General features: G+C 44.3%; 1 protein-coding gene and 2 pseudogenes across 4 annotated transcripts; 2 read left to right on the top strand and 1 right to left on the bottom strand.

Moving 5' to 3' along the window:
- Positions 1–15956: 15956 nt before the first annotated feature.
- Positions 15957–17308, top strand: LOC310784447 (G protein pathway suppressor 2-like; annotated as a pseudogene). The gene is made up of 2 exons: positions 15957–16729; positions 17159–17308. The product of its transcript is annotated as a G protein pathway suppressor 2-like (transcript).
- A 2231-nt stretch (positions 17309–19539) lies between these two features.
- Positions 19540–19965, bottom strand: LOC310783372 (proteasome maturation protein pseudogene; annotated as a pseudogene). The gene has a single exon. The product of its transcript is annotated as a proteasome maturation protein pseudogene (transcript).
- Positions 19966–23215: 3250 nt separating this feature from the next.
- On the top strand, positions 23216–43343 carry LOC310783714 (cytotoxic granule associated RNA binding protein TIA1-like). 2 transcript variants are annotated; one of them, XM_083644642.1, is made up of 12 exons: positions 23216–23399; positions 24214–24310; positions 25650–25748; positions 26547–26601; positions 27397–27484; positions 27941–28016; positions 29234–29342; positions 29450–29545; positions 30150–30234; positions 31980–32118; positions 39749–39903; positions 41933–43343. In XM_083644642.1, exons 1-12 carry the CDS (start codon positions 23368–23370, stop codon positions 42069–42071), a joined length of 1170 nt encoding a protein of 389 aa, XP_083500768.1. In that variant the 5' UTR covers positions 23216–23367; the 3' UTR covers positions 42072–43343. The 2 variants fall into 2 exon arrangements, with proteins under 2 accessions (XP_083500768.1, XP_083500767.1); XM_083644641.1 differs by lacking the exon at positions 41933–43343 and having other exon boundaries at positions 39749–41834.
- Positions 43344–72089: the final 28746 nt, after the last annotated feature.

Here is a 72089-nt window from a genome sequence, read left to right as displayed (position 1 = left end):
ATTTGGTATGTTACATACAATTGGCCAAATTATTAGTTAATTCAGAGTTAGATTATATTGGAGCAGCCAGCAAAAAAAAATTGCCGGAAGTCGTCACACGACCACACAACCGGGTCAAATGGGCGTGGCTACATAAGGGGAATATCATTGGAGGGTATCTGTTGCTTCAACAAGCTCAAAGTGTTCTGATAGGCTGATGACTAAAGCAGGGGTAATCTGTTGTGTTCTGATAGGCTGATGATGACTAGAGCAGTTTTTAACAAGTTTTATCGGGCCTAGATTATGGAGAAGCGTGCATCTGTCCGTCCATCTGTCTTCATTTATTTTTATGCTTCTCGATGTGTTGTCATCCACCCGTGATATCTCTGTAGGGTAGGGGATGCTATATTGAGCCGACTGGTGCTATTAAGAGAAAGAGTGTATCACCTAGTGCACCAGTAGAGGGATGCGAGCTGCCAGTGCTGTCAACAGAGTCTAGGGATCTAAACTGTAAATCTCAAACGGGGCCAGGAAGTTGTCAAACAGATTAAGTGCATGATGAAGTCGTTTTTAAAAATGTCCTCAGCTTCTACATAAAACAATCAGTTCAGCTTAGCTTGCACATACTTGCCTTAGACTTGCAAAAAAACTGGTCACTTCTAACAGCGCACCAAACACGACTGTCCTGGATAAACTGCATTGTCTTCGCCCCGTCCTGCCCAAGGGTGCTATTCCTCATCATGACAAATATCCCGTGTGAAATGATGTAAAGTGTGTGTTTGGTGTTGTAGTCACGAGTGTTTCAGCACTCACACACTGCTCTGAGGAAGCTGCAGGCCTTCTCAACCATTATTGGCCCAAAAACCCAACTTCCATTTCTCACTGATCTTAGTCTGAACATTGAGAACTGCGTAATTACTCCAAACTCAAAGGTGAAAAACCTAGGTGTTACCTTTGATCCTACTCTGTCATTCGATGCTCACATTAAGGACATCACTAAAATAGCTTTCTTTCATCTTCACAATATCTCAAAGATCCGTCCCTTGCTAAATGCAACGGATGCCGAAACCTTAATACACGCCTTTGTTTCATCTAGACTCGATTACTGTAATGTCTTATTCTCTGGCCTTCCACTTTGTAGCACAAATAAATTACAACTCGTGCAAAACGCCGCTGCTAGAATTCTAACTAGAACTAAGAAGTTTGATCATATAACTCCGGTCTTAATCTCCCTCCACTGGCTCCCAATTCAGGCCAGATCAGACTTTAAGGTGCTTCTGTTAACCTATAAATCTTTGCACGGGCTCGCACCTCCGTACTTATCTGAGCTAATCATTCCTTATGTTCCCACGCGTACTCTCCGCTCACAGGACGGTAATTATCTTACCGTCCCTAAAATTAAGAAAAAATCAGCAGGTAGCAGAGCATTTTCTTACCGTGCTCCACGGGCTCTATCGTTGCATCGGCGCAGTTTCTAGGCCGAGCGGCAGGCGCAGATCAAAGCAGTGGGCGTGGAAAGGCGCACTTGATATCGTCGTGCTGGCGCTAGATGCAGCCCAAAGCATTACAACCACGCCTTTTAGGCGTAAAATTATGCACCGTCATGCTCATTGGATAAGTGCAATAAACGAATCGCACGCTTGCCTTTTTAGCTCCAATTCCAGTGATCCCGCAAAACCAGACGAAAGCCAAACGCTCTGCCCCCCCCCCCCCTCCCTTCATCCAGCCTGTCTGTCTGCATTATAGGCTATTATTCCATATTATTATGCTTCTCAAACCAATCTAACTGCAGTTTCAATACTGCAAGCATGTAAATACGCTACACTATAGCAAGATCAAAGTGAAAATAATGTTCTATGCATCAGCTAGAAAAATATAGCCTATTAGATTGGTGAAAGTTTGTCCAGAAAGATATCGTTTTCTCTCCCCTGCTGCAGGTAGAATGATGCACATAAATATACCCTACATTATGTAAAGTCATTGCATAAATGTGTTTTTATTGTAAAACTAAATGTGGAGTAGGGCGAAGTTATTGGAGCGCACATCACAGTATAGCAGATGACAGTAGAAGCTTCCGAAGCGCGTTCCGCTGTCACTTACCTAAATCACGTTAAATCCACACAGGGTATATATAGGCTCAAGAGGACATATATGTTTCACATAGGGTGGTGTTTCATTTCATGTTTTATTTGGTCCAATATTGAAATGTTCGACAATTGCAGGTTGTCTTACCATTACACATTATTTTAGATCTACCTTTTATATCTATTTCGGCTCTATTTAGTAGCGAAATGGAGGACCCAATTGCATGCTGGGAGTGGACATTCACAGGCAGTAAACTTACAACTGCTATTTCCTATGGGAAGCTGGGTGCTGCTATGTGTTGTGTCTGTTTGAGCGAGGGAGTCAGAGAGAGAGAGAGAAGGGTGACTCAGAGGCAGAAGAGCACTGGCGCACTGAATAGGCCTGGTTTCAGAGAGAGACAGAGAAGGGTGACAGGGGAGAGGCACAAGTGCACTGGCGCAGTGAATAGGCCTGGTTTTCAAAGGCGCAAAGCGCTAAATTTAAGGCAGGTGCCAAGATATCAGTACGCCGAGATTTAAGGCCGACACGCCCACTTTGGCGCATTCAGGGACTCCGCCACGCCCATTCGGCCTAAAGCGCATTTGGCAGCCTAAAGCCTATTGATATTTTCCCGAAACAGGCGCAAGGCACGTTTTTTTGCGTTTAAGGCCCGTTTTAGCGCCGAAGGCCTGTGGGAGAATAGGGACCCACATCTCTGGAACCAGCTTCCGTCAGTTAGGGAAGCTGGCTCCATTGAAATCTTCAAAACTAGACTCAAAACCCATTTATTCTCCCAATCATTTGGTTGTGCTTGATGGTTATGTTTGATGATGTCATTCTCTAGAAATATTTATTAGCTCTTGAGTACATACAATCCTGAATTGCTGAGCGGGCTGTCTCAAGCCAGCAATATCAGTATAAACTTAGACTTGACCTAATTTAAATAATATGGCATCAGTCGACCCAGTAGCCTAGATAGAAAATCAAATAGTTGGTGAATAAACTTAGTCCTGAACTGCTGAGCGGGCTATCTCAAGCCAGCAGTATCAGTATAAACTTAGACTGGACCTAATTCAATAATATGGCATCAGCCGATCCAGTAGCTCAGATATAAAATCAAATAGCTGGTGAATAAACTTAGTCCTGAACTGCTGAGCGGGCTATCTCAAGCCAGCATCAGTATAAACTTAGACTTGACCTAATTTAATTTAATAATATGGCATCAGCCGATCCAATAGCTCAGATATAAATTCAAATAGCTGGTGAATAAACTTAGTCCTGAACTGCTGAGCGGGCTATCACAAGCCAGCAGTATCAATATAAACTTAGACTTGACCTAATTTAATAATATGGCATCAGCCGATCCAGTAGCTCGGATATAAAATCAAATAGCTGAAGAATAAACTTAGTCCTGAACTGCTGAGCGGGCTATCTCAAGCCAGCAGTATCAGTATAAACTTAGACTTGACCTAATTTAATAATATGGCATCAGCCGACCCAGTAGCTCAGATATAAAATCAAATAGCTGGTGAATAAACTTAGTCCTGAACTGCTGAGCGGGCTATCTCAAGCCAGCAGTATCAGTATAAACTTAGACTTGACCTAATTTAATAATATGGCATCAGCCGATCCAGTAGCTCAGATAGAAAATCTAATAGCTGGTGAATAAACCTAGTCCTGAACTGCTGAGCGGGCTATCACAAGCCAGCAGTATCAGTCTAAACTTAGACCTAGACTACCTAGACCTGAATTAGCAGTATAATATTAGTCATCCTAAATAATCCTAATAAATTTTGATTTGACCTAATTTTATTGTTGTCTATAGAGTTAGTTCCACCTCTGCGCAGATTCCCCCGCTCTCTTCTCTCTCTCCCCCTCAGGTGTCCTTCATTGGCCTGACGTACACCCCACCGCTGCAGCCCTAGGTCCGGCCGTCATCGCCCTAGCCACCTGTCGTCACTCTAGGCCATCTACCCACTACTCCTTCTACTGTCTGACACCCCGGGCTCATCACCATCACCGACCCCTATCCTCATCATCCTGGTCACCTGCTTGCCTAAGGGAAGGGGGGGGCGCCCCCCCAGACCCCCCCCCTCCCCCCCGCCGCCTCATCATCACCTCCAACTCCTATCCTCCCCTCCTCTTAATCATCACCTCCGACTCCTATCCTCCCCTCCCCTCCTCTTAATCCATGTCACCAACGCAGACTCATGGATTCCTCAGATCATCCTCATGGAACTCCCAATCTTGTTACCCCTTTTTTCACCTAGCTAATTAACTAGTATTCTCTAAACCTACGAACACTTAAAGACTACATTTTCTATTTCTTTTTGGACTCTACTTTTTAGATTTTCAACTCCCTTCCCTGATCTTAGGATAATTTAAAAATTACATTTTTATATCCCTTCTGTTGGACTCTTTTTTACATTTTCAATTTTCTGTTCTCTTGTAAATTTTATTTCCATAATAAACCATTCACAGAGTTTCATTATCGGAAACTCTGTGCATGGTTTAGCCCGGCATCTCTCGGCCTGTCTCGGAGGGGAGTCCCCGGATGGGGGTCCGCTGCTGTGGCCTGGGTGGGCCCGTCCCCCGCGTGGCCTGCTCTCACGCTCTCAGTCACTATGCTGGTGGCTGGGGGCTGGGGGGGCGGGTCGCGTGGGGGCTGGGTCCGCCCGGGCCGCAGCAATGGGCCCCTAGCACAACAACCTCACAAGGTTCCTCCTCAGCCAAGTCACTGGGGCAATCCATGTGGCGATCCATGTGTGGATTGCCACCATATGGTGGAAAGGTTTTCTTGCGTTCACTGGGGGTGAGGGGGTGCCGCTGTGTCCCGGCCTGGCCTTCCCTCCCACGCCTTATGTGGGCGGGGGCCGGGTCGGGGGGCATTGGTGCTCTTCATCACTGGTCGAGGGCTGCCGGTTGGTTTAGAACAGCTTAGGTAGGCGATAGATTAGCTACAGCCTAAGGCTGACCTGTTATAGTGTTCAGGCTAAAATCAGACTAGAGCAGGGTAGGATAGGCCAGACTAGGCTGTAGATTAGCTAGATACTATGTCCCAGTTAGCTCTGGTTAATGCTTAGAGTAGTCAGTTGTCTGATCTTCTCCCCCCCCCTCTCTCTTTCCCCCTTCCCCCGCTTCTTCCCTTCTTCCCCCTTCCTGTTCTCCTCTCTTTCCATGCTCTTTCCTCCCCCACATCCCACCGCCCCCCCCTCCCTTCTCCTGCTCTCTCCTCCTTCTCCCCCCCTCTGCTCCTTCTCCTCTTCTCCCCTATTTTCCTGAATCCCTGCCACTTCCTGCTCTCCCTTCTCTCACATTCCCCCTGCTCTCCTTCCCCTGCACCCTCCCACCTCTCCTTCTCTGCCTCTCTCCTCCTCTCTGTCCTCCCCCCTCTCTCACATTCCCCCTGCTCTCCTTCCCCTGCACCCTCCCACCTCTCCTTCTCTGTTCTCTCCTCCTCCACATTTCCCATTTTCTCCCCACCCTCGCCCTAATCCGGGCCCGTATCCTACTCCCTCCCTCCACCCTAGATACTCTACCTCCCCTGTACCCTTCCACCTCTCCTTCTCTGTTCTCTCCTCCTCTCTGTCCTCTCCCCTCTCTCACATTCCCGCTGCTCTCCTTCCCCTGCGCCCTCCCACCTCTCCTTCTCTGTTCTCTCCTCCTCTCTGCCCTCTCCTCCCTCTCACATTCCCCCTGCTCTCCCTCCCCTGCACCCTCCCACCTCTCCTTCTCTGTTCTCTCCTCCTCCACATTTCCCATTTCTCCCCACCCTCGCCCTAATCCGGGCCCGTATCCTACTCCCTCCCCTCCCCCAACCCTAGACCCTACCTCTACCCTGGCTCTCCCTCCCCTGCACCCTCATCTCTCCTCCTCTGTTCTCTCCTCCTCCACATTTCCTATTTTCTCCCCACCTCCCCCCTCTCCTCCCTCTCCCTCCCTCCTCCACTCTCCTGCTTTCTTCAAATGTTCAAATGTTATCTTTATTCTGTATATTCTTGTTACTGTGTGTTAGCTAGAATCAGCTAGACATACTTTCTGTGAAGCCCTCTGAGACATGCTTGTGAATTAGGGCTATATAAATAAACTTGACTTGAAACTTGACTATTCATCCATCTATTTGTTCATTCACTCACTCACTCACTCACTCACTCAAACACCCCTTTGTCCCATAAGTTATGGGACAAAGGTGTTTGAGTGAGTGAGTGAGTGAGTGAGTGAGTGAGTATAAGGCAGTGGTTCTCAACGCGAGGTGTTCGGCAGGTTACCGGGGGTCCTTGAGGGGATTCCAGGGGGTCCCCACTCTCCAGCAAATTGAAGATTATTGTTAAGGTTCACCAGCATTTCACTTACGATCAGTTTAAAGAGAAAGACTGATAATCGTTTCACTATATTATTGTATTTCTACAATACAGATAGTCGTGGAATTCTGGACAAAATCATCTAACAATAAAAGGATATTCACAGATTTAGGTCCGAGAGACAAAATATCATCAAATGGGGGTCTGTGGCCCTAATAAATGAGCAGTTGTTTATATGAAAGGGGTTGAAAATAACTGATAAAATGAGCATTTTGTTTGCAGACAGGGACTATGGGGGGGGGGGAGTGCAATAAAACAAAGAAAAAATAATGAAAGCACAATAAAAAATCCAATAAAAACACATAACATAAAAGCGCAATAACACGCGTTACAGAGGAATACCACACAAACATGCAGTTGCAGATGAGAGCAGACAGGAAGCCAATAGTTCAATAAAGTGCGATCAGAAGTTGCTTATCGGTGCAGAATACAAACTTCTCTGTTGCTTATGTATACTGTATCAAGCAGTGCAGAGGGGCTCTACGAGTCTGTGGATCTGTAACTCTTGAGTTTAGCCGCTGTAACTCAGCTGATCTGTTCTGCCCACAGTCACTGTGCAGTGTGTGAGTTTAGCCGCTGTAACTTAGCTCTGTTCTGCCCAGTCGCTGTGCAGTGTGTGAGTTTAGGTATACTTAGCTCTGTTCTGCCCAGTCGCTGTGCAGTGTGTGAGTTTAGCTGCTGTAACTCGGCTCTGTTCTGCCCAGTCGCTGTGCAGTGTGTGAGTTTAGCCGCTGTAACTCGGCTCTGTTCTGCCCACAGTCGCTGTGCAGTGTGTGAGTTTAGCCGCTGTAACTCAGCTCTGTTCTGCCCACAGTCGCTGTGCAGTGTGTGAGTTTAGCTGCTGTAACTCAGCTCTGTTCTGCCCACAGTCGCTGTGCAGTGTGTGAGTTTAGCTGCTGTAACTCAGCTCTGTTCTGCCCACAGTCGCTGTGCAGTGTGTGAGTTTAGCCTCTGTAACTCGGCTCTGTTCTGCCCACAGTCGCTGTGCAGTGTGTGAGTTTAGCCGCTGTAACTCAGCTCTGTTCTGCCCACAGTCGCTGTGCAGTGTGTGAGTTTAGCCGCTGTAACTCGGCTCTGTTCTGCCCACAGTCGCTGTGCAGTGTGTGAGTTTAGCCTCTAACTCAGCTCTGTTCTGCCCACAGTCGCTGTGCAGTGTGTGAGTTTAGCCGCTGTAACTCGGCTCTGTTCTGCCCACAGTCGCTGTGCAGTGTGTGAGTTTAGCCGCTGTAACAGCTCTGTTCTGCCCACAGTCGCTGTGCAGTGTGTGAGTTTAGCCGCTGTAACTCAGCTCTGTTCTGCCCACAGTCGCTGTGCAGTGTGTGAGTTTAGCCGCTGTAACTCGGCTCTGTTCTGCCCAGTCGCTGTGCAGTGTGTGAGTTTAGCCGCTGTAACTCGGCTCTGTTCTGCCCACAGTCGCTGTGCAGTGTGTGAGTTTAGCCGCTGTAACAGCTCTGTTCTGTCCACAGTCGCTGTGCAGTGTGTGAGTTTAGCCGCTGTAACTCAGCTCTGTTCTGCCCACAGTCGCTGTGCAGTGTGTGAGTTTAGCCGCTGTAACTCGGCTCTGTTCTGCCCAGTCGCTGTGCAGTGTGTGAGTTTAGCTGCTGTAACTCAGCTCTGTTCTGCCCACAGTCGCTGTGCAGTGTGTGAGTTTAGCCGCTGTAACTCGGCTCTGTTCTGCCCACAGTCGCTGTGCAGTGTGTGGCTCAAGCTGCATCTGTGTCGGTTTGCTCTCCAGCGATATACAGTAGAGTCAGTATACTCTGCTGATTCAATTTCCTGGTCTTTTATATATTGCTGTGGCTTATGGGAGCGGATTATAACCCTGGAATCATGTTGCCATGTTGTTTGTTTTGAGAGCATTTGACTCAACAAATGTTCACTCCACACTACATTTACACATAATGAAAAACTACCATAAAGCAATAAGCTGCCATATATGTCAGTGCCATAAAACTGTTCATTCACACACACACACACACACACACACACACACACACACACACACACACACACACACACACACACACACACACACACACACACACACACACACACACACACGCACAATGCGCAGTGACCATTTTGTGTGTGTGTGTGTGTGTGTGTGTGTGTGTGTGTGTGTGTGTGTGCGTGCGTGAGAGTGTGGGGTGTGACAGAATGCCTTAATTATGGATTAATTGTGTCATTAGCAGGTTTCTGCTGTTGGCGCCACATTGGGCCTGTCAAGGTTAATTACTGCAACATGTTTATTTGCTGTCAGCCACTGCCGCAAGCTGTCACTTGCATGGAAATACAGAGACACACACGTGCGTGCGTGCGCGCCCACACACACACACACACACGCACACGCACACGCACACACACGCACGCACGCACACACACGCACACACGCACACACACACACGCACACACACACAAACACACGTGCACAGATAGTCACTCAAACAATTTGCACGTACGTCCTCAAGCCCTGTTTCCTTAGCTCTGCTGTAGCGCACACACAGTACTGTACTCAGTCAGTACGCTGTAGTGCACACGGTACTGTACTCAGTCAGTACGCTGTAGCACACACACAGTACTGTACTCAGTCAGTGCCCTGTAGCACACACAGTACTGTACTCAGTCAGTGCCCTGTAGCACACACAGTACTGTACTCAGTCAGTGCCCTGTAGCACACACAGTACTGTACTCAGACAGTGCCCTGTAGCACACACAGTACTGTACTCAGTCAGTGCCCTGTAGCACACACAGTACTGTACTCAGTCAGTGCCCTGTAGCACACACAGTACTGTACTCAGTCAGTGCCCTGTAGCACACACAGTACTGTACTCAGTCAGTGCCCTGTAGCACACACAGTACTGTACTCAGACAGTGCCCTGTAGCACACACAGTACTGTACTCAGTCAGTGCCCTGTAGCACACACAGTACTGTACTCAGTCAGTGCCCTGTAGCACACACGGTACTGTACTCAGACAGTGCCCTGTAGCACACACAGTACTGTACTCAGTCAGTGCCCTGTAGCACACACACAGTACTGTACTCAGTCAGTGCCCTGTAGCACACACAGTACTGTACTCAGACAGTGCCCTGTAGCACACACAGTACTGTACTCAGACAGTGCCCTGTAGCACACACAGTACTGTACTCAGTCAGTGCCCTGTAGCACACACAGTACTGTACTCAGACAGTGCCCTGTAGCACACACACAGTACTGTACTCAGTCAGTGCCCTGTAGCACACACACAGTACTGTACTCAGTCAGTGCCCTGTAGCACACACACAGTACTGTACTCAGTCAGTGCCCTGTAGCACACACACAGTACTGCTCAGTCAGTGCCCTGTAGTGCACACAGTACTGTACTCAGTCAGTGCCCTGTAGTGCACACAGTACTGTACTCAGTCAGTGCCCTGTAGTGCACACAGTACTGTACTCAGTCAGTGCCCTGTAGTGCACACAGTACTGTACTCAGTCAGTGCCCTGCATACAAACACTCCATGATCCAGGACTTTCCCAACCCCACTAAACTCACAGACATCAAGTAGACGCAGGTCAAGTATTGGCTGATGTGCCCGTGCCCATACTAGTTTTATATTGTGGGCTTCAATTTGACAGTGAATGAGCAGATAAGAGCAAAATATATACCAATGAAACCGACAATGAAACTGGTCCTGGAGTAATTTAGTGGATAGCTTTCTCCTCCACTACTCACACTGATCAGCACTATAGCAAATAACCTTTGGTCAATTAATTATCCGTAAAGCCTCAAATAAAAACTCAGATTTCCTGGCTCAAGACAAATCCATTGGTTTTCAATTCAGCCATGACAGTTTTTCCACTATTTTGAATTGTGAAAACACTCTGCTCCTACAAAGTTGATCCAGTCTAAATTGTTGCACAAAGCATATGAACTTCCTAGATGGCTATTAATCAAAGTTTTGAATTTAACAGAATTTTTGTATCACAGAATGTTGATACTTTTCAGTTGATGGCAACTAGAAGGAATTCATCGTTAACACCCAAATGTCTGATGAATGAATTGAATCGCCTCCTTAACAACCCTATGGGTTAGCTGTTTGAGGAGAAAAAGATCAGAGACAGCCAGAGAGAGAAAGAGAGCATGGCCACTTTGAGTGAGTTCAGCTGTAATGTGCTCACTAACTCATCTCCTGACATCTCTGTCTCCAGCTCTGACAGAGTCTGTGTCCATAAGAGCCTGCTCAGTGTCTCTGTCTCCAGCTCTGAGAGACTCTGTGTCCATAAGAGCCTGCTCAGTGTCTCTGTCTCCAGCTCTGAGAGACTCTGTGTCCATAAGAGCCTGCTCAGTGTCTCTGTCTCCAGCTCTGACAGAGTCTGTGTCCATAAGAGCCTGCTCAGTGTCTCTGTCTCCAGCTCTGACAGATTTTCTGTCCATAGAGCCTGGCTCAGTGGCTCTGTCTCCAGCTCTGAGAGACTCTGTGTCCATAGAGCCTCTGTCTCCTCTGAGAGACTCTGTCCATAGAGCCTGGCTCTCTGTCTCCAGCTCTGAGAGACTCTGTCCATAGAGCCTGGTTCTCTGTCTCCAGCTCTAACATACTGTCTGTCCATAGAGTCTGGCTCTCTGTCTCCAGCTCTGACAGACTCTGTCCATAAAGCCTGGCTCTCTGTCTCCAGCTCTGACAGACTCTGTCCATAGAGCCTGGCTCTCTGTCTCCAGCTCTGAGAGACTCTGTCCATAGAGCCTGGCTCTCTGTCACCAGCTCAAGTCTGTCAGAGCTGGAGACAGAGAGCCAGGCTCTATGGACAGAGTCTCTGACAGACTCTGTCCATAGAGCCTGGCTCTCTGTCTCCAGCTCTGACAGACTCTCTCCATAGAGCCTGGCTCTCTGTCTCCAGCTCTAACATACTGTCTGTCCATAGAGCCTGGCTCTCTGTCTCCAGCTCTGACAGACTCTGTGTCCATAGAGCCTGGCTCTCTGTCTCCAGCTCTGACAGACTCTGTCCATAGAGCCTGGCTCTCTGTCTCCAGCTCTGAGAGACTCTGTCCATAGAGCCTGGCTCTCTGTCTCCAGCTCTAACATACTGTCTGTCCATAGAGCCTGGCACTCTGTCTCCAGCTCTGACAGACTCTGTGTCCATAGAGCCTGGCTCTCTGTGTCCAGCTCTAACATACTGTCTGTCCATAGAGCCTGGCTCTCTGTCTCCAGCTCTAAGGCTGGTTTCACACCGGCGACCCAAGCCTTGCCTTGCCTCAACCCACGCCTACGCCGAGCTGGGCGTGAACCTGTTACGCTTTTGCGATCACACCGCACGCCTTTTGCACGCCGAACCTGGAGCCGAGTCACAAGCGCCTCTCCTCTCTCCCGACTGTATTTTTTCACGTGTTGTCCAGAATTGTCATGGGTAGCCTCTAGGTAAAATAAATCGGATATATTTAATGTTATATTGATGCTGGATATGTATAACCAGGTCTGACTATAGTCGGACATTTTAGAGAGGTGATCTTGCAAGAATATGTGCTGGCAGCCTGGCACAACAACATTGTCCATCTTGCTTCTTCGGTCGCTATTCTCTCTCATGAAGATTTGTTTGCCGACGGGGAGAAAGCCCCACGTGATAGCCACCCGTCAATATCTCTGTCTCTCTGCTCAACATGTTGTAGTAACTCCATTTTATTTTGAAATTCAGTTGACTTTTCCATTTCCGACGGATATTGTGCGTTTTTCTTTCATCGCTTGACAGAAGAAGTCTGCCTGCACGCGCCTTGTCGGCTTCAAAATAGAACTCACACCTATTCGATAAAATCGGCAAGGCATAGGCAAGGCGTGGGTACACGCAGGGTTCACGCTCAGGCGCACGGTGTACACAGCCTCGTTGACTAAAACGGACGCCTATTAAAAAGCGTGGGTAAAGGCAAGGCATAGGCAAGGCTTGGGTCGTCGGTGTGAAACCAGCCTAACAGACTCTGTCCATAAAGCCTGGCTCTCTGTCTCCAGCTCTGACAGACTCTGAGGCATGGAGCGAACAGCCATTTGTCAGCCTGTTAGCTCACCCTGCCTGGCTTATGACCTACTGAAATCACTCTCTCTCTCTCTCTCTCTCACACACACACACACACACACACACACACACACACACACACACACACACACACACACACACACACACACACACACACACACACACACACACACACACACACACACACACACACACACACACACACACACACACACACACACACACACCTTTTCTCCCCCAATTGTACTTGGCCAATTCCCCTGTTAGGGTGTCGTTGCTCCACCCCTTCTGCCGATCTGGGGAGAGCATACGGGGAGGGTTGTAGACAAGCAAATGCTTCCTCTGATACATATGTAGTCACCACTGGTTATTTTCACCTGACAGTGAGGAGTTTCACCAGCAAGACGTGTCGTAGGAGGATCACCTAATTCCCCCCAGTTCCCCTCCCTGTCAAACAGGTGCCCCGACCGACCAGAGGAGCCACTATAGTGCAGCGTACGGGACACATCATCCTGCTGAAAGTCCCCAAAACTCACTCTGTAATCGATCAGTCATCTTTCTGCTGTGCCCACAGACTGGAATGGTTTACAAAAAACACTAAAACTGGACAATTTCATCTCCAAATCAGCTTTCAAGGACTCTATCATGGACATATTCACTGACACCTGCAACTGCTTCCTAAACTAACTCTTATCCCCTGCCTGTCTGCTCCGACTGTTTTTGATTTGTTTGCTCGGTCTGTCTTGCTATGTTTTAACTGTGTTTTAACTTGTGTTTTAATTTGTTCTAAGTAACTTTGTATTTTTTTTATCCCCTACCCCCTATCCCTCAAAAGCCTGTGCCTTCTGCCAGGTCGCCATTGCAGATACGGCCAATTGTGCCTATGGACACCCCACCAAGCCGGACATAACACGGGGGCTTGAACCTGCGACCCTTGTATTGTATAGGCAGGGTGTTCTGAACTTTATGATTTTCCTTTTATTCTTAGTTTTTCCACTTCCTCTCCTCACCCAGTTCACTTCCTTTACCCCGTGCACTTCTTTCCCTAGCTTTACTCCTCACTAATTAGTTATTTTGTTCACCTGTTGGTTCCCTCACTGATTGTCCCCATTCATTTCACCTGAGTTCCCTCCCTCCTATTTAAGTGTACACTCCTCAGTTTCCTCCATTCCTTCCACACCAATGCATGGGGCGGCATGATGCAGACAGCACTGGTAAGTTGGTTATGTTTAATGTTAGTTTTATATCCTTATTCTTTACACTGTTTATCCTATATCCTTATTCTTGGTTTGTATATTGTAGTTCAGATGGAGAAATGTATCCTAATTTTACATGGGCTATTTGATTGTCTTTTCCTAATCATGTCTGTTTGTCTTCCAGACTAAGGGCAGCGCCTGTGTTTTCTCCTGTGTATTTCCTCATTTCCCAAAATATTGTGTGCTGGACAAATAAATATTTTCACCTGGACAAAAGCTGTTTCTGGACACATTATATTTTCTGCATCCTGACCGATGCCCAATGGTGACAAGTCAAAGTGAAACTTGGAACCAGAGCTCTCCACTACACAGGGAATCTGCACTACCCGGACACCCAGCACACACACACTGATAATTAAGCACAGATTGATAAACGGACAATATGTTAATATTGACTGATTTCTCAGCTGAAGGGCAGCACCCAGAAATGTGACATAATTATGATACACACTATAAACACACACTCTGTAAATGCACACATGCACAACAATGTGCTCAGAAACACACCCCGAGGTGGCAGACTGTCATTTCACTCGGGTGACACACTGAGGGTGTAAGTGACACTGAGCCGACTGACAGCACAGCCAGCCACCTGCTCCCACAACACCATGCAGCTGGGAAATATGGGCTGAGCTCGCCATCTGGTGGACGACATTAAAATCACACCCTCAGCATGTTGGGTCAGAGCGCCCCGTCTGCAGCTGGACTGTGGCTGATATCCAGGGTTCCCCACACCTTCTTAAACATCCATTTCAAGGAAGGACTTTTCAAAGACTTTCCAGGCCCAATTCCATCTCGTATATAGAGATAGTCTCTACCCTCTCTTCCCTCTGCCCCCAGTATGGATTGTTAACTAAGAACACATGCTAAACTCTCTCCTCTCTCTTCCCTCTGTCCCCAGTCAACTCAGAACATACAGCCACAAGCAGCACCAGTCACTTTATACAATACTCTGCTGCTTTCGTTTTTTCTTTTTTTTCTTTTGCACTTTCTGACATTATTTGCATTATCTGACTTTTTATTACAGTGTTTGTCTATGTTTTTCTTTTGCACTTTCTGACATTATTTGCATTATCTGACTTTTTATTACAGTGTTTGTCTATGTGCCTTGTCCCCACCGGATATAACTTAATTGATGAAATATTATTTTTATTGTATGTTTTATGGTATTTCTATCCTAGTATTTTATTGTGTTATTTATGTTGTCTCCTACTTGTACTGTATACTGAATGCACTGTGGATTGAGAGACACAGCATTCCGATGCTCTGTCTGTATGTCTTGTAATTGACAATAAAATTGACTTTGACAATGGCCCATGGTTTTTTTTTTATCGGGGGTTCCTATCTGGAGGAAACCCCAGGGGAGCACGGGGAGAACATCCAACTCCACACAAAAAGGCCCTTTTTGATGACCCCACCTGGGCCGTAGGTACTGAGGACATGGGAATGGGGACACACCCTCAGTGCCCACAGTGTCCCAGGTGGGAATTGAACCCAGGACCTTCTTGGTGCGAGGCTGCAGTGCTACCACTGCATCGCCGTGCCCCCTGAAGGATTTCAAGGGCCCATGGGAACCCTGGATATCATTCAAGTTGGCTCACAAATGAACAGGACATAACTCAAGTGTAGTTCATAAATAGAAATCATTGGTTGTGTTTTGTATTTCAGGCTGTTGGACACATTAGTGGTCGCAGGCATCAAACCAGTGACCTTCCTGTTATGGGGACAGTCTCTCAGCAAACCCCTCTGTATGATTCTGCAATATCCTTGTGCTGAGAATTATATGAGATTAAAAATGTCAGAAAATGTATTAGAAGAGACAGCAACCCCACAGAATCCTAACGCATGCTTGACCTGAACACCATGGGCGTCAATTGGGTATGGAAATTATAATCAGATTAGTTTTAACGTGAGTGAGTCAAAGTTTTATCTTGCAGAAATCTATTTGGAAACGATATGCAAAAATGTATCACTTTGACCAAATAATGTCATAATTTCACTAGTCATCAGTTGCTGCTCCACTTGTTTCCCCAGAGGTTTAGAGCAGTGGTTCTCAATGTGGGGTCCGGGGGCGTCCGTCCAGGGGTTCCAGGGGGTCCCCGCAGCAAATTGATGAATTGATCAACTTCAGCACTATTTCATTGACATGAATTGAAACCATTTTTGATCAATCATATAGTTCCACTGTTATCTGTGGACCACAGTACATGCTGGGATTCTCAACCTTTTGTCATTTAAGGCCCACCACTTCTGATTGTTAAAAACCACCTTCCATGTTTGCCTCTACCTGTTTTGTGATGATTGGCGTGGTGACGGTGGCCAGAGCCCTCCATAAGCACATCATGAAGGAGAGGGAGCACAAGAGGCAAGAGGAGGAGGAGAATATGGTGGAGCAGAAGATGAAGGATGAGGAAGAAAGGAAGAGGAGGAAAGAAGTAGAGAACAACCTGAAGAGGAGGGCTTTAAGTTGAGAGGAAACTAAAGAACAGGTCATGAAGCTGGAGGAGGACCTTCAGGGACTCCAAGAGTAGAAACACCAGTTCTTCATACAGATCAGGAAAGTCCTCCATGCAGACATTGACGTCAGCCAGCTACTAACCCAGTCTGCCTCATCACCATGCAAGGCGGTCCAGTCAGCCCCAGTCAGCCCGGTGCGCTGCTAGGAGAACGCAAACAGCTGTTTCCGACTCCTGTGATCTCGGGACATCACTACCAGACGCAACCTCGATTCAGCACAGAGCATTGTCAGCTCAGTGGAGGTTAGGGGGTTCATGAGCCCTATGGGGGGGGGGGGGGCAGGCCCATCATCCCTCCAGCTACACTCCTGACCCCTCTGTACCAGTCAGTTTCACCAGTAGCTCTCAGAGCAGAGGTGTGTCTGCGTTTCAGGCCATGCAGTACCACCCCCACCAGCAGCCCAGCTACCCTGTCCACAGTCACTTCACCTCCCAGCCTGGTTTGATCTCTGGGGGAGGAGGATTACCCCTCCAGAAGCAGCTGGAGCACACCAACCAACAGTCAGGCTTCAGGTGCGTTGAGGCTGATGCACCCCCAGGCTTCTGCTGCTGGTGTTATGTAGAATTCTGCATCCCCGGCAAGAATTGCATCCCCACCTTGTGGGAGCAACATGCGGTTTAAAAATGATATAATCTTCTTTGGGGGTGTTCATCAATGATGAGAAATGATCTGACATCAATAGTTTATGAATGTTATGTCACCACATTTTGGGCTGTTTTGACTTGAATAGCCTAAATCGGTGTAGACTGAGCTGCAGGGTGTGGGCGTCTTCCCTGCGTCCTGGATGCTGACTTTGATCCGGGTAGAGGTGACCTCATGGTCTGTCCTGGCTCATGGAGGCTGACATTGACGCTTAAAATCAAGTGACCTCCAGGCCAGGGGCGGGTCTGTCCTGTCTGATAGAGGCCGACTTTGGTGCTTAAAAACAGCCCAAAATGTGCTGGGGATGCAATTCTCGTCGGGGATGCAGAATTCGGCATAGCACCCGTTCCTGCTGCCCACAATGCCCATGATGGTCCAGATCCCCACATCAAAGGCTCCGTTCCAGAGTTCTCCCCAATCCACTCCTCACCACGCCTTCTTCCTCCCTGATGCCCAGAACGGACAGAGATTTGATCACCATGACAAATAAACGCCACACCCCCAGAGATGTCACAGCTCCGCCTGCAGAGTCTGCAGACGGATAACGGATAACGGAACGACCTCTTTAGCAGAACTTGCTTGATGATGGCTGACTGTAAACGCCCCCCCCCCAAATTATGAATAGTATTCTTCTTTTTGGGGGGTTTTGTTTTACTCGTTTAACTTCCTTGATCAAGTGGTCAGCAATTGTCAGGATTGAAATAGGCATTAAATAGATATTTACAGTCCAAGCGGTGCACGGTGTAGTTAGCAAGACTAATCAAATGGAGTAGAAAGTTCTGGTAGCAGTTAGTCTAGCTGCTGTTGCTGAAAAGCAGTGATTCTCAACCAGGGGTACGTGCACCCCTAGGGGTACTTGAGCAGCTTGCAGGGGGTACTTGGAAAGATTGGGGATTACAATTTACCTCCAAAATTATATATAAAAAAATATTCCAAATCATTTCATGAACCCATTGTTAAAATGGTACGTGCGCGCCGCAACTAGTTCCCCCGGCAAGTGTCAACTGTTACACTGTCATGCTACTGATAAATGCCTCAAAAACATCCAGTTGCTGTCGCTCCAGATTCAGGTTTAGGGAGGCCTGGTGACAAAAGGAAAAAAGAGGGAAAACTCAAGCACCAGCAGTTCAGTGAAACAACTTTTGTATGGATTTACTTGTAATCATCAACACGCATGAGTGAGGAGGTACTTTTGGCATGGAGAAACAGGGTACATAAGACAAAAAAGGTTGGGAACCAGTGCAAATGACGTTTGATAGGGGGGGGCTTCATGTCAGTGGGGGGATTCAACTGTGTTCAGGGGGTAGTGGTGGGGGGGATTGGTAGGGTCTGGGAAAGACGGCTTTCGGGCCTTGTTGGGTTAGGGTTAGACCTCAGTCTCCTGCTGAGGGGGAGTGGGTTAGAGTTAGACCTCAGTCTCTTGCTGAGAGGGAGTGGGTTAGGGTTAGACCTCAGTCTCTTGCTGAGAGGGAGTGGGTTAGGGTTAGACCTCAGTCTCTTGCTGAGAGGGAGTGGGTTAGGGTTAGACCTCAGTCTCTTGCTGAGAGGGAGTGGGTTAGGGTTAGACCTCAGTCTCCTGCTGAGGGGGAGTGGGTTAGAGTTAGACCTCAGTCTCTTGCTGAGAGGGAGTGGGTTAGGGTTAGACCTCAGTCTCCTGCTGAGGGGGAGTGGGTTAGGGTTAGACCTCAGTCTCCTGCTGAGGCGGAGTGGGTTAGGGTTAGACCTCAGTCTCTTGCTGAGAGGGAGTGGGTTAGGGTTAGACCTCAGTCTCTTGCTGAGAGGGAGTGGGTTAGGGTTAGACCTCAGTCTCCTGCTGAGGGGGAGTGGGTTAGGGTTAGACCTGTCTCCTGCTGAGGGGCAGTGGGTTAGGGTTAGACCTGTCTCCTGCTGAGAGGGAGTGGGTTAGGGTTAGACCTCAGTCTCCTGCTGAGGGGGAGTGGGTTAGGGTTAGACCTCAGTCTTTTGCTGCCAAGAGTTTGTGACTGGGGTGGGAGGGTCGGCCATGATTTTATGAGACTGCCTGGCGGTGTGCAGGTCCTGAATGCATGGCAGGTTGCATCCGATCACCTTCTCAGCACAGCGGATGATGCGCTGCAGTCTGTTGATGTCCTTGAGAGTGCATGGCAGCAGTGTATCAGAGTGGTACAGTATAGAGACAACCGTTTCTCCTGCCAAATATGAATGATGGAGGATTTTCAGTGTTTTTTTTATTTCTCCTTTGGAATGAAATCTGTGCTGTTTATGCTGTTGTTGGGGACACACACACACACCACAAAAAGTATTGTATTGTCATCAGTGATGTCATAAATCCTTCCCTGCAGTCTTTTTTTAATGGAAAAACATATTTTGTAGGCCTATTGTTGAACAAGTGTCAGTATGATCACAATTCTTATCACCAGTAGCTATATAGTCATCTGTCAAATTAAGCCACATCATTTAGGCTGAGCTATAACATTTAGAAATGACAAAACTGCATGTGTCTATCTATGTATTTTGGGGGTGTATACGTCCTCTTTCACAACTGCAGTCTTTTTTTAATGGAAAAACATATTTTGTAGGCCTATTGTTGAACAAGTGTCAGTATGATCACAATTCTTATCACCAGTAGCTATATAGTCATCTGTCAAATTAAGCCACATCATTTAGGCTGAGCTATAACATTTAGAAATGACAAAACTGCATGTGTCTATCTATGTATTTTGGGGGTGTATACGTCCTCTTTCACAACAACCCCAGCTTGTACTCCAGCATCATGTGTGGCTCGCCCATCATCTCACTCTGGGCTGGGTCGCTGAGGATGTCCTCGAAGCCGATGGTCTCATCGTTCCCTCGCAGCGTGTCCAACGCCAGGTTAGAACTCTGCAAGAACGGCAGACGCTGGATCTGTCTCGCTGCCCTGTACTCCATCTGCAGTTTGAGTGGAGCGTGGAGACCCTGGACGTTTCTGAGTGTGGAGAAATTCATCTTATCCTGGCTCAGCTGGAAATTCTTCTCGGACAGCTCCAGTGGGTGGCTGGGAAGGAGTTCATTCTTCACACTGGTGAAGCCGCCGCGGAGAGAGTCCTGGACGCCATAAGCCCCCTGTGGACTCAAGCCTGCCACCGGTACACTGTCCTTCAGCTGAGAGCGGAGTCCTCGAGTATTCATTGCGGTTGTGATTCTTCCACTCCCCCTGCCTGCAGAGGCTTTAAGTAGGACTGTCACAACTGATGATGTCATGGACATTGTGACATCATCAGTGATGTCATAACTGATGACACTGATGTTGCAATATCTAGATTGTTGACATCACTGATTTGACATCACTGATGATGTCACCATATCTATGACATCATCATAGTTTAATTTATGTTGTAGGCTCTGTCTGTGTCGCATCACATCATCAGTGATGTCATAAATCCTTCCCTGAACCTGTGGCAACAACATACACTCTATGGTCAATGCTCTGTCATAGAGCAAGATTCAAGATTATTTTAATTTGTCCCGAGGGAAATTTGTCTTGGACATACAGGCTGCCACATAGGTACACAGTGCCATAACAAAAACAACAACAACAAAAAACAATAGTGCATAGCACACCAGTGCCGACATGTGCAAACACACAACCAAGGTGCAAACATCAATAATTTACAGTACAATCAACAATACATTACCTATGACCTGAGTTTAGGAGACTGACTGATATGGGGATGAAAGAGTATTTGTATCTGTTGAGGTGTCTTTTTTTGTTCTTGATTGGGACTCTGTAACGCCTGCCAGATGGAAGCAGTTCGTATTCTGAATACAAGACATGAGAGGGGTCAGCAATGATCTTCCTAGCTTGTCTGATTACAGTTTCCTCAAAGAGTATTTGAAGGGTGGGGTGCTCCCTCACCCCCATCACTTTCATTGCAGTATGAGCCAGTCTATTTATTTGTGATTTCAGCTTAACTGGTAAGTTGCCAAACCAAGCAGACATACCGTAACGAAAAATGCTCTCTATAACAGCATGATAAAATAATAACAAAATCCTCTGTCCGACCCCAAACACCCTGAGTCGTCACAGGAAGTACAGTCGCTGCTGGATCCTAGAGCACACAGAGTTTACATGGACATTCCAAGATAGGTTACAATCAATATGTACACCCAAGTATTTGTATGAATGGACCTGGGCAATTTGGGCATTGTGGACTAACACTGGGGAATGATCCCCCAGGTGCCCTGGATCAAAAATAATTTCCTCTGTTTTTTTTGTATTTACAATGAGGTGATGGTCCTCACACCACTGTACAAACCTTTCGACCTCCAGACTATAACTCGAAATGTCTGTGTCTGTATCTATAAGACCCAAGATGGCAGTGTCGTCTGAAAATTTAATAATGAAAATTCCTGAATGAATACTTCTACAATCATTTGTGTACACTGTAAAAAGAGGGGGCGAACTCACGCATCCCTGGGGGACACCTGTGTTGATCACCTTGGGCTCAGACAGTGTCTGGTTGACTCGGACCTGCTGGGTCCTGTTGGTTAAGAATGAGTGATACCACCTGATGATATATGGGTTAACAGACATCTGACTGAGTTTACTGAGAAGGATGTGTGGCTGCAGAGTGTTAAAAGCAGAGCTGAAGTCTACAAACAGCAATCTAGCGTAAGCCTTGGGGTTTTCAATATGTTGCAAGATGGAGTGTGTTATGGTAAGTATTGCATCATCAGTGCCACGGTTGTCTTTATAGGCAAACTGATAAGAATCTAACTGTCCATGTATGTTTGACTTCAGCTTCCACACCATCAATTTTTCTAAACATTTACTTACAATAGAGGTCAGGGCTACTGGTCTATAATCATTGTGTTCTTGTGGAACAGGTTTTTTCGGAAGAGGGGTTATAATTGCTATCTTCCACAGACATGGGACTGTGTGTGAGTCAACCGACCTTTGAAAGACAGGGACCCAAGCTGGTGTAAGAGCACAATGCTCTGTCATAGAGCATTGAGCAAAGTCTGGCCCGGGGGCCAATTGCGGCCCGCAGACCTATTAAGTGGCCCTCGGCTTGTCTCTCAAAATATACTATGTGGCCCACACAGTATTGGTTAATCAAGCAAGTTCAATTAGATTTTTTTTACATTCACCTGATGACAGCACTATCATACAGTTTGTAGAAAAGCACCAAGTAGGAACAGCACCTAGGTAGAACGTTTTCAGATGGTAAACAAAATCCAGAGTAGCCTACATAAGTATTTGTGTGTGTGTGTTTAAAAAAAAAATAACCAATACGTATGATGGGAGAAGCAGCTGGGTGGCCCCCCGGTATTTTCACATGATCTAATCTGGCCCCCATTCAAAAAGGTTTGGACACCCCTGAGCTACATGTAGGCTAGGCTATAGAAAAGTAGGAAGTGTAGGGTCGATATAAAGGGAGGTGTAGTGACAGTGACGATTGAACATTCAATATCAGAATGGCTAGTCTCATGAGTTGATGCGTTCCAGGATAGTCAATGGTTCCAGGTGGGGGTCGAAATTTGACCCAAACTTCTCGATCTGTAACGTATCCCTCCCTCTCTGTAACATTCTCAATATTTATTTCTTAAATGATTTTAATGTCTTTAATGACTTTGGGCAACTTGTGATAAGCATCAGATGCGCCATGTATTTCTCATAGTTTATTTATTTTTAATCTTGTTTTCTCTATTTCCCTTCCTTATTTCCCCTTCTCTATCAACAATCAATCTGATCTTTCATTATAATTTTCATTCTACAATAAAATCAACAATCAATCTGATCTTTCATTATAATTTTCATTCTACAATAAAAGGAGTTTCCCTTAAGCGAAAAAACAGTGGCGCCGCTGGTGTAGTGGTATCATGCAAGATTCCCATTCTTGCGACCCGGGTTCGATTCCCGGGCGGCGCACGTATTTTGTTGCATCCCATACAATTAAGAGCAATTATATTTTGCTGTATAAACGGTCAACTCTGTTGAAACGCCGTATCTGCATAAAAGCTGATTATCAACAACAGAAAGTTATCTGAAATAGTTTGCCATGTAGTTGAACTCTGTGGCTGGGTCACGTGCATAATTTCCAGATGTTCCCAGCTGTTATTTCCTCAATTGTAGTTACTTTAGTTGATACGAATATCTTCGTGCAAATTATTATTCTGCATAGGTAATACGTCGATGGAACTATCTATGGTTATTTATTATGCCATGTAGATGTGTGTGTGTGTGTGCGTGTGTATGCGCGCGTGTGTGTGTGTGTGTGTGTGTGCGTGTGTGTGTGTGTGTGTGTGTGCGTGTGTGTGTGTTGGAGACTGGAGAGAGAAAGAGAGCGCTTGATTTTGGCTTCATTTCAGCGCGCAGGTTGACGCTGCTGACGCCGCTCCTCCGCCATCTTCAACTTCCCATTGTTTGCATCAGACTGGGCTGTCTGCGGTGTGTGAGAGCAGATTCGGGGACCGACTGATATATACAAATAGTAGACATAACCTTTACGTTTGCGGTCGCTGAAGTTCAGCACAAGCTATTTGTATGTCAACGGATTAAAAGCCTTCTCAGGACGCGACCACTGAACCATGATGATGGACGACGATCAACCCAAAACCTTGTGAGTTAACAGCGGCCCTGTCTACGTCCTGGAGGAGAGCGAAGGCTCCGTGTAACTACGGCGCAATGTTTCCACGTTGTTCTAGCAAACAAAACCCGACAATCGTTGTTGTTTTAACACAACATCGATTATATATCCACGTTAACATTCCACATAGATAACACAACTTACAACTGTAGTAATGAGCGTTTGGCTTTTCGACATAAAGCGTGTTCTGTAATGTCTGTTTTAGCCATGTAAATAGACGGGGCCGTAACGTTAGCTCGTCTGAAAATGAAACTGAAGTACTAATGCTAAGCTAACAGTGGCTTATAAACTGCAAACGCAGATAGCGACTGGCTCGTTCCAAAATGCACAAATATGTCGAATGGTGCATTCACAAAGTGAACGTTAGTAACTGTGTTTATTGTTGGCGAATAATCGCCGGGCTTTCCGCTGATGGAGTAATATGTGGTTTTATTATCTACGTTAGCTTGCTAGAGCGCTTAGCATGAGGCCCGTTTGAGTGCATGTCTCCACCGGCTAGCGTTATCTAGCTAGCTGGCAGACAAGCCACGTCAACGCTCAGAGACAGGCCCAGACTGCTCCAAGAAAGGGGGTCGCCACACTCTACTTGGCCATGTAAAGTAGAGAGTGCTCATATTCTTACTTCAGTTACTATAATTTTGGCTTCCGTGTGATTTGACTGAATTGTTCTTGTCAGATCTGGTGGGTTGGGTTGTAGCTAGCTGGGGTAACTAACTAGCCTTTGTTTGCATGCTACTTCCTGTTTCACAAAGACTCCGTCCCTCCATCTCTCTGCGCTTGTTTGCAGGTATGTGGGGAACCTGTCCAGGGACGTCACTGAGCCCCTCATCCTGCAGGTCTTCACACAGATCGGACCCTGCAAGAGCTGTAAAATGATAGTTGATGTGAGTGTTGTTCACCATGGCATTGGACACTTCGTTTTTTGTCTCCAGGAACTGACAAAAAAAAGGTTGTTTACCATCTACCCGAAACAGATTTGTGTAACATAACCTAAATAGGGCCTTGAATATGATGGACCAATGGTATTGACACAAAATGAGGATTTATTATAAGCATCCATTGTTATTTTTTAGTGTGTCCACATTTTTGTAGTCCCTCTGAGGGCAAATGTTTGTTGAAATATCAGAAGATGTGCATTTGCATTGTATGAATTCTGTTTGGGTGTAATTAATAGCTATAGAGAGCCAAAGTGAACGTCACTTCCTGCCTTTCTCCCTGTACCAGCGTCAGAAAACATACAACGGTGGTGAACGGAGACGGACGTTACTTTTTTGATCCTGTTTGAATTGTGCCACGGGGATACATACACATGTTACATTTTGTCAATTTAAAAGATAACTATGCATGTCAAGAAATTCGCAGTTTGTCCTGAAACTGAAACGTATGGTTTAGTGTTGTGAATCAACTACATCTCATGTCGCACATTATACGTCACACCAACAACAACAATGGACTGGCGGGAGAGATGTCGCTTACAGGACTGTTTGTGCGTAGTCTTTCTGATTTATAACTTATAGTGCCACCGTTTTACCACAAACTGTGACTTTCTCGACTTGCGGAGTTATCTTTTTACATTGACAAACATGATGTGTGTACTCCCGTGGCACAATTCAAACAGGAGCAAAGAAGTAGCGTATCGCTCCGTTCACCACCATGAATCAGAAAGAGTACACACGACACAACCAGTCGCATAAGTGATAGCTCTGAGCTCTCCCGCCAGTCCATGTTGTTGATGGTGTGACGCGAGAGATGACGAGACTAAACCTTACCTTTCCGTTTCGGGAGAAACTGCGACTTTCGTGACATGCATAGTTATCTTTTAAATTGACCAAATTCACACGTGGTAAAAAAAGTACTGTCTGTCTCCGTTCACCACCATTCATATTTTTTCAGACGCTGGTACACAGAGGCAGGCATGAAGTGACGTTCACTTTGGCTCTCTATAATGATGGTTTGTCCGTAACTAACATTTAGTGATCAAATATTCAGCATAGTTATGCAAGGACCAAATCTGAAGAGTTCAAAGATTGGTGTTTTATGCAACTGCCAAAGAACATCTTCACCCACAGATGTACCGGATATAAATCCCCCTCTAGCAGTCCTTGATACTGTGGCCCATAGCTGGTTGGCTGATAATACTGGTTGGCTCTTGTCTCCTGCAGTGATTCCATGATGTTACCTTTTGCTGTGGACTTAATATCAGTGTTGTTTCCCTGTTGACAGACGGCTGGAAATGATCCGTACTGCTTTGTGGAATTCTATGAGCACAGGCATGCTGCTGCCTCACTGGCGGCTATGAATGGACGGAAAATAATGGGTAAGGTAAGCTATCGTATCTACAGGGTGAGTGGGGGACGGGTGGGCTCTAGGTGTGGAAGTTGGAACGTCATATGCCTTCTAGAGAATTAGCGTATTTACTTGGCGTTGATTCCGCTCATCAGGTTGTTTTGGCTCCCAGTGTTTTAAATTCCACCAGTCTCTAAATTTGAGTCTCCACTGTAAAACACAGGACCCCAGGAAGGTTAGAGGTGCAGTCATGTCCTTCTAATGGGGATCCTTTAATAAACTAAACTAAACATGTCCATGCAAACATCCATCCATTGCTGATAGATTAAGAATTTAGTTTTTCCCAAGAAAGATCAACTTGTTAAAATAATTTTGGACTAGTGACATAATATGTTCATTTTTCTCTCCACTTGTTTTAAGAAAATGTAACGACATATTTTGATTTTAATAAAAGATTAAATTACCTATTATGATGGGATATCTTTTGCAGTTGAACTGGCATTATACCAACTGATACTCTTAACAGCAGTGATAGTAGTAATGGCCTTAACTTCGGCACAATAATTTGTCCTCAACAGTTAATGAGGGACGGTTTGAGATATATTAAATTGAACTTAATGTCCCTAGTCATTTTGGATTTTTCATTTTCTCAGTACTCGAGGTCAGCTTTTAAATGAGTGCTCATAGTGGAGCTCCTTCCCAGTTGCCACCAGTGTGCGCGACAGGCGGAGGATTTCTTTAGCGCTACAGCAGCTGAAGGCAGTCGTCGTCTTATACTGTGAATGATGTAAACATACCCCACCTGGCCTGTCCTCTCTCTGCCCCTCTCCACAGGAGGTCAAAGTCAACTGGGCCACGACGCCAACCAGCCAGAAAAAAGACACAAGTAGTAAGTCCATGCACATATCGAATGGGAATGGGAATGGGAACATGGTTTTCCTGTCTGGAAAAGTCTGATGCAAAAATATTCTACTTTTTTTCCGGATTTAAAGATTGCCAATAGGGATGCAACGGTATGAGTTTTTGACGGTATGATAACCTTGGACAAAAATACCACGGTATTGCGATATTGTGGACCATTTGTGTTTTTACAATAGCCGAAATATTCCCATACAGCCGACGTCGTCTTTTTAGATGGGGGAAAGTTCAGGGGGGTCCTTGCGGCTCCTCTCTACTGTGCTCTAGTCTAGGTAGGCATGCAGCCAGGGGGAGGGGCCGCGTAAGCTGCACTCTGCAAGCGACCTGGGCACTTTGTTTTGGGGAAACGGCTGATACCGTGGGGAAGGTATGACGGCAAATTTGAGTGGTTTTGATACCGCAACGTTTTCAAACCGCGGTATACCTTCAACCGGTATACCGCTGCATCCCTAATTGCCAATCATACAAACGTTTGGAAAAGTGTCTAGAAATAATGTTTGATTTCATTGCACATAACAGATTTTGTGTCATTTCACACATCGATACATGATGACCCGTGATATCTGCTTGAGAAGAGTCAACTTTGGTTGTCAGTGTGGATGTCCTATTGCCCGTGTAACAAACACTGATCAAACTCTACTGCTCCAGTCAAGAAATTAGGCTCTTGAACTATTATGGAATTTGAAACGGAGATTATGTAGCAGGTTTGTTTAGAGCATGTATCATATCGTACATCACGTCTTAAGCAGTGTGTTTCTCTCTGCAGATCACTTCCATGTCTTTGTCGGAGACCTCAGCCCAGAAATAACCACAGAAGATGTAAAAGCTGCCTTTGGCCCATTTGGCAGGATATCGTAAGTATAAAAGCAAATGTTTACTGACAAACATTATTGACTCAAGGACAGATGGTGGGAAAGGAAGCTGGGCTCTATTGGCAGGGGTTATATATTTTAATTGCTCTCACTTCACCTTTCGTGCTAGACATGTTCTACCAGTTCCCTTCAGAACATCTTAATAGAATTGTATCCTTTTGTGCTAGACATGTTCTCCCAGTTCCTTTCAGATCATCTAGTAGAATTGCATTGTGTTAGTTTTGCTTCAGGGCAGGCATGTCACTTAGGGACGCCATTTAAATGTCACTTTAGGGGTTTCAAACGAAAACATTATCCTATTTTTTTTGTCGTTGAATTCTAGTCGTTAATTGATTATGGCAAACTGCCAAAGTGATCGTTAATTGGTTATGGCAAAATGCCAAAGTGATCATGTGCTGCGTGTTTCTGATCTTGTCCCGTCGACATGTTTGTCCACAGGGATGCCCGTGTTGTGAAAGATATGGCTACAGGGAAATCTAAAGGCTATGGCTTTGTGTCTTTCTTCAACAAGTGGGTGAGTGTGTCTCAATCAAGTAGGACTGTTGTCACTGAATACCATTTTTGGGCTTCAAGGCTTCTGTGACAAGTATTCGAATAGGTCATTCGAGGCTTTGACGTAGTGACAATGAGAGGCGTGGAGAAAAATCGCACTTCAGGGATTTTCCTTTTTATTGAAACGAAACTGGATAAAAAAATGTGCAATAAGCACATCACATAAATTACAGCCAAAGCCTATAAAAACGAATTAGCTCATACAGTAGGCCCTGGTACTGTCGCAGTGTCAGTGCTGGTAAGTAACGTTAGATGAGCGCTGTCAGGCACAGTGTCCTTGTCTAAGAGAATAAGTAATAATAATGAATGTTGATGAATAATGTTGGATTACTATTTAAAAATACATTTCTCTACAACACTACCATTGTTGTAAAATCTACTCCTTAAAAAATACACACCTTCCATTTAGAAACATTTCTGAAATAGCATTATCTTTGGACTGTTGGTCAGGAGAAAAGAAGGCATTTCAGGGCTGTACAGTTTTACTGGAATATGCTATTAAAATAATGCTGTGCGCTAAGAGACATTTATCAACAGGGATGCAAACTAATCACCTTTAGGTGACGGTCGCTTTTTTATTATCTCAAAAATAGGGGTATTTCTGATTGGTTTTTATGTCAACTTTTTCCACTATCCATGACTTTGTATTAATGCACTCACACAGGTCCTAGTGAGTTGCAAGTGTAACTTTATGTTGATACAATTTCTGTTCTTAATTTAACAAAAAGAGTTGATAAGAATACCGTTGAAGTACCGGATTGAAGAGCGGTAACTAGTAGGGTACCGTTAAAATCTTAATACCTACTGTATCTATATGAGCAATAAAGCATTTTTTTTTACACCACTTGTGTGTGCTCCTAAAGTGTTAGCTTACTAGCACCCGTGCTACCACCTAATAAAGTACTGTAAGTGTACAGCCCTGCGTTTGAGGTTAGAGGAAAACGCGATCAACATTTTACACCATTTTGTGACATTTCATAGAGCAAACGACTCCATCGATTTGGCGCGAAAATGAAAATAATCGTTCGTTGCATCCCGATGGACATTTTTCAGTTATTTTCCCGCACACCTTGCTTTGTGATGTGTATAGTTTCCGGGAGGGGGGGGTGTTCCATTGTAGATGCTGCATTATTTAAGTGTGCCGCGTGATGGCATGACCCACTTCTTGCTGTGTTTCAGGATGCAGAGAACGCCATTCAGCAGATGGGTGGTCAGTGGTTAGGAGGCAGACAGATCCGAACTAACTGGGCGACAAGAAAGCCCCCTGCTCCAAAGACCACCTATGAAAGTGCGTTGTCATCTTGGTTTTCATACTTTTATTTATTTTTATTTTTTTGCCTACTCTGGTTGTTAGATTCATGTGGTAACAGGCGTGTCTCCATCTTTTCCTGCCAGATACCTCCAAGCACCTGTCCTTTGATGAAGTAGTGAACCAGTCCAGCCCCAGTAACTGCACCGTGTACTGTGGCGGTGTCAGCACAGGACTCACAGGTCAGAATACCACGTCTACTTTTAATGAAACTGACAATGATCGTAAAGAATACTACTTCTACCGTTAAAGAAACTGACAATGATAGTAGTGATGATTCGATTATTTGTATAGCCACCTTTCAAAGGCATAGTTATAAAGTGCTCGGCTGTCGGGGAAATAAAATATCCACGTTCAGAAAATGTTGAATGAACTAAACCACTCGATTTGGAGGCGGAACACTCCAGGATTGGCCAAAGCCCAATCCAGTCCCCAGAATTGTCAAATAAAATCATCGACATGATACTATGACCCGCCTCTCAACCTGTCATCTTAGACAAACTATGTTTTCAGTCTGAAATGGACTCATTATGCACGTGACGAACAGGTTCAGTTCGACTTTAAGTTCTCGTTTTATATCAGGAATATGGCAAATAGGTGAATCTCCCACATTGTGGGCGTGTTCCTTTCATTTAACTTAGAATGGCAAAGAGAGGCAGCCTGTGCATCCCAGGCTGCGTCCCTGCATGCTACTATCCTCCTCTTGATGCAAATGCTTCTTCATGACACATCCACCCACATCGAGACATAAAGATATCTGATGTTTCCTTTCTTTGCGGCTTCCAGAACAACTGATGAGACAGACCTTCTCTCCCTTCGGACAAATCATGGAAATCCGAGTTTTCCCAGACAAAGGCTACTCTTTTGTGAGGTAAGTTCTTGTCTGATTTATACTCGCCCTCTAAACGTTGTTTTCCTAATGAGCCAAAGTCCAAGTATAATGGATTTGTATGCGTCCACGCCAGCTCCGCCGTGGGAAAGGCATTATGTTTTTTTTTTCTGGTTGTCCGTCCCATTCTTGTGAACGCGAAATCTCAGGAACGCCTTAAGGGAGTTTCTTAGAATTTGGCACAAACGTCCACTTGGGCTCGAGGATGAACTGATTACAATTTGGTGGTCAAAAGTCAAGGTCACTGACCTCACAAAGACTTTTTGGGCATAACTCAAGAATGCATACGCTGTGGAAGAATTTTTGGATGACTCATGCATGGAATAGGTGAAATAGGCGTTTAGGCATTTCTAGGTAAAGTGGTCAACAACAAGGTCCCTGAGGGACGATTAGCTAGGTGGTGTGGTTTCCTTTCATTGTGTGAAATTGGGCTTTGCGTGCAAAGCTGCCTATAAATGCTCATGTGTGGTTATAATTAAACAGATTCATATCTTCACAGCGACTGAGAGAAGGTGTCCTATTTATTTCGACATATTCATATAGAATTATCCACGACAACGCAAACTAGAAGTGCACTCAAGAGAGCACGGACCTCCACCAAGCAGATAGTCCAGTCTTCTATGATATGCAAATTTTGTGAGTCAGATCAGATCCGCTCCCAAATGTAATGCGAAAACAACATACCGTAAATTCCGGACTATAAGCCGCACCGGTGTATAAGCCGCACCTGCAAAGTTGACTATTTTTTTCTTATATAAGCCGCACCGGACTATAAGCCGCGGGTGTTTTAATGTTTTTTTTTTTTTTTTTTTTTTTTTTGTGTGTTTTAATGTTTAATTACCATATGTAAGGGTTCATGCACAGAGGGGATTGTTGGGAAAGAGATGGCTGTTTGAGGAAGCTCCCATTTATTAACATTTCAACAAAACAACATAACACAACACCACCTGTGTTGTTTTTTACAGTGCACACAGTGTCATACAGTGTGGTGAAAAGAGGGCAAGAGAGGAAATTAAAACTTATTATAGTTATATAGGATTTATAGTTAGAAAGAGTGCTAAAAAAGAGAGATTTTTTTTTTTTTTTTTTTTTGGAAAAAATCCATAGATAAGCCGCACCGTTATATAAGCCGCAGGGGCCAAAAAGGCCAAAAAACGGGAAAAAAGGTGCGGCTTATAGTCCGGAATTTACGGTATTTTTCTAACAAGTGTTGCAGTTGGTGGATTTCTGTGGATTTGCAATGGCAACAAACGACACAATTATTCAGGCCTCTCTTTTGAATTGTCTGTGAGCTGCTAGTTTTCATTATACAAAGTATGTGTTGAACTTGTAACAGTAATTAACCTTGATCCATATCTCAAACTATGCCATGTTGGGTTCTTGAATTTGGGGATTTGAGCCTTGAAAGTCATTGAAAAGTCCCTGAAGTTGATGTTGAAGGAGGTGTGGGAACCCTGTATAAGATCAAAATGATGAAGTGCTGACATTTTAGTATATCCAAAAGTTCAAAGGTCACCTTCACTCTGTGACACATAAGTCTGGACAGACATACTATGTAAACTGCAACTTGACTTGTCGGCGGAGGCAGACGACTTCAAGGCAGTTCTTTCTTGTAACAGTCGGAGCACATTTCCAGCAGTGGAGGAGTCATTGTTGCTGAATGATTATAGAGGAGGAGAGATGTTGATTCTTTGGAGTTTCCTCAATGTCTCCCCGTCTTTGTCCAGGTTCAATTCCCACGAGTCAGCAGCCCATGCCATCGTGTCGGTGAACGGCACCTCACTAGAGGGCCACATAGTCAAATGCTACTGGGGCAAGGAGACTCCAGACATGATGAACCCCATGCAGCAGATGCCTATGCCCCAGGTAAGGATAAACCTCCATGCTCCAGTCTCTCTCTTCCTTTGCTCCAGAGACAGGCTGTACTTTAGCCTGTTCAAATGTGGCAGAAGAAGAAGAAGAAAAACAACGCTTCAGACCGGAGGGAGTTGGATGATATTCGATCGATCACGGCACATGTAAACGAAACCGTGGCAGGTGATTGGAGAAATTGGCGGATGTGCCCGCCTTCAGCGGATGTGCCCGCCTTCTATCCATTGGGATCTATTGGACTCTGATTGGACGAATGAGCGGAATTTGTGTTCCGCAAGATCATCTTCACAAACGAGGATCACTTTTATGACTTTTGAATCTTCAGAAAAAATGCTTTAAAAGTCATAAAAGTCGTCCTCGTTTGTGAAGATTATCCCGCTGAACACAAATGTCCACTCCCATAAGCTTGTGTTAACCCTTGTTTCATGCATTTAATCTAAATCCCCATAGTAAAATCCCATTGCCTTTTCCCCTTACAAACCAGCATGGCGGCGATTTCTGGGTAAGCCTACAAAAATGTCATCCCTGCGGTACTCTATCCTAACCTGACGCTGCCAGATGGACGGTATAGCTCCACATAGGTTTCACTAAACCAGTCGATCTGGGTTTGAAGTCACCAGACCCGCTGACGGAGGCGGGCACTTTGTCCAAGCTACTTGGCAGGTGATTGGATGACCCATCTGTCTATCACCGCTGGTGGGTGTTAACTTCAACCAATCAGATCGCGGAAGGTGCCTGTGGATGATCTCCGTGGTATTCATTGATTGAGTCCTCGCGGTCGTAAAGTCACCTTCGAAGCATTTAGTTAGATTATAACGAACTAGTTGTGTGGCTTAGCCTTCCCAAATGTTGAGGGTCGTTTTTTAGAATTTAATACATAGAATTGGGAACATTACATTCAATTTCATTCAGACTGCCTGTCACTTCCGCGATGTTGACGAGTGAAAAGAACTACAAAGACCATGTACCCACTACTTGCCCAGACGAGCCTGCCCGCCTACGGCCGCCGCTGATTCGTCGGCCCGGCAATGGCCGGCATGGCTCGACCAATCATCTTAAACTGCCTGTGCGGGTCCAGACCGTCACGGAGAACCAAATGAAATGTGAGTTCAAGTGACGGGCGGTTTACCAGGCTAACTCTATCCCCCCTGCTGTCCCGGTCATTGCTCCGCCCCTTCTGCCGATCTGGGGAGAGCCCTAGACTAGCACATGCTTCCTCCCGACTGCAGTCGCTTCTTTTCAACTGACCGTAAGGAGTTTCACCGGCAGGACGTAGCACGTGGGAGGATCACGATATTCCCCCAGTTCCCCTCTCCTCGAACAGGCAACCCCGACCGACCAACCAGAGGAGACCCTAGTGCAGCGACCAGGACTCGTACCCCACCGGCTTCCCACCCGCAGACACGGCCAATTGTGTCTGTAGGAACGTCTGACCAAGCCGGAAGTAGCGCTGCCGGGAATCGAACCCGGGTCTCGGCGGTGGTAGGAGAGTGCTTTCACCTCTGCAGTACCCAGCCGCCCCACAGCAGGGTTTTCAATGTTCATTTGCGCCGTCTGTACTCTGTAACAACAATGCTGTATGCATAGTTGTTACAATGCCGGTTATGTAGAAACAAGTGTAAAACGTACGTTGAAGTTACAGAAAATAAGGATTCTTCGCTCTCCCCTCTGCTTGACCAGACTGACTGCTACTAATACACAACCCCCGATGCACAACCCCAGAGTCTATTTTGATTTGAAAAATAGACTCTGGGACAGCCCTACCGTTTTTCCCAGCTTCCTGTACAGCACACCTCTCATGCCACCGTCACTTCCTTTTCCACGTCCGTGCTCCACTGTTGACAGTCTAAATAGCAACTTGCGCCACGACTTTAGAGTAATTTTGCACTGTTGTTGTAAGACGAGTCGACGTCTTCTATGCAGTTTTAACGTTATTAGTGAATAGCCGAAACGGACGCGGAAAAGGAAAGCGGACGTGACGGAAAAGCCACCGTCACTTCCTTTTCCGTGTCCATTTCGGCTATTCACTAATAACGTTAAAACTGCATAGAAGACGTCGACTCGTGCACATGGATTAATATCCCCACTTTAAAGATGTTCCACGTAAGTCCTCCGTCATGTCTCTCTCTTCTCTCTGTGTGTATCTCAGAGTGAGTGGGAGCAGCTGGGATCCCCCCGCGCGCCCCGCCTTCTCCTGCTCCTATACAGGCTGCGCCCAGCCTGAGTCTGCTCTTCTCTGGATCATGGAAGAGCGAAAATATCACTATTCCAGACATTAGTCTTATGTCGTATTTTAGACATTAGTCTTATGTCATAGACTCTATGGTAGTGCAGGAAGCACTGAAGTACCGGACTCGCACACTCTAAAACAGGCATGTCCAAAGTCCGGCCCGGGGGCCAGATGCGGCCCGTTGACCGATCTGAAGTGGCCCTCGGCTTGTCTCTCAAAATAGACTATATGTGGCCTTCAGCACAGTATTGGTTAATCAAGCAAGTTCAAGTTCACATTCTTTCTGTTCACCTAACGATGACGGCACTATCATACAGTTTGTAGACAACAGTAGTAGGAACAACACAGGCAGAATTAATGTTTACAGATGGTAAACAAAATCCTTACAATTACAGTTGTATTGTATGTGATTTTTCTTTTTCTAATCCATATGATGCAAGCCGGCCGGCCCCCCCGTTATCTGGCCCCATTCAAAAAAGTGTGGACACACCCCTGCTCTAACATAATGGCTGCATATGCCATGTGAAACCCTGAATGGAGCACTGGACTGAAAGGCACACGCCACTGTCTTAATTTGATGTATTTTCTTTTCAATTTACCGCTTAAGCGTGTCATTTAATCAAAAGTAACTGAAAACTGACATGCCTAGGTACCTTGAAAGAGCTTGAATTGTACTTTTAAAAAGCTGTGTGAGCCCTGGCTGTAGAGTACTGAGTGCATACTACCCATTGAAATACACAGGATAATGGACCTCCTCATCCTGACTGTTTTTCAAAACAATTTGTCTCATTTGTTGGCCACCCGGTATTTGTACATGAATTAATGTATCCCTTCAGAACAGTTACTGCTGAAAGGAGGTTTGCTGCAGGAGAGGAACATTATCAACATGTTATTTCACAGCAGATCCCTGAATGACATCATTAACTTTTTATGCTGGAAGAAAACTGATACATTTTGAGGAGTAGAACAATCTACTTATGGCAGTTTGTTTTGTGCAGGAAGGTGTCTGCATCTAGTTCACCTCCGTCCCTTTGGAAGACAATGTTTTCACTGATTGGATGCTTTCCACTTAGCATTCATCTTTTCTAGCCTCAATTCAGCTATCGTGGAGGAAATGCCTCTGAGTGGATGTGGGACAATTTTCTCAAATTAAATGAAGATAAGATACATAAATACTCACAATTGAAACTAGTGCAGAGAGAGATATCAAGTAAGACTGAGAAAACTGGCTGTACAGAATAAGAATGTAGTGTAAAAAACAAACTGTCATTGACTCTGAGCTGGATTTTAAATCGCATATCAAAATGTTACCACGGTTGCCTTTTTTCTTCTAAGAAATATCGCCAGTTAGACCTTATCTCTCCCTTGTAGATGCCAAAAAGGCATGTTTGTTACTGGTCTGCCCCCCAAAAAAGTATTGATAGGCTGCATCTAGTACAGAATGCGGCAGCCGAGGTTTGAACTAAAACCAGGATGAGAGACCACATCACTCCAGTTGATGTTGCTTGTTTTTAATTTAAAGCACTACATGGTTTAGCACCCTCTTACCTATCTGATTGCTTGTCTGAATACATTCCAAGCGGCTCCCTCAGGTCCTCTGGTGCTGGCCTGCTATACCGAATGTCACCTGTAAAAAGTATGGTGAAGCAGCTTTCTGTTTTTATGCACCCACGGCTTAGCCTGGTAAACCGCCCGTCACGTGAACTCACATTTCATTTGGTTCTCCGTGACGGTCTGGACCCGCACAGGCAGTTTAAGATGATTGGTCGAGCCATGCCGGCCATTGCCGGGCCGACGAATCAGCGGCGGCCGTAGGCGGGCAGGCTCGTCTGGGCAAGTAGTGGGTACATGGTCTTTGTACCGTAAATTCCGGACTATAAGCCGCGGCTTTTTTCCCGTTTTTTGGCCTTTTTTGCCCCCTGCGGCTTACATAACGGTGCGTCTTATCTATGGATTTTTTCCAAAAAAAAAAAAAAATCTCTCTTTTTTAGCACTCTTTCTAACTATAAATCCACTTCTGTTTTAATTTCCTCTCTTGCCCTCTTTTAACAACATAACATAACATAACATAACACAACACAGGTAAGCAGAAAGAAAAAGACGAAGCAATCACGCCATGAATGAGGAAATGACTCACCTGCTGGAGGCTGGAGATACACCGCTTGGGCTAAACTTTTACTCCGTGAAACACTATCGATTAAGTCCGACATCGCTCAGAGGTTTTGAGTAGCTTGAAAACAAGTTTGAAAACGTGCAGAAGTCCATCCACTCACTCACTAAAGAAACTAAGGCAACCGTGAACAGAGTTTATAATGCGGAAAAGCGCATCCGCGCACTGGAGGACAAAAACAACACAGTGAGTCCGAAAATGGATAAAATGCAAAATCGAAACCCTGCACACGCAGGTTGATGACTTAATCAGCAGGAGTAAAAGAAATAACATTCGCCTGATCAATGTAAAAGAGGGAGCTGAGATTGGTGACATGGACGCTTTCGTGGCAAAATCCTGTGTTACATCCTGGACCTGAAGGAAGGCGAGAAACCACCAGAGGTGGACAGGGCACACCGGGCGCCTCGGCCACGTCCAGACCCCGGCCTGCCACCGAGGGCCATCTTCATCTGCCTACTCCGCTGGCCCGACCGTCAACTCATCCTCCAGGCTGCGGGGAAGAAGCCCCTCACCTGGGAGGGTACGCGCTTTTTCGTCCGGCAGGACCTCTCCGCGTTGGTGCAACAGAAACGCGCAACATACAACAGCATCATCGAGTCAATGGATATCGCTTTGGCGTACTGTACCCAGCGAGACTCGTCATAACCATTGATGGACAGCGGCGGAACAAGAGCTCAAAGTGAAACTGCCGAATATCTTTTGAGTTGGACTGGTCAATAGTACTGTGAGTAACTAAAATAAAAAAATAAAAAACGGAATTCTCTCTTCTTTAGCACTCTTTCTAACTATAAATCCACTTCTGTTTTAATTTCCTCTCTTGCCCTCTTTTCACCACACCGCGGACACTGTGTGCACTGTAAAAAAAACAAAAAATACCACAATGTGTGATTTTGTCTGGGGATTAGTGACCTGACTTTTGTTTTGTTGAAATGTTAATAAATGGGAGCTTCCCCAAACAGCCATCTCTTTCCCGACAATCCCCTCTGTGCACGAAGCCTTACATATGGTAATTAAACATCAAAACACCCGCGGCTTATAGACCGGTGCGGCTTATAGAAGAAAAAAATAGTCACCTTTGAAGGTGCGGCCTATAGACCGGTGCGCCTTATAGTCCGGAATTTACGGTAGTTCTTTTCACTTGTCAACATCGCGGAAGTGACAGGCAGTCTGAATGAAATTGAATGTAATGTTCCCAATTCTATGTATTAAATTCTAAAAAACGACCCTCAACATTTGGGAAGGCTAAGCCACACAACTACCGTAAATTCCGGACTATAAGCCGCACCTTTTTTCCCGTTTTTTGGCCTTTTTTGGCCCCTGCGGCTTATATAACGGTGCGGCTTATCTATGGATTTTTTCAAAAAAAAAAAAAAAAAATCTCTCTTTTTTTAGCACTCTTTCTAACTATAAATCCACTTCTGTTTTAATTTCCTCTCTTGCCCTCTTTTCACCACACTGTATGACACTGTGTGCACTGTAAATAACAACACAGGTGGTGTTGTGTTATGTTGTTTTGTTGAAATGTTAATAAATGGGAGCTTCCTCAAACAGCCATCTCTTTCCCGACAATCCCCTCTGTGCATGAACCCTTACATATGGTAATTAAACATTAAAACACAATAAAAAAAAAAAAAAAAAATACCATTAAAACACCCGCGGCTTATAGTCCGGTGCGGCTTATATAAGAAAAAAATAGTCAACTTTGCAGGTGCGGCTTATACACCGGTGCGGCTTATAGTCCGGAATTTACGGTAGTTCGTTATAATCTAACTAAATGCTTCGAAGGTGACTTTACGACCGCGAGGACTCAATCAATGAATACCACGGAGATCATCCACAGGCACCTTCCGCGATCTGATTGGTTGAAGTTAACACCCACCAGCGGTGATAGACAGATGGGTCATCCAATCACCTGCCAAGTAGCTTGGACAAAGTGCCCGCCTCCGTCAGCGGGTCTGGTGACTTCAAACCCAGATCGACTGGTTTAGTGAAACCTATGTGGAGCTATACCGTCCATCTGGCAGCGTCAGGTTACCCACGGCTTGGAATAGACTGCCCATTCACATAAGAGAAGCACCAACTACAGTTAGTTTTAAGAAGCATCTTAAGCCTTATATTAAAACTATATATTTTTTTAATTTTACCGTAATTGATTTTCATTTTTGATTTTATATATTGTTTTTATTTTTATTACTACCGGTACCTCTGTTTATTACTTTCATGCTTTTTCTGTTCTTACTATTTCAGTTATATTGCTGTTTTACCAGCGTTGTTGTTGCTTTTTATTTGGGTTTTACTCTAAAGCAGGGGTGCCCAACCTTTTTTGACCCAAGATCTACTTTTCAAGTAGCCAGCCTCCCGAGATCTACCAGTCCAGTTTCAACATCGCAAACACACACACATCGTTTCCAGCCTGCAGTAACTAACCTCACAACACTTTCTCGTTGTCCCACAACCACTTGACATTAGGGCTGTGAATCTTCACTGGCCACATGATTCGATTCGATTACGATTCAGAGGGCTACGATTTGATTCGATTACGATTATCGATGCATCACTTTTTCCCCCAATACATGATTTATTTTTTCTCACTTTACAATACAATTGCATTGTATTATGATCCATAATTAAAATAAACAACTGCATGTACTTCCATTATATTTTATTATAAAAAAAAAAATCCCCCCCCCCCTCAATGCCATGCGATCTACCACACTTCGCGATCGACCGGTCGATCGCGATCGACGTATTGGGCACCCCTGCTCTAAAGCATTTTGAGCTACATTTTATGTTATGAAAGGTGCTATAAAAATAGTTTATTATTATTATTATTATTATTATTATTATTATTATTATTATTGAATCAGGGATGAAAAGCCAACAGTGATGTGCTGAAGGGGGGTTTAGTCTACCACCCAGTTTGGCAGGTAACCAACTACCATTTGGAGGTCCTGAATTTTGATCCGTTAAGTTATTGAAAGGTTGGCTGGTGACTTTTGGGCCACATCAGCTCCTGTAACCTGGGGGCAGAAGAATATGTTACTGGTCTTAAACTCGGGCCAGTGCCCAGCTATTAAGCAATCATCACGTATCTTGCAGATGATGCTTCTTCTCAGATAAATCTTGCAGTGAATTCAGTCACACACCCAGATTTTTCTGGAAGGGAGAAATCTGCCTGAAGTCATGCGTCGTTTGACTCTGCTGCGTTCTCCCCCCCCCCACAGCAGAACAAGATGGGCTTCCCTGCAGCAGCCCAGCCCTACGGCCAGTGGGGGCAGTGGTACGGCAACGGGCCTCAGATCAGCCAGTATGTTCCCAACGGCTGGCAGGTCCCCACCTACGGCGTCTACGGCCAGGCCTGGAACCAGCAGGGCTTCAAGTAAGTAGCACGGTGCCTCTGCCGCCTCCTACTCCAGCACCACCCAGGGTCCCCCCCCCCCTCCAAGACCAGGGAAGGGAGCGCCAGCTCTGGCCACAGGAGGGAGCCGTGAAACCCCCCAACCCTCCCCCAACCCCACTTGTTTCCTCTTCCTCTCGCCAACCCCTCACCATGTTCAGCTTATGAAGATTGAGACAAAAGCACACCAAAAAAATACATACCTGAACTTTTATTTGATCATTGACTGTGATTCAGGGTGTCATTGTAACCCCCTCGCTGGTAAAGCACATTCAATATTTGAAGGCTTCCATTCCAAAATGGCATATTTTTTGTTTTTTTTGTCACTTGAATTTTAGCGTTCGATCGTTCAATTCCAAAAATGTTACCGTCTTAAATTAGCTGATAACTTACCCGTTTCTTGCCCACGTGAGTTTTACAAGATAATTGCTGACATGAAAGTAAGATGATGTATAATTTCTTTGCCTTTTTTTTCTTCTTCTTTCAAAATGGGTTGTCAAATTTCGGAACAATGATTTTCTTTTATGTTGCCCAGTTTTTGAGAAACAAGATAGTTTGTTGACGGAGATCGGCTTCCCCCAGGTTTCCTAAGATACTCTGTTGTGTATAAAGACTGACTGTGTTCCCCAAGGCTGTCAAGTCATTTGTGTCTGCATTGCATCCATGTCATAGCTTTTTAGATCAAATTGTCATTTTCTTTTCTTTTTTTATTTCATTGAATTATATTTCATCAATTCATGAAGATTTGCTATGTGTCTGAATGTCAGTAGGCCCTGTGAAATATCATTTGTAGATTGTTTTCAAATTTTGTTTTATTTAGGACCGCATATGTGCAATGACTTTTGTGCGCCTAAAGAAAATAAAGGAAAGGCCCATATGTTGAGTCTAAAAGTCCTGGTGAAACGGCTGTAGAACTGGTTTCTGTACGAAGATGCAAGGCAAATGTAATTAAAAGCAGAGAGGTGGTGTGTTTGATTGTCTAATGTAAATGCGCTATGCCTGAAAGGCTAATCCTGACTTTTTGACTTGAAATCTGAAGATAAAGTCTATCCTGTATAAGCTGTCCATCTCCACTCTGTTCTTCTTTAGGATTTGATTTTCCACGTGAATTATGGTCAAACTCAAATGGCATGATGTGAATTGGTAGACAATTTACATTTTTAACGTATTGTAGATTGTGGCCAAATGTAGAAAATGTTGCAAGACAAATCAAGAGAATCTACATTGTTGCCCTATATACAATGTAGCTTCTCTTACTTTAGCTTGATGATCGCTACGGTGTTACGTTGTTCAGCAGTTGGGAAGGGTGGTAGAAGGGATTATATAGCTCACTCTGCTTAGCCTGTATGCTCTTTGTCTGCTTGCCTCATCTTAGTCAAATGACATTTCCTCTTTGGCCCTTCCAAAATGCCCTCCACCTTTTCTCTGCTAGCCTGTTTTTTTTGCTAGCTTCATTTTCGCCCAGCCTGCCCTATCCTCACGACCTCTGACCTCTGATCACTCTATTTGCCTTCTTGTTCTCCTAGAGCTCAACCGTCGCGTGGCATCTTTTTCCCCGGAAGCGAGTTTCCCCCATTCGTTTTCTTCCATCAACATTTCGAAAAATCCTGATATAACGAGTTTTAACCAAACCAACCCGTGACCTACTGAACCATAAAAAATTTCAGTTGGAGCAAAAATAATAAAAAATATATATTTTTAGTTTTTGCTCCCAAGTGAAATGTTTTATGGTCACTCACGATTCAGTAGGTCACGGGGTTGGTTTGGTTCCAGCCTTAAAACTTGTTTATAAGGATTTTTTTCCTAAAAATAAATGTCTATGGAGAAAATGAATGGGGGAAACTCCCTTCCGGGGCAAGAAATGTCACGTGACTGTTGCACTCTATTCTAGCCTGTTCTAGTAGCTCTAATATATGCCCCTCCCCCTGGCTCCCTGCCGCCTTGTCTCTTCTAACCTGCTGGCATTTTGTCTTTCTGTCTCTCTCTCTCTTTCTTTCCCTCGTTTTTGCAGTCACTTACCGGCCAGTGCTGGGTGGACTGGCGTGAGCGCCATCAGTAACGGTGGGGTTATGGAGCCTACGCAGGGATTGAATGGGAGTATGCTAGCCAACCAGCCCGGTATGGGAGCGGCGGGATACCCCACACACTGATAAGGGGGCGGGGTGGGAGATTTGTCAACCGTCAGCCGTCCTACCGGCTGTAAGGTGCCCCCCGCGGGGCTGTGTAACACCGCCTCCATTTGCGGGCAGGACTAAGACTTTTACTGGGACGTGGAACCTTAACGGGGGAGGTCGGCATCTCTAGAAGATGTCAATGGGATTTCATGGGGGGGTTGAGGTAAGGGGAGCCAGGGAGGAGCAATTTGACCCACACAGGTATTTACGCCCTTTGTGGTAGGCGAGACTGGCCACGGACCAGGGCTCTTACCATTTTTAAGTTAACTGTAAATGAATATAATACTGTAAAGGAGAAACTTTTGGATTTGCGCTCTTTTTTTTGTTGGGTTTTACATTTGACTCAATTGCTTCCATTTTCACATCTTCCCTCTTGGGACAGTCTACGAGGGGTGGTTGTTTTTTTAAAGATGAAAAAACTTTCAGTCTGAATCGTGCTAAGTTATGAACTTTAGTTATTATTTGAGGAATGGAAATAAGTTTAATTTCTCATTTTCTCTTGGATTAAAACCAATTGCAGGGATTGTTGCCACTGCTGTTTCTCTGTATGGGCAGGTCAATATTGCACAGTTTTTGCTCTCTTGTACTTGGGACAAATTTGATTACCAAGAGTGTTTAACTTTTTTTTTTTTTTTTTTGCATTCCTTCTCTCCATATCTTTGGGACAGCCTCAAATCTTTTCTCCACGTGTAAATAACCATGCATTCATTTGAAACGATGTAAGTAAAAATGCTACTGTTAACTGTGGGTGCTTGCTTTTTCTTTTTTGTTTTGATAACTCGACAGTTAACTCCCGACATTGTACGTAGCAGAGTGGCACTATCAAACGTGCCACTGGCACAGTGCGACACATGTGATTCTTCCACGCAGGGACAACAAGACGGCATTGCCATGCAGTGCAAACTTAAAAGTTGACACAATTCACATGTTAAAGGGTGAACATGACACTTCTGATGTGTGTGTTTTTTTTTAAATATCTATTGAAACGCCAGTATTTTGTATCACAAACCTGAATGGATTCAACCTTTCCACTGTTGCCCTTCTTGCCAGAGAAATGGGGAGGCCTACATTATTGTTGCCTTATAGAGCTGGTTTCTTTTAGCTGACATGATACACTTTTTAATTAGGCAGTGCCTATGGACATGTTCACACCCTTTGGTTTAGAAAGGTGTTAGCCCTGAGGATTGATAATGACTCTGCTACTGTAATCAATGTTTTCTTGCTTTGTCCAATTAAAATGCTGATGCGCATAAACCAGTGTTTTTCTTTTCACATGGGGCGGAGCTTCTCGGGTTATTCTACCTAAATGGACCAATTGTGCGATTTTATTTCCACTTTGAACAGATGAGGTTAATACTGTAGTAAAACACACACAGATATACGTTTTTTGGTAACGCTTAACAAGATCTGTACTTATAGTATAACTACGGGGTACCACACTGTAGTTATAGTATAACTACGGGGTACAAGGAGTGAATTTAGACTTTAACTAGAGGGTAACGAGATCTGTACTTATAGTATAACTACGGGGTACCACACTAGTTATCGTATAACTACGGGGTACAAGGAGTGAATTTAGACTTTAACTAGAGGGTAACAAGATCTGTACTTATAGTATAACTACGGGGTACCACACTAGTTATAGTATAACTATGGGGTACAAGGAGTGAATTTAGACTTTAACTAGAGGGTAACGATCTGTACTTATAGTATAACTACGGGGTACCACACTGTAGCACTAGTTATACTACAACTACAGTGTGGTACCCCGTAGTTATACTATAAGTACAGATCGTGTTACCCTCTAGTTACATGCTTATTTGCGGGCTGTATTCTAAAGCATTAGCCATTTTTTAACAAATTTAAGAACAAGAAAGTCAGGGGTGTAGTATGATTTTTCAAGTGACTGTTCAGCAGTAAGGCTGTAAAGCATATCAATTACGATGTATTGTCACCTTCATGAGACTGTTGTTTGAACAACCTAATTCCGGGCCGGCTGTCTGTCATTTGACAATCCGTTCCTACAGAAAATAAAAGTATGGGAATTCTATCTTATCATTTAATTGAAGTTTGAACAAAAACAAATTTAAAAGACTGGAGACCTGACATGCACATGATTACACATTCTATGTAGTTTTTGGCTCACTACATAATATTTGCAGCTGTACAGTGATATTGTCTAGAGTCCATCGACATATAAAATATATATTTATATAGCCTATCTTACATATTTGTGATAAGATATATATATATATATATCACATATTTATATCTCAATGGTTGAGTCATATTGCAATATTGACACCATATTGGGTGGTACAAAATATAAGATCTTAAAAAAAATATATATGCTGGTAAAGTCATTTCATTTGACAATTGGTATTTCCAGGCCTGGAAAACTCATGGGAAAAAATGAAAACCTCGACGTTTTAAGAGTGTCAAGGTATCCCTCTCGCAGTCTGCGGACGCAGACAGAAATATCCTGTTCCACACCCCAGTCCAGGTGGTGGCAGTAATGCGCCACTTAGCGCGTTCGCCAACCCGAAATAAACATGACCAAAACAAGAAGAAGCAAGATGGCGACCGGTGCGAGCATTCTTCTGTATCTTCGATTTTTCTTCCTTTCAAAAGTCTATAGTTTAGCACTTTACCCCGCCCCTAACACTATGTAACAAGTAGAGCTCATTAGCATCACTGGTTCTGCCGCTCAATCGCAAGTTATTACTAGTTTACTAACCTACTCTACACGAGCGTGCTACTACAGCTAACACGCTAGCTTGCTTAGTTACTAGCTATGGATCCGCCCCGCAAATGCATCTTCCCTGGATGCCAGACTCTACCGAACAGCTCTAAGGTGTCCTTATTTACATTTCCGGAGGATGATGAGATGAAGGAGCGGTGGGTTCATTTTGTCAAATGCCACGGTGTCGGTGATGGAGGAGAGCCGAGCATCACCAACAACAGCCGCCTCTGCAGTGACCATTTCACACCGGATAGTTTTACAAACTTCCACAGGAGACAGCTGGGCTTCACGGTTTGTCCGCTGGTCCTGGTGAATGGGGCCGAACCGACTGTCTCTCTCCCCGGCCTTCATCCTCATGTCCCGCCAACATCTGGGGCCATCGTCGGCACTATTTGCTCACCAATGACTGTAAGTGTGTGCTTGCCTGCTTTATATGTGTGTATGTATGTATGTATGTATGTATGTATTGTATGTGTGTGTGTGTGTGTGTGTGTGTATACATATATATATATATATATATATATATATATATATATATATATATATATATATATATATATATATAAAGGTGTTATTGGTCAGGAGGTACACGCTTGTGTTTATATGCATCAGTATATTTGACTCATGAGACAAGTAATTTCAACTGTTAAAGTCAAGTCAAGTTTCTTTGTATAGCTTGAATGCACAAGCATGTCTCAATAATGTCAACTGTTATCTGTTCTCACAAAGCAGTTCCTTCCAACCACAAGAGAGACAGCGTGCCAAAGTGACGTGCCGACCACAAGAGAGACAGCGTGCCAGTGTGGCATGCAGAAAGTCACCACAGAAGTTGGATGTCAGACGGACCGTTTTGTGGAGAAGAGGACAGTGACCACACAACTGTCCAAAACAACAGGAAACAGAACAGATACAGGTATGCTGAGAGCTCAAGTTCTTGTCTTTGTGAATTCAAGATTAATTTGAATAGCTATAGTGAGTAACAGGGCCGTGCAGAGAGCTTTGGAGGGGCAGGTGCTCAATGTTAAAAAGGGGCACATGCAGAACCTGCCAAACTATTTTTGAGTACCACAATAGTGTAACGCTTAGTTCAAATGCTTTTACACCACTTCACTTAGTTTGCACACGGTCATTATCCACGCCATATCATCAAGTTATTCAACATATAAATAGGCTGTGAAGAAAACAATACAATCATATTCTTGAGAATAATATTTCCTTTAAGCTCTCCTACTCCACCCATCCCTACCAGACACCAATTTTTGTATTTTTTAGGGGAAGACTGGCAATTTTAGGGTGAGACAGCAATTTTAAGGTGTCACATAGAAGTGCTACACATCATCTGAAAGCTGGGAGCCTGAAGGTTAATTTGAGGTGCAGCTCTAGTCAAGTCAAGTCTATTTGTATAGCACATTTCATACACAGAGGCAATTCAAAGTGCTTCACATAAAATGGATGACACAAGAAAATAAAAGAATAAAAGAAGAGGATAAAATAGACATTTAAAAGCATCATAACAGAGACAGAGCATAAAAAGTGCATTAAGCGACAAGTGTAGTAGTTGCAAAAATAGCTAAAAACTTACATCGTTGGGTTTGCATAAAATCAGACTTGAACCTTTATAGGCCACACACATCTCCAAAAAACAGCTGTCAGCAGTTAAAAGCAACGGTAAACATAAAAGTCTTTAGTCTATTTGTAAAAGTAAGTAAAGTTGGGGCAGATCTGAGGTCTTCAGGCAGTTTGTTCCAGCTAACAGAAGCATAGTGGGTGAATGCGGCCTTCCCATGATTTGATTTGATCCTAGGGACAGTTGAGAGGTCTAGACGGTTCGTAGCGTGGGAGCAATTCAGCTATGTATTTTGGGCCTAGGCCATTAAGTGATTTGTAGACTAGTAACAGTATTTTAAAATCTATTCTATGACACACTGGCAACCAGTGTAAGGACCTAAGAACTGGAGTGATATGATCAGCTTTCTTAGTCTTTGTTAGAACTCTAGCAGCAGCATTCTGAATGAGCTGGAGTTGCCTAAGTTCTTTTTTGGAGAGACCAGAGAAAAGGCTGTTACAGTAGTCTAACCTACTATAGATGAAGGCGTGAATTAGTTTTTCTAGATCCTGTCTGGACATGTAGCCCCTAATTCTTGCTATATTTTTAAGATGATAAAAAGCTGATTTTCTGATTGACTTAATGTGGGAGTTAAAGTTGACATCGAAATCAATAATAACGCCAAGACTTTTCAAATAAATGTTGAATGTTTAGAGTAGACAAGGACTTAGGACATTTTGATGGAAATATGATGGCCATCCCCATGCCACACATCCCCTGAATGCCCTACGTCTCTAGTTTGTGATTGTAAAGTTTCATGAGACTGTGATCATCCTAGACGTCACAATAGGTCATTTTATACAGTGACGTCAAGTAAAAAAAAATTGTGCTCTTGCTACTAGGGTTGCACGGTATACCGGTACTACAACAGTACCGCGATACCCTGCCATTAAAAACTGTAGTATACCACGTTAAGTGTTAAAAGTTCAAAGTTTCCCCCCACTTTTCAGGGGCGGCTGTAGCTCAGGAGGTAGACCGCGTCGTCCACTAATCGCTTTGGATAAAAGAGGTCGGTGGTTCGATCCCCCGGCTCCTCCAGTCTGCATGTCGAAGTGTCCTTGGGCAAGACACTGAACCCCAAATTGCTCCCGTTGGTGTGCCAGCACCCTGCGTGGTAACCTGCCGCCATCGGTGGTGTGTGAATGGGTGAATGTACCTACTGACTGTAAAGCGCTTTGGATAAAAAGCGCTTTATAAATGCAGGCCATTTTTGATCATTAGTTTTCATCTGATGGATTTTTTGGTTTGTTTGTCTTTCTCTGTCTCAGACAAGGATCAGGCTCAAGCTGACGTGGATGAGAATGAGGAGGAACTAGTTGAGGGGGAGGAAGATGCTGTGACACTGCTACAGGAAGAGGAGGACATGGAGCTGTCTGAGAGCGTGGAGCCGGACCGGAATCCCGCCAGCGTGCCGTTACCTGCCCCCGATGATCCGCCACCGGTCAAAAGGAAACGAGGACGTCCCCCGACGAACGCCCCCACACCTCCTCCCGCCCCCACCACGTCTGGCAGGGTGGCCAAAGATAGGCCCACCGCTACAGGTGAGAACACTGACAGCAGGTTTCCCATGGGTCCTTGAAATCCTTAGAAGTTTGTGAATTTGTGAGATAAAAAAAAATCACAGCCTTGAAAGTTTTTGAATATAGACAAATAGACATGGGTCATTGGAAGTGCTTGAATTTATATTCACACACACACACACACACACACACACACACACACACACACACACACACACACACACACACACACACACACACACACACACACACACACACACACACACACACACACACACATATATAAATCTTAAAATAATATATAATATATATCTTTAAAGCCCCTTTTAGACTGGCCAAAAGTCCCACTAATATCCACAAACTACTAGGTATTTTCTTCAGTCTAACGGCCGGGACACATATCTTGCGTGTGCGTGGCGTGTGCGTGGCGTGCTTGCTGCGGCTGGCACGCCCGAGGCATCCACACAGGCAGCGTGGCTGGTGCGTGCAGCTGCTGCGCTGCTGCCTGTCTGCCAACTATCTTCCTATAGAGTTTACCTTTTATTAAATTTGCTATAAACAATGCAATGATGATTTTAACTGAAGATCGCTTGGGCTCACTTCAGAATCGAGGCAGTATGATTTGTGTGTGTGTGTCTGTGTGTGTGTGTGGTGGGGAGGGGAGGAACGAAGCCACGTTGTAGCCTACCGTATGTGGTTTTCAGAGGGCAGGAGAACTGCAGTTGTGAGCTCAGCTCATCCTCCTCCCGTCTCAAATCAAAACGAGCCTTGATTGGCTGTGGCTGCCCCTGTAAAATATCATTTTAATGTCTTTCTGTGTCTATTTGTGTAGAGACACGCTAGAGACACGCGCGCGGTAAAAGGAAAAAATAGGCTTCGCTTCTATTCTCTAGATGACGCGCGTCTCACGCTCGCAAGACACGCGCCTGAGACGCGCGTCTGCTGCCGCCTGCCGGTGGTGTGGCTGCTGTAACCTGTTAACATGGGAACCGAAATGAAAACGCCACGCAGACGCCACGCAGACGCACAGCACACGCAATATGTGTGTTCCGGCCGTAAAAGTTTCCAAGCCGGGCCGTTTAGCCGATAGAGTGACCCTGCAAGTGAGGTGGGTTTTTACGTGGCGGCTCTGCTCCGGCTGGCGATATAAATCTTGCCTATGTTTCTGATAGTTTGCTAAATAACTATGTGCTAAATCTACTAGCGAGCTAATCTGGCGAGCTTCTTCTTCTGCAGCTTTCCGGCAGACTAGATGCCTTGCTGCACATTGCTGCCTCTACCTGTCGGAAGTATTACTGTTACGATGTTACGATGTATATCGTCTATTTCACTCGGAATGGGGCCATCATTTAGAAAACAGAGGGCATGAGGGCACGAAAAAGACTTGAAAGTTTTTTCAGACCACAAAGTCATTTTTCAAAGTGTTTATTTAAGACATGGACCGAGAGAGTAGTCAGGCCATTTTTCCATTCAAATGCATGTACCGATTTTGATTGTGCAGTACACACGCCGCCCAAACGTCGCCCCCCACTGGCCATTCGAAATAATACAATTTCCGCATTAGCCTCAAAAAGAGAGAGGCTGAATTGCCGACTTGTGCATGAAGAAAAGCTGATATTCTGTCTACTGTTCCCTGGGCCATCTCGGCTTTGTTTTCAGCCTGGTGAACACTTAGCTAGCAAACATGGATATAATGCCATAGGGGAGAGAATCTCCACTCAGATAACCTGTGTGTAACCAACTGTTTTGAATCATCTCTCTACTGAAGCCATGCAGCTGTAGGCTATGTGTAGCTCTGTAGAGCTGCAACGATTAGTTGATCAATTGACTAGTCGATCGACAGAAAATTAATCTATTTTTTTTTAAATAATTGATTAATTGTTTAGACTCATTTTTAAGGGAAAATAATCCTGTTCCAGCTCCTTAGACATGGATATTTTCTGGTTTATTTAGTCTTCTATGACAGTATTAACTGATTATCTTTGGACTGATGTGGACTGTTGGTCAGGAGGACAAAAAAATACATTTGGGGACGTCATATTGTGCTTTTGGGGGAAAGTGATCAACATTTAGATTATTCACCATCTTGTGATATTTTATAGACCAAACGGCTACTCAATTAATCGACAATGAAAATACTTGTTCGTTGCAGCCCTTTAGCTCGCTCAGTTAGCGTGTGCTTTCTGTCACCAGATGACAACCCGTCTGAGGATTCAGTCAGGGAGGTGGTGGTGGGCATGACGCCCGGTTCCCACTCCTCTTCCTCCCAGGTGGAGGGTCGTGCCTCCCCCAGCCCAGGCCCCCCCACCTTGGACGGGTCGTCCTCCAGCCACGATCTGGCTCGTCCCTTCTCAGCGTCGCCGGGCTCCGGGGACCGTCTGTCAGGAGACCACATCCTTCACAAGCAGCTCCTCCCCCCGCTCTTTAAAAAGGAGGGTATCAGCCTTATGGCTTTCCCCACCGCCCTGTACGCAGCCAAAGCCGCCCTCATGTCGACCAATCACAGACCTTCGGGGGCAGGCGGCATTGAAGCCGGCCTGCCCAGCGACCAATCAGAAAGCGGCAGCTCGACCGTGGGCGACGACAACCATCTGGACACGGCGGAGATCGCCTTCCAGGTGAAAGAGCAGCTGCTGAAGCACAACATCCGACAGGGTCTGTTTGGCTACTATGTGTTGGGCGTCTCCGATTGCTGGGTCAGCGTAAACCTGGCCCGGCCCAAACCCTGGAGGAAGCTGACAGTGAAAGGCAAAGAGCCTTTCATTAAGATGAAGCGGTTCCTCTCTGATGAACAGAACTTCCTGGCTCTCCGGACCCTCCAATTCCGCCAGAGAGGTGAGTGAGCACGGACTGTTGGAGACATAATAGAGCCGTGCGAATTCTCGTACCTGTTGGGTGACGCGTACCGCGAGGGGCTACTCCGTTAAAATTAGGGGGCACTATCGAGCCATTTTGCCATCAGCTTCGCATTTTCACCGATTCTGATGCATGTGCAAAGTTTCGTAACTTTCCGAGCACCTTTAGCCCCTCAGAAATGCACTGTATTGATAAAAATATCGCACCTCCACGCACGTTGGCAGCTGTGGCCTACTCGCTGGACGGCGTGCGTTTTGGACACCGCACAAAGGAATTACATTTCACTTCCTGTGTCTACTATAATGCGGCGCTAGAGAAGACCCACCAATTATGTCATGTCATGTCGCTGTATATCGTGTACAGCAGACCATGTACATTTCATGTAAATCGGATGATGTTTGTCACATGACTATAACTGAATATTTACATGGTTATGACGATGCGCGTTTACAAATTCCACCAAGTTTGACAATGCACTTCCTCTGGCTCCCCAGCAACACACTGGCCAAGTGTGAAGTCGATCGCACGAACGGTTGTCGAGATAAACCATTTTTTGTGTTGGCAGTAGGTGGCGCTCTGACTAGGGCTGTAACGATAACGGGTTTGAATGATAACCGTGATCAAATTCCTTACGATAACCGCACCGTTTCAAATTTTCATTATCATTGAAACCGTGGTACCGTGATTACCGTGTTACCATGATTACAGTGCTTGGTACATACATACTGGACATCAGGCCTATTCAACTGGCGGCCCGCGGGCCGGATACGGCCTGTTTGAATTTTGATCCGGCCCGCCAGAGTTTCATATAATTTTTTTTCTTTTTTTTTCTTTTTTGGTGGGGGACAAAGATCTATGACTGGCCCGGGAGAAGCTTTTTTATTTCATTTTTCCTTGTTTGTTACATTACAGTGTTTGATTTTCATCATAATCTGGTTTTCCATAATAATAATAATAAGTTCAGTGTTTATGCCTGTGTTGCTGTCTGTTGTAGTGTAAAACGACTAAAGGGAGAGCAGGTGGTTACATGAAAGTGAGTGAGAAAAGGAGAAGATACTGAATAATGACATCACAACAGTATAATCCTAATGTTAATTTAAAATTAAATATTCTTCTAAATATGGATAAAAGTCCAAAAAACATCAAATTTTCTTCGACGCTGCCCGCCAGGGTTGTGTCAAGTGTACATATAATGGCTTGGGGAACGGTCCGGCCCCCGGCCCCTTAGGTTTCTGACAATGTGGCCCCCTGAACAATTTAGTTGAATAGCCCTGCTGTACATGGTAAATACTGCCCATCATCAACCAAAGTTGTCAACCGTCTCCCAGATGCAGACACACAGCCTTGGAGAAATGATCTGTCCGTGCCTAACGTCACCATCCAGGGCCGCAGCATGGACGAGCTGGTTACCCCGGCTGCCCCTACCGACCCGGGAGAGCCAGGCCAGATGAAGAAGAAGTCAGCCGTTCTGCCACCCTGGTACGAACCCATTGGGTAAGATGCAGTGTTTTCTCTTCCCCCTGTATAATACACTACAGTCTACATACTAGGTCATTGTCATACAAATGGAAATATAAAAAGATGGTAGTCATTCGGTCTTTGATTGACTGATATGTGCCTCACATTTTCATCACAGTCCTTTTCTTTGTATCATCTTTGAGGAAACTGTTACCATTTCTTATTTTGGTGTTGTGCTTCCTTAGGGCTGCTGCGATTTGCGATCAAATCGTATATTGACGATTGAAGGGAGTGATCGCCAATTGGCTTTTCTACAGCGATATTTAAGGCGATTTGAACTAATTTACTATCATAAGACGTTGTAAAAATAATATCTAGAAGCTGTGCCCCCTACTGTACACTTAGAGATGAATCAGCACGAGGGGGGGGGGGCCGTGCTTAACGTTACAGCACCTCCTCTGCTCTCCTCTGCTCCTCTCCTGTTTACTCAGTGAGCACCGTCAAGTCAGCCAGAATGTAAAAGTATGTCTTCCGCAGCGGGCTTTCAAAATTAACGTAACGTTCAACTTAATATAACTTTTGAGTAATGCGTTTAGACTAGTTTCACTCCATATGTAATCGTAACATTACAACCAGTCTTTTTTGGTGTGTAAGCTATTTTATGGAGGTTCCTCGTAGTTCAGGCTATGAGTGATTTAAGTTTATTTTGCACTGTGTGCTTTTATTTTGAAGGCTAGAAACGGAAGTGGTTGTGTTGTTTGCCGTGTTCTCTCTGCAGCCATACCACTGAGCTATAATGGAGCCGTACATGCACCTGTGAATAACATGGCGATCTTGTTCCAAAGTTGACTCCAGCTGAAGAGTGCAACAGTTACATGACCTTACAGCCGCTGTTAAATCATCCAAAATGAACATGAAAAAGGAGACGGCAGGAAAAAAGTCATGAAGAGTTTCAGCAAGCGTGAGGCAGCTTCAGAACGCATGCATATAAATGCATCATCTACGCTTGATCTAGAGGCCCACTGTATTCAATAATATGACCGATTGTTTTTTCCCCCTCCAAATTATTAATGCCATTAACTCATTGAGTGCCAATGACGACTATTGTCGTCAATTCAAATAGTAACGTAGAGTGCCAATGACGACTAAAGTCGTCAATTGCGTTTTTTGACGGTGGGACGTGGATCAAAGCCTGATCCATCTCCTGTAAAAATATGGTGGATGTCGAATGTGTATAAGCTATTTTACGGACCCATTAGGTGGCGACAGTGCTCTCCAGATTAGAGAAAGGTGAGGAAAAAACAGAGAAGAAGTCATGGGGAAACGGAAACCGCATCGGTATGCATCGATATGCATGAAGCATAACGTTAGCTGTGCCTGTGAACAGCAGCCAATCTGCTGCCACAATTGAGCCCCTCCGTCTCCGCTGCGATAGCCCCTCCACATGATTAGTTGCCGACACCAGCGTCTTTCTGAAAAGTTACATTATTCTCAGCTGGAAGCCGGCGACAAAAACGGCGGAACGCTGTGAAAAAGCTGGGCGTAGCGCACTTTTCAGTGCAGAGCAAACGCAGCAGAGAGCCACCAGAGACACTCCCACAGAGGAGTGTGCAGTTGAGGGGGGTGGGGCATGCAGGGCAGCATACAACACCGACCCAGACAGCAGGAGGCTCGATGGACAGATTTACAAACACAAGCTAGAATATCTGATGCCCACCAGCAGTAAATCAAGACCAGCAAGAAGGTGTAGCTCTGCGCACGCAGGGGCCAGCGATGCTGGTTGCAGCTAAAAAATATTATTTTGCCAAACAAAATTCCTTTGTTTTCGCTGTTTTATTGAAGGAAATTATTTTTGAGGTGTCACTACATCAGAAAATATTAGCTTCAGAGTCAGTGATGTGCTTGAAATGCTTCATTTCACAAAAGGCTGATTATCTCAGCTTCTAGTTTGAAACGTCTGTTTTTGCTGAAAACAACCTATCTTCTCCAGCTGATAACTAAAGAACGGAAAATGATATCAATAAACTTTTTTTTGCTGATGATACAATAGAGTCTCATCGTTCTTTGGGCGTGTTCGGTGTTTACATAATTACGTAATATCACACAATATTCTGTGGGCCTCGAGAAATCACTGAAAACGCTCTGAAAGGGCTGGCACTGGGAGCATCCGTTTTCCAAAAGTGGCTGGCACTCAATGAGTTAAATAGGAATACGGTAGGTCTCTTTATCAAAAATAATAATAATAATAATTAAAGTGACGGCCAATTAATAGATTATGGTGATTTGCTCATCTATCGCCAACCTCTAATGACCACGATTGGACGATATGAAAATAGGGATGACTGGGCAGCCCTATGCCCTCAATCAGCTGTGACTTTCAACCTGTTCTCTGTACCAGGAGTTGTACAATAGTTTTGATCCCTACTTCTGAATCCAGTCATTTTCTGTCACGTGTCTTTTCTTCAGTTTTCCTGCAGCCTTCCTATGGTCTCATTTAAATGACTTCTTCTCTGTGTCTCAGAGGTCCCAGTTTCAGACCCACCAAGGCAAAGACCAAGAAGGAGATCAAGCTGGAGTACTTTGGCTTTGACGCCCAGAGCGAGAGTGACGGTGGTGAGGAGCGCGCCCAGGCCAAAGAGGAGAAGAAGGCGGCAGCAGCCTTCAGTCAGTCGCAGGACAGCCAGGCCAGCAGCAATACAGGTGGGCTGGCCACTGTGCCGAGGAATATTATAGGAGTACTGGATCCCTATTGGCAAATACCATTTTATTGACTGTATCTCCTAGTAGACTGGGCAGGACTAGGCAGGGCGCTTTGCAAGTGGAATAAATGCATGCTTCACCACCACTGCTACAACTCCATCCTAGGGGAAACACTGCCCCCTGCTCTGATGCTCTGATGATTTATTTCTAGGGATGTCACAATATATCGCGATATCAAAACGTGACAATATGTATCGTTGAGATGAAATCTCATATCGCGAGAAAAATAAGCTGAACATGGTGGCACTGATCTGCATCTGATTGCATGCTCGCTCTCCTTTTCATTGCTTTGTTTGAACAGACGAGGGACGTTACAGACACGGAGGATGAAAATGGTGAAATTACTCAAATTAGCGTGGAGGATGCCCCCTCAACTTACAAATTGATCGCAAAAAAATATTGTTAAAATATCGTATCGTATCATTATCGTGAACCCAATATCGTGTATCATATCGTATTGTGAACTGAGTGTATCGTGACACCCCGTCCCCTATTCATTTCACATTGGATTTATGCTTAACCCATTGATACCTGATGCAGCATTTGCGTGTATATCCCTCATTTGTGTGTGTATCCCTTAAAGGGATACACACACAAATGCTGCATCAGGTATCAATGGGTTAACACACCCAATCAGCTGGATAATGCAGTTTACTCTTAATCATTAACCATGTTCACATTTAGTTAATCCGTGTGTGGGTGCTAGGCTGCCAGCTGACATAACATACCTGATGAGGAGGACGGGGTATTATAATTATAATAGAAAAATATAATTATAAGAGAACCGTTAACGTCAGAGCTTATTGATACTTCGGTATTTAAAAATTTTGCCCCGGGGCCTGTTTGATACCGGGTCTTGGTTTCAACTCGCATGGGAGTGAGTAGATAATTACTGGATTTTAATTTTTTGGTGAACTATTCATTTAATGTGTGTATATCTGTATTTCATCCATACCTCCAGACCTCCAGCAGCTGTTGGTCTGTAAAGAAGAGGTTCTCACTGAGCAGCAGGGGTGGAGCCCCAGTCTGGACCATAACACCCGGACCCCACACATTAAAGAGGAACAGGAGGAACTCTGCATCAGTCAGGGGGGAGAGCAGCGTCAAGGGCCGGAGGAGGCCTATACCCCAGAGGTCCCATTCACTCCTGTCCCTCTGGAGAGTGAAGATGATAGGAAATCTCTGTCCTCACAGCTTCATCAAAGCCAAACTGAGGAGAACAGAGAGGCAGAACCTCTAACCAGCAGTTCACCTGAACAGATGAAAACAGAACCCGATGGAGAGGACTTTGAAGTATCAGAACCAGCCAGGAACTTTGATCCAGCTAGTGAATTTGAAGTTGAAGTTGAAGTTCCAGATAATGATGGCAAGACTTCAGACTCTTCTGAACTTGAGACTGAAGACGGTGAGGATGAATGCAAGGAGAGTTCTGAAACTGAGACTGAAGACAGTGATGATTGGATGGAAACTAGTGAACGTAAGTCAGGTCAAGTTCTTGGAAAGAAATACATTCGTTGTGCAGTTTGTGGTAAAACATTTAGTTATAATGCACAGTTGAAGATGCACATGATAAGCCACACAGGAGAGAAACCATTTAATTGCTCAGTCTGTGGTAAAACATTTGGTTATAAAGTACAATTGAAGAATCACATGATATACCACACAGGAGAGAGCTCATTTACTTGCTCAGTCTGTGGCAAGATTTTTGTGAATAATAGTGACTTGACAGGACACATGCGAGTCCACACAGGAGAGAAACCATTTAATTGCTCAGTCTGTGGTCAAGGTTTTTGTCTTAAAGCAAACTTGGAGACACACATGCGAGTCCACACAGGAGAGAAACCGAAAAAACACATTAGTTGTTCAGTTTGTGGTAAAAGATGTATTCATAATGGAGAGTTAAAGATGCACATGATAAGCCACACAGGAGAGAAACCATTTAATTGCTCAGTCTGTGGTAAAAGATTTGGTAATAAAACACGCTTGAAGACGCACATGCTAACCCACACAGGAGAGAAACAATTTAATTGCTCAGTCTGTGGTAATGCTTTTGCTGTTAAAGGAAACTTGAAGAGTCACATGGTAGTCCACACAGGCGAGAAACCATTTAATTGCTCATTCTGTGGTAAATGTTTTCGTTTTAAAGAAAACTGGAAGACACACTTGAGATACCACACAGGAGATACATTTGATTGCACAATCTGTGGTAGAGGTTTTGTTAAAAGATACGAATTGCAGAGACATGAAATCACAGGCATATGTTCAATCAAAATGGAACATTAAATTTACGTTGACACATGAAAATTCAGAAAAGTTTAAAGGTCCCATTTTATTCTATTTTAGCTGTTTAAAACATGTCTCATGGGTCTTTAAAACAAGGATATGATTTATCTTGTTATCTGATGATCTGATATGCCTGGTTCAGTGGAAATTCTAATTGGCTGGTAATTTTAAAATCTAGCAGCCATATTGGCAGGTGGTCAAAAAAGTTAATTTCAAGCCCTGCAGGGAGAGCAGGTGGTGACATAGGATTGAGTGAGAAAAGGATCAAATATTGGTGGTTAAGACTGAATAATGACATCACAACTGTTAATTTAAAATGAGTTATTCCTCTAAACCTGCCTTCAAATGCCCCAAATTTTTCGAGCCGGTGCCGTTCGGCCCCCAGCAAAATCTGGCCCTCTGGTAGCGAGGACATTTTTTTTGGCCCTCTCTATCATCAAAGTTCCTGGGTTACGGCATGACAATATTTGTTCGGCCGTCGGCAACAATCTGGGTTTCTCATGTGGCCCCCCATGAAAAATAATTGCCCACCGCTGATCTACGGGATTGGTACAAAGTGGTGATGACATGAATGATGCACATTTTCACTCAAACTTACGATGACACATTTGTGAACTGACAGTTGTGTGACAGATAAATGCTGTATCCAGGAGTGTGTTCTCTGTTCTAGATTAAGGTCAAACGCACAGAAAATGAATGAGATGCATTATCAGACACTGCGTACTCTAGCAGATGATGCTACTATTTGAATACCAATACCGCTCGGCTGTATACAATATAATTGAGCAGAGATAGGAACTGGAACCTGTAATTTTCTATAGACCTACTATATAATAAGACAAGACATTTCTGCATTACTCCTGGATGGAGAAGGCAACCCAAAAATGGTGGGGGGGGGGGGGGGGGGATTATCTGTGAGGTATCAGATATGCTGCTGATACCTCACAGGTTTTGGTTGGTCAGACACAAACCAATGAATGACATTAGACATTTCGGGAGACACTATCAGGGTTGAAAACTAGTCACCTTCAGGTAACAGTCACCTATTTGATCCCAAACGAAACAGTGAATGATTTTGAGTGGTTTTGTGTCTGCCCTGGTATGTCACCTTTTTCACACTCTGTGAGTTTGCATCCCTGCATTATTTATTGATGCTGTTTCAGACTCGTCATGCAAAGTGGTGTCTTTATTTATAAGCAGCGTTCCTTATGGGAAACCTCATCGGCCTTCTCTTGTGTGTTGTGGGAATATTTTCTTTTTTTTTATGAATATTCTTTTTCAAGAATGTATCAAGTGACATTATTCCATTATGCTCTTAATGGATGTTAACTTAACACTAACAGTATATTTCTTAAGTTAAGGTTTTGACTCTGAAGAAGACGCTGCTCGCGTCGAAACGTTAGTTTTTGTACCTGATTAAATTTGCTTGCCAGTGATTTTGTGTGCTCCAGTCAATATATTTCTTTATCACCAGCAAAGACAAGCTAGGTTAAAGAATTAGAAAATGATGCTGTAACCCCCCAATCCCCACCAAAATCCCACATAGAAGTTGGTTTATTTCAATAAATTCAATCAAGAAGTCACAAGCATGTAACTTAAACTAGTGGTTCTCAAACTTTTTCACATCAAGGACCCCTAAACTGACAAAAATTAGACCAAGGACCACCATTTGATAAGATTTTTGCTTTTAGATGTTTTATTATGGAATGTGTATGAAACCCATGACCATCTCTCAGTGTTTTAAAGTGAAAAGCCCCCTTTTTGCTGGAATCCCCCCAAGGACCCCACTTTGAGAACCACTGACTTGGACATCATTAAAAGAGAGAAAAAGAGAAATGGGGGAAAAAAAGGTAAAGAGGTACAAGTCATATTTAACTCAAATAACCAAATAAGACTAAATAAAATAGGCATTAATAAAATTACATAGCAGGGTAAGCCATTCATTCATAAAAAGCAGTATGGAATGTGGAGTAGTGAGTCTGAAGCCGTTTTCACACATGCGTACTAGTTAACTGCCGTGGGGTTATGCATTTTTGGGTGAAAGTGACGTCACTTGCCACCCAGAAATGCGGAACCCCGCAGCAATTAATAGTATGAGTTGTGCCAAACAAACGTTAATATCTCAAAAACTATACATCACATCGCGCATATTTTGACATTCTGAGTGAGAGCAGAATTAGCTCAAGAGTTTAATGTATAATATGTCATGTTAAAGTTGTGTGAACTGTCAAAGTTTTTAAAATGTAAACAAAGTTAGCCGGCTAGAGTCAGACACACAAGCCTCGCGCCACTTGGGCTTAGGGTTCCATTGCCGTTGCCACCCAGTGATGTGGTTTGTTTACCAAAATGCTGCTCGGCTGATCCCTCGTATAGCCAACTTCCTCTGGCGTAGAGCTTCCCATGACGTGATGTAATGCCCAAAATGTAAACATTATTCTATGTAAATATTTTCGAATGTAATGTAAATATTTTCTAGTGTATTTTATATTTCTCTCATTGTAAAATATCTATTCTAAAATAAATGAATAAATAACTTAAATACTTAATAAATAACTTGGATACTCCTGTGAATTACCTAATTTGATTAACTTTTGATTTTTATGGTAATTTTAACATTTCATTCCTTTTTTATGACTGACAGTATTTTCTGATTTATGGTGTGATAAAAATGTCAACAAAATGAAACAATAATTTTGAACCTGGCTTCATCCAATGTTCAGATTTCCATTCTGGAAATGTATGCAAATTAGCACATATTTAAGTAGATGATGCCTCATTTGCATATATAAACATAACATTTCAGAAAACTTGTAATACAAAAAATGATTGTCTTAATGTAAGTACGGTAATCAATTGTAAGTTTCATGCTGATATCTTATTATTTTTTATATTGACCTGGCATGTCTCACTCTGATTGTATGTGAAAGAATCAAAGTGCACATAAACATGTCTGTGAAATAACACCATAGAAACCACTGTATAGACATTACAGACAATTTGGCTATATGAAAATAACATGTTCAGAAGCAGAGATACACTTATTTATGCGACGCTGTGACATGAAGTGCCAAGACTTCAACCCCTGAATTTACATTGATCCAATCATTATAATGTTATAGTATGTTATTTAGATGTCCTAGTGAGCACATTAAACCTTGAATGATTACTATTGCAATTTGTTCTGGGTCAAACGCAGGTTCTCCTGACTGAGCTAATGTAGTCGAAGTCTGTCCATTGACATGCAGTGTTTTATCACTCATACTACGCAGTCAAAACAGCCATATGAAACTGGTTCCAAAAACAGGCAGCAGGTGGCAGTATAAGACAACAGAACGGTGTACTCTTAGGTCTCGGCTATTCAGAAGCATGAGCTGGACAGGATATCACAGGTACATTACACACCCACAAATAATTAAGCATCTGGTTTGGTATTGTTGTTGTCATGAATCTGATTTAAACCTGTGATTTGACTTTTTAAAGGACAGTAGTAAATGAATGTCTTTAGTTGATACTGGATGATGGACTTATCAGGTAAATTATATTGTATTTAAAATATTAATTGGTTGCAGGTTAATTTGGTGCAGAACATGAAGTGGCAAAGAATTTCATAGTCATCTCACACACACACACACACACACACACACCACACACACACACACACACAGTACTATCTCTATAGTCTAGGTGTGTCGGGGCAGCATGACATACACTGCAGCTACAGAGGGAAGTAAATGATGTAAAGCTGACGGGAGTCGTGAGGAAGTGATACAGATAAGGGTGATATTCTGTGTTTCATTTATGTCACCCAGGTAAAGGTCACCGCCGGTTCTGATCCCCAGCATCAGATTGTTGTGTCCTGTAACAGATCTAACAACAACACATTATCAGATCCTCTTCACAACTTGGCTACCTGCTCACTAATTGCAAGTCACTGTGGATTTGGAGCATCAGCTAAATGCTAAATTTGTATAATGTATAAACCAACGATAAAGATAGTTACAGCTGTGATTGCAAAGTGGCGTAGGGTGGTCACCATGGGCCCCAGTGCAAGCAATTTTGAAGTACACATGCCAGACACACACATGCACGCACACACACACACAATTAGGCGTAGTCTATACTGTATATATTACCAACATGTGTTAGATTGACAGTTGAATGAGGTACTTAGACTATTGGGGAAAGAAGAGATATAGAGCAAGCTATCAGAACCATGGATAGCGCTCTAAGACCCAACAGACAGCCAAAGTACATGAAAACAAGCATCAGCACCTGAGAGCAGAGGAGCTGTCTATTTAACTGGTTCTGAAATCACTGCTGACTTTAACATCTTTAATGTTGATGAATCTTGATTTGATGTTGAATACTGTAATATTTTGTTGTTATAGATTGCTACGGAATATAAAAAAAAAGAGACAGAGATGGCTTTGCCTGTCGAGGGCATAACAAATGGCACCACTTTAGATCTAATGTCTGGACACAGGCGTATTTCTGAGGTGGCAATGTGAGTCATTTGCAAGGGCCCGTTCTCTGCACAGTAGAGCCTGCTCCCTCCACGGGCCCTTCTTCTACCCAGGAGCCCCAGTGCAACTGCACTGCCTGCACTGTCTGTACGTACACCCCTGGTTAAGTCTTTGCCAAACTATTTTTTTCTGCTCCACCCTCTGCCGATCTGGGGAGAGCCATAGACTAGCACCATGCTTCCGCTGCCACATGCGCAGAACTGCCAGGCCCTTCTTTTCACCTGACAGCGGGGAGCTTCACCGGCAGGATGTAGGAGCATGTGGGAGGATCACGCCATTCCCACCAGTTCCCTTCCCCCCCTAACAGGTGCCCCGACCGACCAGACAAGGCGCTAGCGCAGCGACCACGACACATACCCCTAATCCGGCTTCCCACCCGCAGACACAGCCAATCGTGCCTGTGTGGACGCCCGACCAAGCCGGAGGTAACACGGGGGCGTGAACCTGCGACCCTCGTGTTGTAGGCAGGGACCCGGACGCCGTTTGCCAAAGAGTTTTGACCACTGTTTTGACTGCAACTGACACTGACACTAACTAGTGGGTTGTATACCACGATGAAACACAGCAAACAGACAACCTCTGTGGTGCGATTCCAGCTGTAGGATTTAGTTGCACATCGCCATATCTTTCTCCTCCATTATTTTCCCTGGCTGGAAACGTTCAACTTTTAGACCATAATTTTGATATATAATAATAATAATAATATTGTTATTATTATTATTATTATTATTGTTGTTGTTGTTGTTGTCATGACGTCACGCTGATTCCTCGCCCGATTGACCAACCCGGGAGAAAGCTCCTGTTCCACACTCCAGTCCAGGTGGTGGCAGTGATGCGTCACTAAGCGGGTTTGCAAACGCAAATAAACATTAACAAGAAGAAGAAGCAAGAAAAAAGTTAGAAGAAGAAGCAAGATGGCGACCGGTGTGAGCATTCTTGTGTATTTTGTCGATTTTTCTTCCTTTCAAGGGTCTAGTTTAGAACTTTAAAGTCGCTGGAAAATCAAATGCATAGCTTTCCCCGCCCCTAACACTATATACCAAGTAGAGCTCATTAGCATCACTGGTTCTGCCGGAAAATCGCAAGTTATTACTAGTTTACTACTAGCCTACATGAGCGTGCTACTACAGCTAACGCTAACTTCCTAATAGTTACTAGCTATGGATCCGCCCCGCAAATGCATCTTCCCTGGATGCCAGACTCTACCGAACAGCTCTAAGGTGTCCTTATTTACATTTCCGGAGGATGATGAGATGAAGGAGCGGTGGGTTCATTTTGTCAAATGCCACGGTGTCGGTGATGGAGGAGAGCCGAGCATCACCAACAACAGCCGCCTCTGCAGTGACCATTTCACACCGGATAGTTTTACAAACTTCCACAGGAGACAGCTGGGCTTCACGGTTTGTCCGCTGGTACTGGTGAATGGGGCCGAACCGACTGTCTCTCTCCCCGGCCTTTATCCTCATGTCCCGCCAACATCTGGGGCCATCGTCGGCACTATTTGCTCACCGATGACTGTAAGTGTGTGTGTGTTATAAAACGTTAGGCTAATAAGTTAGTAGCCTCAACGCGATACGTCATTCTTTCAGAGTCTCGGGTCCCCTATACGAGAGATACATCTAATTGCAGCGCCGCAGAGCCAGCTGGCTACGCCTCTTGACACGGTCTGGCTACGCCTCTTGACACGATCTGGCTACGCCTCTTGACACGGTCTGGTATACACATCACCCTTCAAAATAAAATACTCGTTATTTTTCTCTTGATTTAAAGAATTACAAGAACAATTATGCTTTCTATCTTCCACACTGAGCGTAGTTAGGCTCGTTTTCAACTCACCCAACACATTTTGTTTTTCATACTGTATATTTTATGGATTTGGAAAATGTTTCTAAATCATTTTTAAAGGTTGTAGACAGAGTAGAGTTTTGCTATACAGTATTTACATTTCTGTATAAAATATTTGGTCAAAATAATTACATTGTTCATTAAAAATTAAATTTTTTTACCTTCAATGAATATTCAAAATTTGACAGTTTCAAGTATAAATGGTGGTAGTGCATCAATGCTATATTTAATCCATAAATAAAAATAAATAATATAAAAATAAATAAATAAATACATACATAAATACAAAATAAATGAATAAATAAAAATAAATAAATAATAGGCTACAAAAAATAAAAAATAAAAATACATAGCTAAAAAAAAAATCAATAAAGTCTCTGCCTTTATACACTGTTCTCAAACTTTTTCATGTCAAGGTCCCCTAAACTAAAACAAATTAGACCACATGGACCCTCATTCGATCATATTTGATCAGGGTCCCCCATCTGATATTAGATGTTTTATTAGGAGATAGTGTGTGGCACCCATGGCCAACATTCTGTCATTGTCAACACAAAAACAGCCCTATATTGCAGCAGACAGACAGACAGACAGACAGACAGACAGACGGGGATCACAGACAAAGCTGTCTGTAGCAGGGCTGAGCAAGTGGACCTGGCTGAAATATCAGTTCTGGAATGAAGGTGAGTAACGTTATTTCGGTATGTTTTATGTTTGTCATTTTTATGTTGTCCTCTCCATGTGGCCATGCTTGCAAACTTATATCAGCTATAACAGATGTGTATGTTACATTAATGTGCTTTCAACAGGTAGACAGACAGTCAATATCCTACTTTCCGACTTTCTGTCTGTCTGCTCGACTGTCTCACTGTCTGCCTGTCTACCTGACTGACTGTTGTCAGACTGACTGCCTGTCTACCTGTCTGTCTGTCTGCCTGACTGTCTCACTGTCTGCCTGTCTACCTGACTGTCAGTGTCTGAACTGACTGTGTGTTTCACTGTCTGTCTACCTGACTGACTGATGTCTGTCTGTCACTGACTGACTGACTGTCTGTCAGACTGTCTACCTGACTGACTGACTGACCGACCGTCTGTCTGTCTAATTGTCTGCCTGACTGTCTCACTGTCTGCCTGTCTATCAGACTGACTGCCTGTCTACCTGACTGTCTGTCTACCTGACTGACCGTCTGTCTGTCTCACTGTCTGCCTGACTCTCTCACTGTCTGCCTGTCTACCTGACTGACTGTCTCACTGTCTGCCTGACTGTCTGCCTGTCCCACTGTCTGTCAGTGTCTGAACTGACTGTGTGTTTCACTGTCTGCCTGTCTACCTGACTGACTGATGTCTGTCTGCCACTGACTGACTGACTGACTGACTGTCACACTGGATGTTATGGTCTTCGTCACCAGTGTCCGGGCCGGCCTCCTGAAAGGTTCCGCCTGTGTCGTTGGTGTAGAGGGCGTACAACAGGTGTAGAGGGCGTCCGGGAGGCAGGGCCGAAGGGTGGAGCAACCCTGGACGATGGCCCGGACACCAACGACACAGGCGGAACCTTTCAGGAGGCCGGCCCGGACACTGGTGACGAAGACCATGACGGTGGCTGGGCGGTGCAGAAAGCTGGCGACTAAGGATGGGCAAAAACAAAAGGGGTCAGACGTCACAGCCCTAAAAGAGGCCTTCATTGTCATGCCTGGCCTAATGTCAAATTCAAAGCAACAAAGCTATACACTAAATTACATAACATCCAGTGTGACAGTCAGTCAGTCAGTCAGTCAGTGGCAGACAGACATCAGTCAGTCAGGTAGACAGGCAGACAGTGAAACACACAGTCAGTTCAGACACTGACAGACAGTGGGACAGGCAGACAGTCAGGCAGACAGTGAGACAGTCAGTCAGGTAGACAGGCAGACAGTGAGAGAGTCAGGCAGACAGTGAGACAGACAGACGGTCAGTCAGGTAGACAGACAGTCAGGTAGACAGGCAGTCAGTCTGATAGACAGGCAGACAGTGAGACAGTCAGGCAGACAATTAGACAGACAGACGGTCGGTCAGTCAGTCAGTCAGGTAGACAGTCTGACAGACAGTCAGTCAGTCAGTGACAGACAGACATCAGTCAGTCAGGTAGACAGACAGTGAAACACACAGTCAGTTCAGACACTGACAGACAGGTAGACAGGCAGTCAGTCTGACAACAGTCAGTCAGGTAGACAGGCAGACAGTGAGACAGTCGAGCAGACAGACAGAAAGTCGGAAAGTAGGATATTGACTGTCTGTCTACCTGTTGAAAGCACATTAATGTAACATACACATCTGTTATAGCTGATATAAGTTTGCAAGCATGGCCACATGGAGAGGACAACATAAAAATGACAAACATAAAACATACCGAAATAACGTTACTCACCTTCATTCCAGAACTGATATTTCAGCCAGGTCCACTTGCTCAGCCCTGCTACAGACAGCTTTGTCTGTGATCCCCGTCTGTCTGTCTGTCTGTCTGTCTGTCTGTCTGTCTGTCTGTCTGTCTGCTGCAATATAGGGCTGTTTTTGTGTTGACAATGACAGAATGTTGGCCATGGGTGCCACACACTATCTCCTAATAAAACATCTAATATCAGATGGGGGACCCTGATCAAATATGATCGAATGAGGGTCCATGTGGTCTAATTTGTTTTAGTTTAGGGGACCTTGACATGAAAAAGTTTGAGAACAGTGTATAAAGGCAGAGACCTTATTGATTTTTTTTTAGCTATGTATTTTTATTTTTTGTAGCCTATTATTTATTTATTTTTATTTATTCATTTATTTTGTATTTATGTATGTATTTATTTATTTATTTTTATATTATTTATTTTTATTTATGGATTAAATATAGCATTGATGCACTACCACCATTTATACTTGAAACTGTCAAATTTTGAATATTCATTGAAGGTAAAACATTTTAATTTTTAATGAACAATGTAATTATTTTGACCAAATATTTTATACAGAAATGTAAATACTGTATAGCAAAACTCTACTCTGTCTACAAACTTTAAAAATGATTTAGAAACATTTTCCAAATCCATAAAATATACAGTATGAAAAACAAAATGTGTTGGGTGAGTTGAAAACGAGCCTAACTACGCTCAGTGTGGAAGATAGAAAGCATAATTGTTCTTGTAATTCTTTAAATCAAGAGAAAAATAACGAGTATTTTATTTTGAAGAGTGATGTGTATACCAGACCGTGTCAAGAGGCGTAGAAGTATTTGGGAAGGTTATTATCCAGTATTCCCAGGGTGTTATTGGTCAGGAGGTGCAAAGCTGTGTTCATATGCAGCATTCAGTATGTTTGACTCATGAGACAAGTCAATTCAACTGTTAGTTAAAGTCAAATCAAGTTTATTTGTATAGCCCGAATTCACAAGCATGTCTCAATAAATTCGACTGTTATCTGTTTTCACAAAGCAGTTCCTTCCAACCACAAGAGAGACAGCGTGCCAAAGTGACATGCCGACCACAAGAGAGACAGCGTGCCAAAGTGACATGCCGACCACAAGAGAGACAGAGTGCCAGTGTGGCATGCAGAAAGTCACCACAGAAGTTGGATGTCAGACGGACCGTTTTGTGGAGAAAAGGACAGTGACCACACAACTGTCTAAAACAACAGTAAACAGAACAGATACAGGTATGCTGAGAGTTCAATTCATGATACCTTCTCATCTCCTGTTGTTAAGAATAGTTAAATAAATAAATAAAGCTACATTATAAATAGAAGGCTTCAAATAGACCCCTTGCCGATGGTGCTTTCAGTGATCAGCCCCAAAAATCTTGATCTGCACCCCTACTGCATACACCTTTCCAATCCAGAAAAGAGATCTCTCTGGGGTGTGCACGTTGGGGGGTGCAAGCAGGGTTGACTACTTTCCTTGGAAAATAATTGGCAACACTGCGGGACAGCTATATACTCAGTTTTACCTAGTCTTGTTTTCTCACCGGCACCCATGCACACTGTTAAAAAAAATATATATATTCAATAGTTTATTGCCATATCTATTAAAATTGATTGGAATTTGTCTTGGCATATGCTCAAACAGACAAAACAATCACAGTGACAGACTATGAAAGACAGACAATACAACTACACATCTGTTGAAACGTATAAAAAGTAGAGGAACATGCAATCAAACTGTAAGAGTGCAAAACAGTATGCAATACAGTGTACAGTGCAGGATAGGCACAGGCGGCTAGTGCAATAAAAAAAGTGTATGATGCATTAAAGTGTAACATTGACAAATGAATGGGACTGACCCAAGAGTGGCTCTACATCACAGTGGTGGGGGACAATATCTTTACTATTCGCTTGTTTTATATTATAACCGCCTATTACTTTTATTGATAGTAGTGTAGTGCTGCACGATTTGGTGGAAAAAGTCACAGATTACTGATGCTTTTGAAATGTGTATTTCTGAACTCAAACATGCAAACTTAAATTAGCATAAACATACAAAATAGCCGAGTTTTTTTCAGTGCCAGTAAAACCAGTTGTATTTGTTTTTAATTAAATTGCAATTACAGCCTTTTGCGATGACATACTGTAATTGCACAGGCTGACATTGTGATTAGATTTAATTGTGCAGCACTATTCACCTTATTCTTTGCCCATACAAGGACGCTTCTGCATGACGTCGTTTTATAATCGTCTTTCCGGTTTTAGACACGGAAGTAGATTACGGCTATCGTGGTCATTTTTAGACTTGCCAAAAAGCTGTTTTCAAGCTAAAAAAAAACTGTTTTAAAGTTTTAATATTTTTCGGGTGAGAACGTAACATATATGTGACCAGTTTATCAGAATAACGCCTATTGGAAATATTTAACGAGCAGCGAGGGCTGGGAGCGCCGACTGTGCTGACACCGGTCGGACTAGCTATCTGTCAAACCCTACTGTAGGCTACTGGCAGTGAGAAAACACTGTCGACGTGCTTTTGTAACTAACGTTAAATGCCGACCGGGTAACAGCCATCGGCTCCTCGCAGCAGTAACGCTATGAACATGTAACTGAAGTTGGCCGCAGTGTGTAGCTTAATTCTGAATGTTGCCAAACTTCATTCATTATTATAGTGACGTTTTGTTTTGAAATTGGCCGGAAGAACAAATACAATTGCGTGTAACGCGGAAGAGAGAAAAAGTGGGAGTGGTGAATAAGGTGAATAGTAGATAGTAGAGTTCCTGTGTGCATCCATGCAGGTACAATGTCAAATGTTCGATGTGACCACACAGCACATTTTCTCCGTTCACAGGCCAGCAAACATCTGAAGACAAAGCTGTAAAGACCTTCTACAGAAGAACATCAAATAGCAACCAGCCCAAATCTGCAGCCATGTCCTTCTTTTCAAACACAATCCCCTCTGACGATGATAGGACCCAGCGGTCTGTATCCACTGTCCAGGGTGGGGGCAGGAGGGGAAGAGCGTGGAGGAGACTGAGAGTAGGGGAGGTTGCGGGCAAGAGGGCAGTAGGGGAGACCACAGTGCTGCCCCACTATTGTCTGTCAAATTTCAACATCACCATCCAGGAGCGCAGCGTGGACGAGCCGGTTACCCCGGCTGCCCCTACCGACCCGGGAGAGGCAGGCCAGATGAAGAAGAAGTCAGCCGTTCTGCCCCCCTGGTACAAACCCACTCGGTAAGATGCAGCGTTGTTTTCGCTTTCCCCTGTATAATGCAGTCCTTCCATTTTCATCACAGTCCTTTTCTTTGTATCATCTTTGATGAAACTGTTACTATTTCTTATTTTGGTCTTCCCTCCATCAGCTGTGGCTTTCAACCCGTTCGCTGTACCATGAGTTGTGCAATCGTTTTTGATCCCACCCTACATCTGAATCCAGTCGTTTTCTGTCATGTGTCTTTTCTTCCGTTTTCCTCGTTTCAGTTTTCTTGCAGCCTTCCTATGGTCTCATTTAAGACTTCTTCTCTGTGTCTCAGAGGTCCGAGTCTCAGACCCACCCAGGCAAAGACCAAGAAGGAGACCAAGCTGGAGTACTTTGGCTTTGACAACCAGAGCGAGAGTGACGGTGATGAGGAGCGCGCCCAGGACAAAGAGGAGAAGAAGAAGGCGGCAGCAGCAGCCTTCAGCGACTTGCAGAACAGCCAGGCCAGCAGCAATACAGGTGGGCTGGCCACTGTGCCATGGGGGAGCCATGAAGTTACCATGACCAAACTAATCTGTCACTCGGTTGAAAACAACATTGCGTTTATTTGCATATCGAGCGGGGAAGTGAGATCCGATGACTCGAAACACACGTGGAGGCACATTCTAATACCAGATGTCGTGAACAGATGTACTTCTTGAGATCACTTGAGATCGGATCGCCCAAGGTGCATGTTAATAATACCAGATCTGAACAGGGCCATCATTTTGGAAATATTTTTTTAGCATGGCATGATCTAGCCCAGGGGGTCTCAAACTCAAATGACCTGGGGGCCGCTGAGTGTCCAGTCTTGTCACAAGGGGGCCACTTCATGTATTTAAAAAAAAGAGAGAAAAATGCAACCGTTCGAAATCTCAACATTAACAATTTATTCATTTATTTGAGGGACAATCTATTTTTTACATGAACAATTTATTTATTTATTTGAGGGACTTTGTTTTCTTTTTTTAGGGACAATGCACATTACTAAATTAGGCAGTGTTAATTTTCAACTGTCCCTTGGAACTCCAGCTAGAATTAGAACTGATCATAAATGTCACTTGACAGCTCAGTAATCCGCTCTGCCACTGTGTTGGCTGAAAGGCTGATGTTGCTTAAGTGACTTTTTTTTCTGGACAGACGATATAACATATAACAGAAGTGGAGTATTGGCCAGAATGACATGAACATTTGGAAACTTATTCAGCGGGTATCTTGCATGTTGCGTTCAGGTGCAATTCCATCGCGGGCCACACAGGGGGCGCCGGCGGGCCACATGCGGCCCGCGGGTCGTGAGTTTGAGACCCGCGGGCGAGACCCCTGCTCTAGCCCCTTCTAAACATGCAGTGAACTCCTGAACATTACCAGATGCTAGCCGGTCGGCCTGCATGTTTAGAAACAATTATCTGCTTTGTGCGCACTCCCGCGAGTGTGGATCATTACCATCCCAGCCCCTAGTACAGGGTCCCCATCGCTGGCAGAGCGGCTGTAGTTTAGCAGCTCCCAGCTCATGTTCCGGATCATGCTGTGAGTGGGTGTCATGCTAACCTAGCTAGCGAAGGTGCTAACGCTAGCGTCAATGTTAGCGCTACTAAAGTTGTCAGAGGTGTCACCTCCGATTAGGGATGCAGCGGTTTCCGGTTTGAAGGTATACTACGGTTTGAAATAGACCATCCTTTCCCTCCCTGTTCCTTGGAGTTACGCATGAAGGTCTATGTAAAAGTGATGCCTACCTTCTGAAAATACTCCTGATCGCATCTAAGAAAGCTATCACCAAAGGTTGGCTTCAGAGAAACCCCCCCACTCCAGAGCTGTTTACAGGAATTGTCAAACATATACACCACATGGAAACGATGACCTTTGCCCTCCGCTTACAGAAAGATAAAGGGGGAAAGTATTGGTTAAAATGGGATTGCTACTTACAGGAAATAGGAACTGATTAGGGTTCCTTCCCTTTTTTCTTTTTTTTTCTCTTCTCTTACCTGTTCACATTAAAATATTGCTTATGTATTAAGTACCAAGAGACTATAAAATGCACTGTATCTGACTACCCACTCCTAAACAAGAACTCACGTTCTTTGCCCCTTCTGCTCTTGACTTTTCCCCCCGTTTGTTTGAATATATGTACCGGTATGTATGTTTGTAATATGAAACTTGGAAAACTGAAAATAAAAAAATAAGTATAAAAAAAAGAAGTCACGGTATCAAAATCACTAAGATTTGCCGTCATACCTTCCCCACGGTATCAGCTGTTTCCCCAAAACAAAGTGCCCAGGTCGCTTGCAGGGTGCAGCTTACGCGGCAATATTTTTAACATTTATGTCAGTCTGTTTCTCTCTTTTGACTTGATGTGCTTGGCTAAATAATGATATTCAAACATCTTGTGTCTGTGTGACTCACTCACTCACTCTCTCTCATCACACACACGGAGAGAGAGAGGGAGAGACAGGAGAGGTTTTGAATAGCATCATTTTGCCAATCTATTTCTGGTAATAGCCTGGTTTGCTCAGGAAAACCTGATTATAACATGATTATAGTAGGCTACTATAGGATATATACAGACGTGTCTGCAGCCCAGCCGGTGACTGTGCTGCTTCCCTCACTCCAGTCCCTCTCTGCCCTGTCTGTCTCTCTCTCTCTCTGAGTCAGCGGCGCAGGTGTGCAGGTGCTTTTATAATGAAATGGTGGGAGGGGCTTGTCTGGTGACAAATCAAACCGCCGCGTCAC

The sequence above is a fragment of the Poromitra crassiceps genome, assembly GCF_964638095.1.
Source record: "Poromitra crassiceps genome assembly, chromosome: 10".
Lineage (NCBI taxonomy): Eukaryota > Metazoa > Chordata > Actinopteri > Beryciformes > Melamphaidae > Poromitra > Poromitra crassiceps.
The sequence above is the reverse complement of the archived record's forward strand: the minus strand, read 5'-3'. Positions and strand labels throughout refer to the sequence as shown.

Coding starts and splice junctions, on each gene's coding strand:
- LOC310783714 (XM_083644642.1), top strand. CDS start 23,368: ATGATGATGGACGACGATCAACCCAAAACCTT. Junction 27,485..27,940: donor GGCCCATTTGGCAGGATATC/GTAAGTATAAAA, acceptor GTTTGTCCACAG/GGATGCCCGTGTTGTGAAAG. Junction 32,119..39,748: donor AGCAGATGCCTATGCCCCAG/GTAAGGATAAAC, acceptor CCCCCCCCACAG/CAGAACAAGATGGGCTTCCC.